This window comes from Cetorhinus maximus, chromosome 2 (genome assembly GCF_964194155.1).
Source record: "Cetorhinus maximus chromosome 2, sCetMax3.hap1.1, whole genome shotgun sequence".
In the NCBI taxonomy this organism is placed as follows: domain Eukaryota; kingdom Metazoa; phylum Chordata; class Chondrichthyes; order Lamniformes; family Cetorhinidae; genus Cetorhinus; species Cetorhinus maximus.
In genome coordinates this window covers 188,397,306-188,469,394 of record NC_135880.1, presented here as the reverse complement: position 1 = coordinate 188,469,394, position 72,089 = coordinate 188,397,306, and the positions used below count along the sequence as shown (strand labels likewise).

At 44.2% G+C, this 72,089-nt stretch overlaps 1 protein-coding gene across 2 annotated transcripts; it reads right to left on the bottom strand.

Annotated features, from left to right (window-relative positions):
- Window positions 1-24,875: 24,875 nt before the first annotated feature.
- LOC144690866 (ATP-sensitive inward rectifier potassium channel 1-like) lies at window positions 24,876-60,908 on the bottom strand. 2 transcript variants are annotated; one of them, XM_078558718.1, is made up of 3 exons: window positions 60,794-60,908; window positions 60,060-60,143; window positions 24,876-26,662 (listed from the first exon to the last, which is right to left on the bottom strand). In XM_078558718.1, exon 3 carries the CDS (start codon window positions 26,637-26,639, stop codon window positions 25,530-25,532), a length of 1,110 nt encoding a protein of 369 aa, XP_078414844.1. In that variant the 5' UTR covers window positions 26,640-26,662; window positions 60,060-60,143; window positions 60,794-60,908; the 3' UTR covers window positions 24,876-25,529. The 2 variants fall into 2 exon arrangements, with proteins under 2 accessions (XP_078414844.1, XP_078414853.1); XM_078558727.1 differs by lacking the exon at window positions 60,060-60,143 and having other exon boundaries at window positions 60,794-60,891.
- Between the last annotated feature and the right edge of the window lie 11,181 nt (window positions 60,909-72,089).

The window sequence follows — 72,089 nt, the reverse complement described above, 5'->3', positions numbered from 1 at the left end:
GGAACTTTCTCCCCAAAAAACTGTTGAGGCTGAGTGTCAATTAAAAATTTCAATGCTGAGATGAATGGGATTTTGTTGAGAAGATTACCAATGCATATGAAACTGTGGCTAATAGATGGAGTTACAATACATATCAACCAGGAACTAACTGAATGTCGAACAGGCTCAAGGGCTGAATGGCCTCCTCCTGTTCAGACGTTCCAGATACAGTGAAGCTCTGTAGAGAGAACTCCTCTGACCTTAACGTTACTCGGGACCAATGTCTGAGGCATATTCACTTTATCCAACTGGCTGACACTCAGCTTTGTTGCCAGCTACATTCACAACTTGAGCCTCGCACCAAGTCACAGACAGAACTGCCTGTGTCTGTCACGGTCACCGGCTCCCTTACCTTTTATGCCAAAAGCTCTTCCCAGGCTTCAGCCGGTGATATCGTGATGTGCCTGAGTTTATGATGCACTGTTTATCAGTGGAACTCTTTACACCACAACAAACATTTATATTTTCTTCCAAATGGGCACAGCAAAGCAGAGCAAGGAGGGACTCGGATTTGCCATCACAGACCACACTCACATTGCCTTGAATACACCCCATCAGCAGAGTGAAATACAGCATTACACCAGAAACATAGCAACCCTCTTGGACGTGTACTACAGGGACTGCCCCCCACCCTGCCCAGAGTGACTTAAGCAGTGAAAGCCCTGCTTCAGGACCCTGATGTCTTGCTCCATGGTGTTGTGCGTGGTTCCATGGCTTTCACTGATGGCCCTCTAACCTCGTGTGGATAGTAGATGGGGTCACGAGCCATGTGTGCCGGGGGTCAGCCCTTATCACCAAGCAGCCATCTTGTCTACCTTAGAAGCCCAATGTCGGTCAACGTGACCTGTCGCATGCTAACAGCTTCGTGGGTGCTGCCAGAATAGCCAAGTTAAATTTCTTGTTGTGGTCACACACCAACTGCACGCTGACTGAGTGGTAGCTATTGTGCTGGGAGTCTCTGTCCTCATTGACTGGGGCACTGCAGAGCCATGTGTGTGCAGTATATTGCGCCCAGCATCATCGGAAAGCCCCCTATCCTGGCAAAGCCACGTGCCCTTTCATCCTGCTCTTCCCTCCTCAGGGAGAATAGGATGAAGGCCCCTCTCCTCCTGTAGCTTTCACCTTCCAAGTACGTGTGGATGACAAGCTGCAGCAAGTAGCTGACGTCACCTCCTCCCAAGTGGAGGGATTCCGTTGTAAAAAGGGAAAGGATGATAATGACCTTCACAGCCAATGGGATGGCTGTCCTCATCCTGATTTGAGGCTCCAGGTTGTTGTTAAGGAGGTGACAAAGTTCCCATCATCTTCTCCTTAGTGAAATGTGTCCTCCTGAGACACTGCTCCTGACACATCCCAACGCAGGAATGGTGATCCTGGAAGATCAACTCAGGATCAGGCCTTATATGGACAGCCCTTTTAATCCTCCCATGTCGGAGAGGTTCCCCCCTTTGCCTGTCCTGCTCATGCTGCAGAGCAAGGGTCAGTGTAACAACTCTCCTCATACCTCGACAAGTGACAGTGTAACTACTGCTGTCATACTTATATAATTGGCAGTGTAACAACTGCCCTCATACCTATTGTCACGACTCACTGGGGATAGTGCGCTGTAATATCAAGCCCCACTGCTCCTCGAGCCGTGACAAATGTGAAATATTTGACCAAACCACCAAATTGCCCCAATTCTACCTAACTGTTTAATTTAGGTTAACAGAATATGAGCACCAGGTTCGTAATCTTCATAAGTAAATAATTGTTTATTGAACAAACTGTTGTTAACCAGTGGCAAAAGAAAGAAATATGAACTGCTAATTTCTAGCACTATATCTTAAACTCTACCCCCACCTTAAATCCCTATATATATATATATATATATATATAAAATATATACACACACACACACACACATACAAGACACATAAGACACACAAAACATGGATTTTAAGGGTGGGATAAAACAGCTCAATAGCACCAATTCTAGAGGACAGGATTCGATGGGTTAATTTTGATCGATGTTTTCCAAATTCCTTTAGTTCTTGTTGATGACACGAGGTGGTCTCCCAGTATTTTCAGTATTTAGTTCACTGATTGAGAACTTGCTTTTCAATGTCTCTAACAGTGGTTTTCTCCTTTTTCTTTTTACAGGGGTTTTGTCAGAGAGAGAGCAGGTTATAGAGATATGAGGAACATAAATTTTAGATGCTTTCTCTTTGCAGGCCAGGAGCATTCTGCTGCACTGCTACCACACAAAACCCTGGTCACATGGTCAGAAGCCAATTAAAATGCTGTTGTCAGGCAGCACCCTTGGTCCAGGGCTCCTTTCTGGCACCATCCTGTCTTACGTGGCACACTCTGTTCCAGGACTGCAACATTGTATATATCTCTCATCCTGTTCCAGTGGACATGTCTTTCAAACTGCAGCCATTGTAAACTTAATTCACAGTCCAACAGAAATAAAAAGATATGTTCCTCACACTAGAGAAGTGGCAGTGTAACTACTGCCCTAACATCTATACAACTGGCAATGAAACTACTATCCTCATACATGTGACAATGGAACTACTGCCCCTATACAAGTAGCAGTGCAACTACTGTCATCATAACTATTAAAGTGGCAGTGTAACTATTGCCCTCATACTTATACAAGTGGCAGTGTAACTCCTACCCTCATATACAAGTGGCAGTGTTACTGCCGGCCCTGTACAAGTGAAAGTGTAAGTAATGTCCTCATACCTATATAAGTGGCAGCGTAAGTAATGTCCTCATACCTATATAAGTGGCAGTGTTGCTACTGCCCTCATACAAGTGGCAGTGTGACTACTGCCCCTATACAAGTGGTGGTGTAACTACTGCCCTCCTACCTGTACGAGTGGCAGTGTAGCTAGTGCCCCCATACCAATAAAAGTGGCAGTATAACTACTGCCCATACACCAATACAAATAACAGTGCAACTACTGGCCCTATGTAAGTTGCCATGTAACTTCTATCCTCTCACTTATACAAGTGGCAGCGTAATGTCTGCCCCCAGACCTGTGCAAGGTAATGCTATTTTCTGTGATCTTGCCATCAGCAAAATCCTCCAAACTCCTCCAGTAACTCCACAGTGCTTCCAGAAACTTTACCTCGGCTCGAGTAGTTCAAGAACACCTCAGCAGCAAGTTCTTTAGTGGGCCTTTCAAATATTCGCTGTATAGGCTCCCTCCTGCTTCCTAACATTTGTTTCATTTGTTTCAAGAACGACTCTTTTTGCATATTCGTTGACCAATTTTGGTATCCTGATGTTGCTTCAGCCAATTGATCTCAGCGAAGTCCTGATCACCCCCATTCAGTGCATCACTCCAGTCACTTCACACCCTGCAGACTGCACAGAAAGCAGGCATTCACCCTCCAGTTCTATGCACACCGCTGGATGCATAGTCATGAGAGCAAGACTGTCAGTGTTCACTGTCATTTTTTTTATATTCATTCAAGCGATATGGGCATCGCTGGCTAGGCCAGCATTTATTGCCCATCCCAAATTCCCCTTGAGGGGGTGGTGGTGAGCTGCCTTCTTGAACCGCTGAAGCCGCAGTGCTGTTAAGGAGGGAGTTGCAGGATTTTGACCCAGCAGCAGTGATATATTACCAAGTCAGGATGGTGGGTGACTTGGAGGGGAACTTCCAGGTGGTTGTGTTCTCATGTATGTGTTGCCCTTGTCCTTCTAGATGGTAGTGGCCATGGGTTTGGAAGGTGCTGTCTAAGGAGCCTTGGTGAGTTTCTGCAGTGCATCTTGTAAATGGTACACACTGCTGTTACTGTGCATTGATGGTGGAGGGAGTGAACATTTGTGGAAGGGGTGCTAATCAAGCGGGCTGCTTTGCCTGGCATAGTGTCAAGCTTCTTGAGCATTGTTGGAGCTGCACTCACCCAGGCAAGTGAAGAATTTTCCATCACAACTTGACTTGTGCCTTGTAGAGGGTGGCCAGATTTTGGGGAGTCAGGAGGTGAGTTACTCACTGCAGGATTCCTAGCCTCTGACCTGCTCTTGTAGCCACAGTATTTATATGGCTATTCCAATTCAGTTTCTGGTCAATGGTAATCCCCAGGATGCTGATCATGGGAATTCAGCGATGGTAATGCCATTGAATGTCAAGGGGCAATGGTTAGACTCCCTCTTATTGGAGATGGTCATTGTCTGGCACTTGTGTGTCATGAATGTTATTGTCATTTGTCAGCCCAAGCCTGGATATTGTCCAGGTCTTGCTGCATTTGGACATGGACTGCTTCAGTATTTGGGGAGTTGCGAATGGTGCTAAACATACAGTCATCAGCAAACATGCCACTTATGATGGAGGGAAGATCATTGATGAAGCAGCTGAAGATGGCTGGGCTGAGGACATTACCCTGAGGAACTCCTGCAGTGATGCCCTGGAGCTGAGATGACTGACCTCCAACAACCACAACCATCTTCCTTTGTGCTAGGTACGACTCCAACCAGTGGAGAGTTTTCCCCCTGATTTCCATTGATTCCAGTTTTGCTAGGGCTCCTTGATGCCACACTCTAGTCAAATGCTGCCTTGATGTCAAAGGCAGTCACTCTCACCTCACCTCGGATGTTCAGCTCCATGTTTGAAACAAGGCTGCAATGAGGTCAAGAGCTGAGTGGCCCTGGTGGAGCACAAACTGAGCATCAGTGTCAGGAAAATATAATTTTCATAATGTTATTGGAATTCATTGTAGAGTACGTGTGTGTGTGTGTCGTAATTGAATTAAAGGTAGCTGGACTTAAGGCTTTGATGTATCAAAAGATAAACTAGGTTTGAAATGTTAAGTAGGTAAGCTTGGGGGAAGTTTTAGAATGTAAGGTGTAAAGGGAATATTTTGCATTTTTAAATAAACCAGACTAGCTTGAATTCAAAAGGGGGGTGAAATATTTCACCTAGCCAGGAGAAGTTAAGAAACAGTCTGTTTATTTTCCCAAAGATTACTGGTAAAATTGGTACTATGTGATTATTTTATTATTAGAGGGGTAAAGTCCAAAGACCTGGTGAAACTATGGGAATTTTCATTCAAAGGGAAAAATATGTTGAAAGGAGAGAAGGCTGTGTGTAAGGGCAGAAATTCTAAGATTTAACAAGTGTGAAAAGCTTCCAGCATCTAAGGCTCAAGCTGCTGCCTACAATGAACCAAAGCTGGGAAAACTCACTTTAAGTTTGACTATCCAGGGTGTGTGCTTTGCCAGGGTCTGTTTAAATCTATGTGTTTTACTGTTGCCTTAACAAAAGTGTAAGGGGGAGTTGCATTAACTAGGGGATCTAGAAGTTATCATGGTAGTAAATTGTAGATTTATGTATGTACTTCAAATCATTTCTTCTATTAATAAAGGTTTAATTTAGTTTTGTAAGGAACCTATCAGGCTCGGTGGCCTTATTACTACTGAATTCAAAGTCCGCATCTCGAAATACATATAAATTGCAAATTGTTGTGGCAGCTGCTTCAAGTTTCACTTTGGGATTTGAACATCTCAGCATTTACCATCGGCTGTGCCGTAACAAAGTTGGGGGCTCTTTGCGGGATATGTTTGAAATTCCTTGAATTGGAGTTGGTTGGAGTTGGGGAATCTTAAGGTTACAAGCACGAGAAGCGCTTCGGATTCAGGAGTTGGTGTAAGGTTTTTTTTTAAGTGGTGAGACTGCAATATGGCTTTGGCAGTTGCTAAGACTTGTCTGGGAATTGAAGTTATAACTTTGGTTTACAAAAGGTAACTAAAGTTAAGTTAATGGCACGGAAGTTATAATTGGGGTCGCCTGCAGGTGTAATGAAATCAGACACATTTGAAGGTATAGCACAGCATTTGAAATTGGAAGGAATACCAGAGAGACCAAGTTCTCCAAGGGGTGGGTCATTAGAATGGGCTCAAGTTCAGTTGCAAATGAAAAAACTGGAACTAGAGGCAGCAGAAAAAGAAAGAGCATTTAAAAGGGAACAGTCAGAAAGGTTGGAGCAAGAAAGAAAACAGGAACAGGAATTAGAAATGACAACGTTAGAAAACAAGGGTAGAGAAAAAGAGAGAGAGAGAGAGAGAGAGGGGGGAATTTCAACTTCAAATGCTGGCCGTTAAAAAAGAGATGCCAGAAAGTGAGGAAGGACTTATTTCCAGATTGAAACCCAGTGGTGAGACGTTTAAATTTGTTCAAGTTCTTCCAAAGTTGAGGAAAAAGATGTTAAAGCATTCTTTATTTCATTTGAGAAGATAATTAAACAGATCAAATGGCCACAGCAAAACTGGATATTGTTGTTACAACCTTTGATGGAGAGTAGAGCACATAAAGTTTATGCTTCACTGTCAGAAGAAATGTCGGTGAACTGTGATGTGGTTTAAAAAAGGCTATTTTGAGTGCATCTGATTTGCTTCTTGAGGCATACAGGCAGAAGTTTAGGAAAACATGAAAACAACCTGGGACAACTTATATTAAATTTGAGAGCGTAAAACAAAGTAATTTTGACCAGTGGATACGGGCATTAAAGATCTGGATGACATAAGCAGCTCTTAGAGAGGCAATGCTTTTGGAAGAATTTAAAGATTCAATTTCTCCAGCAGTGAGAACTCTTGTGGAGGAACAGAGAGTTGAAATGGTAAGACAAGCAGCAGAAATAGCTGATGATTATGAGTTAGTTCATAGAGCTAAACCTTTTTTTGTCACCCTTTTTAATCGGAAAAGGATAGAAAGTAGGAAGGTGAAAGGAAGGTGGGTAGTCAGGGAAGAGAAAGAGTAGGTGGAAATTCTTTTCTCAGTTTTTTCTCAGAATAAAAAGGAAGGTGCTGAGTGTAGAGGTGACACTCAAAAATTGAGGTATTTTAATTGTGTGTCCAAAGGTATTTGACCATTTGAAAACTGTATTAACTACAACACCAGTTTTAGCTGTACCCAGTTATGCCAAGCAATTTAAGTTGGCCATTGACACAAGGCATTGGGGCTGTACTGTTACAAGACGATGACACTGGAAATGAAAAACTGATGGGATGTTTTTCACGGAAGTTGAATGTGCAACAGAGAGTATATTCAATGATTGAAAAGGAGACTTTGGGGTTGGTGTTAGCATTGCAGCATCTTGAAATTTACATTGCAAACAATTAATCAGAAACAGTTGTTTATACAGACTACAATCCTTTAAAGTCTCTGGACAAATTTCGAGACAGAAGTGCAAGGCTATTCAGATGGAGCTTATTTAATCAACCATTTAATCAACAGATTATACATGTGGCTGGATGAGAAAATCTGATTGCAGATGCATTGTCAAGAGTTTGAAGCCTAAAGGGAAAATTGGACATTTAAAACTTGGACACTGGACTGGAATGATTTCGGTAGATTCTAAGGATTTGCATATATATTATGTTAATGCATGCATCTGGTAATGTAATGGTGTAATAGGTATAGGAGGTAATGTAAAATGGGTTCAGAAAATAAAGCCGTCTTTTGAAATTATGGCGGTTCATTATTTAATAAGGAGAAGGATGTCAGGAAGATATAATAATTTTCATAATGTTATTGGAATTTATTGTAGAGTAATAGTGGGGTCTGTGCGCGTGTGTGTGTGAGCCCTTGCGTGGGTGTGTGTTTTTGTGTATGTGTCGTAATTGAATTAAAGGCAGCTGGTCTGAAAGTTTTAATGTATCAGAAGATAAGCTAGGTTTGAAATGTTAAGTAGGTAAACATGGGGGAAGTTTTAGAATGTGAGGTGTAAAGGGAACATTTGCATTTTTAGATAAACCAGACTAGCTTGAATTCAAAAGAGGGAAGTGAAATATTCCATCTAGGCAGTAGAAGTTAAGAAACAGTGTGTTTATTTTACCCAAAGATTACTGTTAAAATTGGTACTATGAGATTATTTTATTAATAGAGGGGTAAAGTCCAAAGACATAGTGAAACAATGGGAATTTTCATTCAAAGGGGAAAATATGTTTAAAGGAGAGAAGGCTGTGTGTAAGGGCAGGCATTCTAAGATCTAACAAGTGTGAAAAGCCTGCAACAACTATGCCTCAAGCTGCTGCCTATAAGGAACCGAAGCTGGGAAAACTCACTTTGAATTTAACTATCCAGGTTGTGTGCTTTGCCAGGGTCTGTTTAAATCTATGTGTTTTACTGTTGCCTTAACGAAAGTGTAACTGGAAGTTATATTAACTAGGGGGTTTAGAAGTTATCATAGTAGTAGTTTGTAGATCTATGTATGTGCTTAAAATCATTTCTTCTATTAATAGAGGTTTAATTTAGTTTTGCAAGAAACCGATAAGAATCAGTGGTCCTATTACCACTGAATTCAAAGCCCACATCTTGAAATACATACAAATTGAAAATCATTGTGGCAGCTGCTTCAAGTTTCTCTCTGGGATTTGAGCAGCTTAACATTTACCATTGGCTAAGCCATAACAACCAGTGAGCAGGTTATTGCTAAGCAAGTGCCACTTGATAGCACTGTTGATGACCCCTTGCATCACTTTATGGATGATCGAGAGTAGACTGATGGGACAGTAATTGGCCGGGTTGGATTTGTCCTGCTTTTTCTGGACAAGACATAGCTGGGCAATTTTCCACATTGCTGCGTAGATGCCACTGTTGTAGCTGTACTGGAACAGCTTGGCTAGGGGCGCGGCAAGTTCTGGAGCACAAGCGTTCAGTACTATTGTGGGAATATTGTCAGGGCCCATAGCCTTTGCAATATCCAGTGCCTTCTGCCATTTCTTGATATCACGTGGAGTGAATCGAATTGACTGAAGACTGGCACCTGTGATGCTGGGGGGCCTCTGGAGGAGGCCGAGATGGATCATCCAGTCGGCGCTTCTGGCTGAAGATTGTAGCTAACGCTTCAGCCTTATCTTTTGCACTGATGTGCTGGGCTCCCCCATCATTGAGGATGGGGATATTTGAGGAGCCTCCTCCTCTAGTGAGTTGTTTAATTGTCCACTACCATTTACGACTGGATGTGGCAGGACTGCAGAGCTTAGATCTGATCCAATGGTTGTGGAATCACTTAGCTCTGTCTATCACTTGCTGCTTATGCTGTTTGGCATGCAAGTAGTCCTGTGTTATAGCTTCACCAGGTTGAAACCTCATTGTTAGGTATGCCTGGTGCTGCTCCTGGCATGCCTTCCTGCACTCTTCATTGAATCAGGGTTGACCCCCTGGCTTGGTGGTAATGGTGGAGTGGGGTATATGCCGGGCCATGAGGTTACAAATTATGGTTGAGTCCAATTCTGCTGCTGCTGATGGCCCACAGCACCTCATGGATGCCCAGTCTTGAGTTGCTAGATCTGTTTGAAATCTATCCCATTTAGCACATTGGTACGATGGAGGGTATCCTCAACGTAAAGACAGGATTTCGTCTCCACAATGACTGTGCGAGATCACTGCTACTGATACTGTCATGGACAGATTTATCTGCGGCAGGCAGGTTGGTGATGATGAGCTCAAGTATGTTTTTCCCTCTTGTTGGATCCCTCATCACCTGCTGCAGACCCAGTCTAGCACCAATGTCCTTTAGGACCTAACCAGCTCCGTCAGTAGTGGTGCTACCGGGCTACTTTTGGTGATGGACATTGAAGTCCCCCACCCAGAGTACATTCTGTGCCCTTGCCAATCTCAGTGCATCCTCCAAGTGGTGTTCAACATGGAGGAGCAATGATCCATCAGCTGAGGGGTGGTGGGGAGGAAGTGGGAGGAGAAATGTGTGACAATCAGCAGGAGGTTTCCTTGCCCATGGTTTGACCTGATTACATGAGACTTCATGGGGCCCGGAGTCAATGTTGAGGGCACCCAGGGCAGCTCCCTCCCGGCTGTATACCACTGCGCCGCCACCTCTGCTGGGTCTGTCCTGCTGGTGTCATGATTGCATGGAATGACAGCAACTTTGGATATTTGGACGTGTACAAAATAAAATGGAAATCCAGAAGATACTGTAGGTGAGTCTACACTTCTTCAAAATTTACTGAAGAGGAGTTTAAACTACTCAAGTTACTGAAGGTGAGTCGACACTTCTCCAGAACTTACTGTAGGTGAGTCTACACTCCTCCAGACGTTACTGTAGGTAAGTCTACACTCCTCAAGTTACTGCAGGTGAGTCCGCACTTCTACAGAAGTTGCTGTAGAGGCGTCTACAATCCCTTCAGAAGTTACTACAGGTGAGTCTAGACTGCTCTAGAAGCTAATGTAGGTGAGTCTACACACCTCCAGAAGTTACTGTAAGTGGGTATACACTTCTCCAGAAGTTGCTGTAGGTGAATCTGCACACATCCAGAAGTTACTGTAGGTGAGTCTACACTCCTCAAGTTACTGTAGGCAGTCTATAATTTTCCAGATGTTGATGTAGGTGAGCCTACACACCTCAAGTTACTGTAAGCGAGCCTACACACCTCCAGAAGTTTCTGTAGATGAGTCAACACTCCTCCTGAAGTTACTGTATGTAGGTCTATACTCCTCAAGTTACTGTAGGTCAGTCTACACTCCTCCAGAGGTTACAGTAGGTGAGTCAACACTCCTCCTGAAGTTACTGTATGTAGGTCTATACTCCTCAAGTTACTGTAGGTCAGTCTACACTCCTCCAGAGGTTACAGTAGGTGAGTCAACACTCCTCCTGAAGTTACTGTATGTAGGTCTATACTCCTCAAGTTACTGTAGGTCAGTCTACATTCCTCCAGAAGTTACTGTAGGCGAGTCTACACTCCTGAAGTCTCTGTAGCTGAGTCCACACTCTTCCAGAAGATGCTGTAGGTGAGCCTACACACCTCCAGAAGTTACTGTAGATGAGTCCACAATCCTCAAGGCACTGTAGGTGAGTGTTCAATTCTCCAAAAGTTACTGTAGGAGAGTCTACGCTCTTAAAGTTACTATAGGAGTGTTTACACTCCTCAATTCGCTGTAGGAGAGCCTATACTCCTACAGAAGACACTGTAAGATAGCCTACGCTTCTCCAGAAGTTACTGTAGTTGAGTCTGCACTTCTCCAAAAGAAACTGTAGGTGAGTCTACACTTTGCCAGAAGTTACTGTAGGTGAGTCTACACTCCTCAAGTTACTGTACGTGAGTCTACACTCCACAAGTTACTGTAGGTGAGTCTACACTCCTAAAATTACTGTAGGTGAGTCTACATTGCTCCAGAAGTTGCTGCACGTGAGTCTACATTCCTCATGTTTCTGTAGGTGAGTCTACACTCCTCCTAAAGTTACTGTAGGTGTGTCTACACTTCTCCAAAATTTACTGTAGATGAGCATACGCCTGTCCAGAAGATACTGTAGGTGAGGCTACACTCCTCCAGAAGATACTGAAGGTGAGTCTATACTTCTCCAGAAGATACTGTAGGTGAGTCCACACTCCTCAAGTTACTGTAGGTGTGTCTACACTGCTCCAAAATTTACTGTAGGTGAGCATAGACTCGTCCAGAAGATACTGTAGGTGAGTCTACACTCCTCCAGAAGTTAATGTATGTGAGTCTATAATTCTCAAGTCACTGTAGGTGAGGCTAGACTCCACCAGAAGTTACTGAAGGTGAGTCTATACTTCTCCAGAAGATATTGTAGGTGAGTCTACATGCCTCATGTTACTGTAGGTGTATCTACACTTCTCCAAAATTTACTGTAGTTGAGTCTACACTCGTCTAGAAGATACTGTAGGTGAGTCTACATTCCTCAAATCATTGTAGGTGAGTCTACACTCCTCCAGAGGTTACTGTAGGTGATTCTACACTCTTCAGAAGTTATTAAAGGTGAGTCTATACTTCTCCAGAAGATACTGTAGGTGAGTCTACACACCTCATGTTACTGTAGGTGTATCTACACTACTCCAAAATTTACTGTAGTTGAGTCTACACTTGTCTAGAAGATACTGTAGGTGAGTCTACATTCCTCAAATCATTGTAGGTGAGTCTACACTCCTCCAGACGTTACTGTAGGTGATTCTACACTCTTCAGAAGTTATTGAAGGTGAGTCTATACTTCTCCAGAAGATACTGTAGGTGATTCTACACTCCTGCAGAAGTTACTGTAGGTGAGTCTACACGCCTCATGTTACTGTAGGTGTGTATACATGTCTCCAAAATTTACTGTAGTTGAGTCTACACTCGTCCAGAAGATACTGTAGGTGAGTCTAGACTCCTCATAAAGTTACTGTAGTTCGGTCCACACTCTTCAAGTAACAATAGGTGTGTCTACACTTCTCCAAATTTACTGTAGGTGAGTCTACACTCATCCAGAATTTACTGTAGATGGGCCTATACTCCTCAAGTTACTGTAGGTGAGTCTATGTTGCTCCAGAAGTTACTTTAAGCGAGTCTACACTCCTCCAGATGTTAATGTATATGTTACTATAAGCCTCAAGTCACTGCAGGTGAGTCTACACTGCTCCAGAAGTTAATGTAGGTGAGTCCACACTCCTCCATAACTTACTGCATGTGAGTCTACACTTCTCAGGTTATTGTATGTGAGTCCACACTTCTGCAGAAGCTGCTGTAGGTGAGTCTACACTCCTCAAGAAGTTACTGTAGGTGAGCCTACACTCCTCATGTTATTGTAGATGAGTCTACACTCCTCCAGAAGTTACTGTAGGTGAGTCTACACTCTCCAGAAGGTATTGAAGGTGAATCTATACTTCTCCAGAAGATACTGTAGGTGATTCTACACTCCTGCAGAAGTTACTGTAGGTGAGTCTACACGCCTCAAGTTACTGTAGGTGTGTATACATGTCTACAAAATTTACTGTAGTTGAGTCTACACTCGTCCAGAAGATACTGTAGGTGAGTCTAGACTCCTCCTAAATTTACTGTAGTTCAGTCCACAATCCTCAAGTTACAGCAGGTGTGTCTACACTTCTCCAAAATTTACTGTAGGTACAACTACACTGCTCCAGAAGTTACTGTAGGTGAGTCTATACTCCTCAGGTTACTGTAGGTGAGTCTACACTCTTCCAGATGTTAATGTATATGTTACTATAATCCTCAAGTCACTACAGGTGAGTCTATACTGCTCCAGAAGTTACTGTAGGTGAGTCTACACTCCTCCATAACTTACTGCATGTGAGTCTACACTTCTCAGGTTATTGTTGGTGAGTCCACACTCGTGCAGAAGCTGCTTTAGGTGAGTCTACACTCCTCAAGAAGTTACTGGATGTGAGTCTACACTGCTCCAGAAGTTACTGTAGGTGAATCTATACTTCTCCAGAGAATACTGTAGTTGAGTCTACACTCGTCCAGAAGATACTGTAGGTGAGTCTACACTCCTCCAGATGTTAATGTATATGTGTCTATAATCCTCAAGTCACTGCAGGTGAGTCTACACTTCTCCAGAAGTTACTGTAGGTGAGTCTGCACTTCTCCAGAACTTACTGTAGGTGAGTACACACTCCTCCATAACTTACTGCATATGAGTCTGCACTTCTCAGGTTATTGTAGGTGAGTCAACACTCCTCCAGAAGTTACTGTAGATGAATCTAGACTCCTCCTAAAGTTACTGTAGTTCAGTCCACAACCTTCAAGTTACGTAGGTGTGTCTACACTTCTCCAAAATTTACTGTAGGTGCATCTACACTGCTCCAGAAGTTACTGTAGGTGAGTCTATACTCCTCAAGTTACTGTAGTTCAGTCTACACTCCCCCAGATGTTAATGTGTCTATAAGCCTCAAGTCACTGCAGGTGAGTCTACACTTCTCCAGAAGTTACTGTAGGTGTGTCTACACTCTCCAGAAGTTATTGAAGGTGAGTCTATACTTCTCCAGAAGATACTGTAGGTGAGTCTAGACTCCTCCTAAAGTTACTGTAGTTCAGTCCACAATCTTCAAGTTACAGTAGGTGTGCCTACACTTCTCCAAAATTTACTGTAGGTGCATCTACACTCGTTCAGAAGTTACTGTAGGTGAGTCTATACTCCTCACGTTACTGTAGGTGAGTCTACACTCCTCCAGATGTTAATGTATATGTGTCTATAATCCCCAAGTCACAGCCGGTGAGTCTACACTTCTCCAGAAGTTACTGTAGGTGTATCTGCACTTCTCCAGAAGTTACTGTAGGTGAGTATACACTTCTCCACAAGTTACTGTAGGTGAGTCCACACTCCTCCATAACTTACTGCATGTGAGTCTGCACTTCTCAGGTTATTGTAGGTGAGTCCACACTTCTGCAGAAGCTGCTGTAGGTGAGTCTACACTCCTCCAGAAGTTACTGTAGGTGAGTCTACACTGCTGCATAAGTTACTGTAGGCGAGTCTACACTCCTCATGTTGCTGTGGGTGAGTCTACACATCTACAGAAGTTACAGTAGGTGAATCTACACTCCTCCAGGTATTAATGTAGGTGAGTCTGCACTTCTCCACAAGTTACTATCAATGAGTCTACCCTCCTCCAGAAGTTACTGTAGGTGAGTCTACCCTCCTCCAGAAGTTACTGTAGGTGAGTCTACCCTCCTCCAGAAGTTACTGTAGGTGAGTCTACACTTCTCCAGAAGTTACTGAAGGTGAGTCTACACTCCTCCAGAAGTTACTGTAGGCGAGTCCAGACTCCTCATGTTTCTGTGGGTGTGTCTACACATCTACAGAAGTTACAGTAGGTGAGTCTACACTCCTCCAGATATTAATGTAGGTGAGTCTACACTTCTCATGTTACTGTAGCTGTGTATACATGTCTCCAAAATTTACTGTAGTTGAATCTATATTCGTCCAGAAGATACTGTAGGTGAGTCTAGACTCCTCCTAAAGTTACTGTAGTTCAGTCCACACTCTTCAAGTTACAGTAGGTATGTCTACACTTCTCCAAATTTACTGTAGGTGAGTCTACACTCGCCCAGAAGTTACTGTAGGTGAGTCTACACTCCTCAAGTTACTGTAGGTGAGTCTACACTCCTCCACAAGTTACTGTAAGTGAGTCTATACTTCTCCAGAAGTTACTGTAGGTGAGCTTATACTTCTCCAGAAGATACTGTAGGTGAGTCTACACGTCTCCAGATGTTAATGTATATGTGTCTATAACCCTCAAGTTACTGTAGGTGAGTCTACACTTCTCCAGAAGTTACTGTAGGTGAGTCTGCACTTCTCCAGAAGTTATTGTAGATGAGCCCACACTCCTCCATAACTTACTGCATGTGAGTCTGCACTTCTCAGGTTATTGTAGCTGAGTCCACACTCCTCCAGAAGTTACTGTAGTTGAGTCTACACTCCTCCAGAAGTTACTGTAGGTGAGTCTACACTCCTCCAGATGTTAATGTATATGTGTCTATAATCCTCAAGTCACTGCAGGTGAGTCTACACTTCTGCAGAAGTTACTGTAGGTGAGTCTACACTCCTACAGAAGTTGCTGTAGGTGAGTCTACACTGCTGCGTAAGTCACTGCAGGTCTACACTCCTCATGTTGCTGTGGGTGAGTCTACACATCTACAGAAGTTACAGTAGGTGAGTCTACACTCCTCCAGATATTAATGTAGGTGAGTCTACACTTCTCCACAAGTTACTGTCAATCATTCTACACTCCTCCAGAAGTTAGTGCAGCTTAGTCTACATTCCTCCTGAAGTTAAAGTGGCTGAGTCTACCCTCCTCTAGAAGTTGCTGTAGGTGAGTCTACACTCCTCATGTTGCTGTAGGTGAGTCTACACTCCTCATGTTGCTGTAGGTGAGCCTACACTCCTACAGAAGTTACTGTAGGTGAGTCTACACTCCTACAGAAGTTGCTGTAGGTGAGTCTACACTCCTTATGTTGCTGTAGGTGAGTCTACACTCCTCATGTTGCTGTAGGTGAGCTGACACTCCTCCAGAAGTTACTGTAGTTGAGTCTACACTGCTGCATAAGTTACTGTAGGCGAGTCTATACTCCTCATGTTGCTGTGGGTGAGTCTAGACATCTACAGAAGTCACAGTAGGTGAATCTACACTCTCCAGATGTTAATGTTGTTGAGTCTACACTTCTCCACATGTTACTTCAATGAGTCTACCCTCCTTCAGAAGTTACTGTAGAAAAGTGAACACTCCTGCAGAAGTTGTGGTAGGTGAGCCTACACTCCTCAAGTCACTGTAGGTGTGTCTACACTTCCTCAGAAGTTACTGTAGTAGAGTCTGCACTCCTCATGTTGCTGTAGGTGAGTCTACACTCCTCATGTTGCTGTAGGTGAGTCTACACTCCTCCAGAAGTTACTGTAGGTGAGTCTACACTCCTCATGTTGCTGTAGGTGAGTCTACACTCCTCCAGAAGTTGCTGTAGGTGAGTCTACACTCCTCATGATGGTGTAGGTGAGTCTAGACTTCTCCAGAAGTTACTGTAGGTGAGTATAATCTTCTCATGTTGCTGTAGGTGAGTACACACTCCTCCAGAAGTTACTGTAGGTGAGTCTACACTCGTTTTGAAGCTGCTGTAGGTGAGTCTACACTCCTTATGTTGCTGTAGGTGAGTCTACACTCGTTTTGAAGCTGCTGTAGGTGAGTCTACACTCCTCATGTTGCTGTAGGTGAGTCTACACTCCTTATGTTGCTGTAGGTGAGTCTACACTCCCACAGTAGTTGCTGTAGTTGAGTCTGCACTCCTCCAGAAGTTACTGTAGGTGAGTCTACACTACTGCATAAGTTACTGTAGGTGAGTCTACACTCCTCATGTTGCTGTGGGTGAGTCTAGACATCTACAGAAGTCACAGTAGGTGAATCTACACCCCTCCAGATGTTAATATTGATGAGTCTCCACTTCTCCACAAGTTACTGTCAATGAGTCTACCCTCCTCCAGAAGTTACTGTAGAAGAGTTAACGCTCCTGCAGAAGTTGTGGTAGGTGAGCCTACACTCCTCAAGTCACTGTAGGTGTGTCTATACTTCTCCAGAAGTTACTGTAGTAGAGTCTGCACTCCTCATGTTGTTGTAGGTGAGTTTTACTCCTCCTGATGTTACTGTAGGTGAGTCTATACACCACCAGAAGTTACTGTAGGTGAATATGCACTTCTCCAGAATAGCTGTAGGTCAGTCTACACTCAGGCTACTGTAGATTGGCCTACACTCCTCCAGAAGTTACTGTAGATGAGCCTACACTCCTCATGTTACTGTAGGTGAGTCTACACTCCTCCAGAAGTTACTGTGGATGAGCCTACACTCCTCATGTTACTGTAGGTGAGTCTACACTCTTCATGTTGCTGTAGGTGAGTCTACACTCCTCCAGAAGTTGCTGTAGGTGAGTCTACACTCCTCATGTTGCTGTAGGTGAGTCTACACTCCTCCAGAAATTGCTGTAGGTGAGTCTATACTCCTCATGTTGGTGTAGGTGAGTCGACACTCCTCCAGAAGTTACTGTAGGTGAGTCTACACTCGTCTTGAAGCTGCTGTAGGTGAGTCTACACTCAAGAAGTTACTGCAGGTGAATCTACTGACCTCAATTCACTGTAGTTGAGTCTACATTTCCCCAGAAGTTGCTGTAGGTGAGTCCACATTCCTCCAGAAGTTACTGTAGGTGCATCTGCACACCTCAAATTTATGTAGGTGAGTCTATGCTCCCCTAGAAGTTACAGTTGGTGAGTCTTTTCTCCTCTAGGAGTTACTGTAGGTGAATTTACATTCCTCCAGAAGTTACAGCAGGTGAGTCCACACCCCTCCAGAAGTTACTGTAGGTGAGGCTACCCTTTTCCAGAAGCTAGTGTATGTGAGTCCACACTCCTTAAGGTATGTATGAGTCTACACATTTCCAGAAGTTGTTGTAGGTGAGTCTACACTCCTCCAGTAGCTACTGTAAGTGTGTCTACACTCCTCAAGTTACTGTAGGTGAATCTACACTCTTCAAGTTACTGCATGTATGTCTACACTCGTCCTGAAGTTACTGTAGGCGAGTGTACACACCCACAGTCACTGCGGGTGATTCAATCTCCTCCAGAAGTTACTGTTGGTGAGTCTACATTTCTCAAGTTACTGTGGGTAAGTCTACACTCCTCCAGAAGTTACTGAAGTTGAGTCCACACTTCTCCAAAAGATAATGTAGGTGAGTGTGCACTCCTCCAGAAGTTACTGTCAGTGAGGCTACACTCCTCAAATTACTGTAGGTGAGTCTACAATCCTCCAGATGTTGCAGTAGGTGAGTCTATGCTCCTCCAGAAGTCACTATAGGTGAAGCTACACTCCTCCAGAATTTACTGTATGTGAGTCTACACTCCTCAATTTTCTGTAGATGAGCCTAGCTCCTCCAAAGGTTGCTGTTGGTGAGTCTACACTCCTCCAGAGATTACAGTAGGAGAGTCTACACATCTCCGGAAGTTACTGCAGGTGAGTATTCACTCCTCCAGAAGTTATTGTGGGTGAGTCTACACTCCTCAAGTTACTGTAGGTGAGTCTACACATCTCCTGAAGTTACTGTAGGTGCGAAATCACTCCTCCAGAAGTTACTGTAGGTGAGTCTACACTCTTCCAGATGTTACTGTGGGTGAGTATTCACTCCTCCAGAAGTTATTGTGGGTGAGTCTACACTCCTCAAGTTACTGTAGGTGAGTCTGCACTGCTCCAGAAGTTAAAAGCAAAATATTGCAGATGCTGTAAAGCTGAAACAAAAACAAAAATTGCTGGAAAAACTCAGCAGGTCTGACAGTTTCTGTGGAGAGGAAGATAGAGTTAACGTTTCGAGTCCGTATGACTCATCTGATGTAGATTCATACAGACTCGAAAAATTAACTCTGTCTTCCTCTCCACAGATGCTGTCAGACCTGCTGGGTTTTTCCAGCAATTTTTGTTTTTGCTCCTCCAGAAGTTAATGTATGTGAGAATACAGTTCTTCAGTAGTTACTGTTGGTGAGTCTACACATCTCCTGAAGTTACTGTAGTTGAGTCTACACTCCTCCAGAAGTTACTGTAGGTGAGTATACACATCTCCTGAAGTTACTGTAGTTGAGTCTACACTTCTCCAGAAGTTACTGTAGATGAGTATACACTTCTCCAGAAGTTACTGTAGGTGATTTATACTTTTCAAGTTACTGTTGGTGAGTCTACACTCCTCCAGAAGTTACTGTAGATGGGTCTACACTCCTCCAGAAATTACTTTAGGTGATTCTCAAGCCACTATAGGCATGTGTACACTCCTCCAGATGTTACTGTAAGTGGGTCTACACTCCTCCACAAGTTACTGTAGGTGAGTCTACACTCCTCCACAAGTTACTGTAGGTGAGTCTACACTCCTCCACAAGTTACTGTAGGTGAATCTACACTTCTCCAGAAGCTACTGTAGGTGAGTCTACACTCCTCCAGAAGTTGTGCGCTAGAGGTTTCTGCTGGCTGTAACTTACATTGCAATCATGATTTGACAAGAACGTTCCCTTTAATACTGTTAGTCTCACTGTGCTCACAAAGCTGAGAAGTTACCCCTTGTTGACTGAAGTGTACATGAGATTTTAATGGCATTCTAACTTTGTAATTTGTAGTAATTATGGTATTATTTAGCTTTTAATGTACCTTTAAGAATAATACTTGTCAGGCAAGATCACATGACCTATAGCAACCATTTGGAGACTAGCACGGGCTACCTCATCAGTCAGTGTAGAGATAGAGTTGGAGTTGAAAGCACATGTGTAGTTGCCGCTGAGTATATTGTAAATAAACTTAATGTTAGAAGTATCTGCAGGTCAACTTTATCATTAATAGCATAACTCAGCCACCCTACAACAAACTGGTGACAAGGATAAAGCAGGATTGATCAAAAGAAATCAAGTTAAAAAGAAATCGGCACTGTACGTCGCCCAATGTTTGTAAGTAGCAAGCTTCATTAGAATTGAAGAAGTTATCCCCTCTCAAAATGCCACAATTTTGGAGAATTGATCCTTTTGAACCTGGCACAGATGATTGGTCTCAATAGTTAGAATGCCTCACATTCTTTTTTCAAGCGATGACATTACGGGGGATGAGAAGAGGTGAGCAAACCACTTGAGTACTTGTGGGAGCAAAACCGACAGTCTGATTTGAAGTTTGATGGCACCCAGTGTCCCAGATTCAAAGAATTTTGATGAGTTGGTGGACCTCGTGAAGGGTCATTTTCAACCAAAGCCCTCGGTCATGATGCAGAGGTTCAGGTTTAATTTGCAAAATAGAATTCCGGATGAGACAATTGAATGCTACACGGCAAATTTGAAGCAGCCAGTGGAATATTGTGAGTTCGGTATGACTTTGAATGACATGCTCAGAGATCGTTTAGTATGCGGTGTGAAAGAGGACACTATTCAGAAAAGATTATTGTCGGAAGTGAATTTGGATTTTAAGAAGGTGCTAGAGATAGCGCTGACCATGGAAAGGGCAGTAAGAGATTTAAAAGCAATACAGGGCACATCGGGCGGGAAACCTCAACTGAAAGTGGTGCGGAAAAGCGAGACTCTGTCGAGAAGTGGGAAACATCCCCTGTTAGCCGAAGAATAAAGAAGAATAAGTCAAAGAATAATTTCAAAAGAGGTGGAAACAATCAGTCCTTTAATGATTGGCAGTTTAAAAAAATTGAATGATACCATTGTCATAGAAATGGACATATGGTGAGGCAGTGCAAGGAAAGATTCAAGCAGGCTTGTAAACAAAAGAAGAAGCCCAATGAAATCTACAATGTAGAAGAGCCTGAAACAACAAATTCAGACATTTACTCGTTGTTTAATCTGAAAGTTGGAAAGACAGAACCAATATTTGTCACAGTGAAAGTAAATGGCAAACCTGTTAGAATGGAAGTGGACACGGAGCTTCCACTACAGTAATTGGGGAACATACCTTCAGATACCTGAATAATGGTGAACATCAGTTAAGTTTAAAGGAAATATCTGCCAAGCTAAAAACTAATGTGGGTGAAGTAAAGGCAAGTAAAAGGCATAAACAGAGTAACTGTCCATTATGGAAGCCAATCAGCAAAGCTACCCTTGGTGGTGGTAGCAGGTGAAGGGACAAGCCTCCTGGTTTGAAATTGGTTAAAGGAGATTAAGTCCGAATAGGCAGAAATTTTCCAGTTGAGAGCAAGTGGGCCACCAGAGCTACTTAGGAAGTACTCCACCATCTTCAAGGATGAACTGGGGAAAATCCAGAACCTGCGGGCTAAGATTCATGTGGATCTAGAAGCAACCCCTTGCTTCATGAAGGGGAGACCGGTGCCATACTCACTGCGAGAAAAAGTTGACAATGAACTGAACAGACTATAGAAACTGGGCATTATACAACCTGTTCAGTTCTCAGAATGGGCAGCACCCATAGTCCCTGCCCTTAAACCTGACCAAAGCATCCAAATTTGTGTAGACTACAAACTGATGATTAATAAAGTAGCTAAGCTAGACAGGCACCCCATTCCAAAAATCGAAGACCTGTATGCCAAGCTGGCAGGAGGGACAATGTACACAAAGCTTGACATGAGTCATGCTTATCAACAATTAGAGTTGAATAATGCCTCCCGGGAATTTGTCACAATTAATACCCACAAAGGGTTGTACCAATAAACACGACTGCCTTTCAGTGCCTCCTCCACTAGTGCCATCTTTCAGAGAACAATGGAAAGCTTACTGCAGGGACTGCCCCAGGTTGTAGTCTATTTACATGATGTATTGGTGACAGGGTTCACTGACAAAGAGCATTTGGCAACATTAGAAGAAGCTTTAAAATGTTTCATGCAAACTGGAGTGCATTTAAAAAAAGAAAAGTGCACCTTCCAAGCGAGGGAGGTAATCTATTTGATTCACAGGGCCTCCACCTGCTTGCGGAGAAAGTGAGAGCTATAAGAGAGGCACCTGCACCAAAGAACCTCTCAGAGCTCAAATCATTCTGAGGAATGATTGACTATTATGGGCAGTTCTTACCCAATTTGTCTACAGTGCTGGCCCCCCTGCTCAAAAAGAACCAATGTTGGTCTTGGGAGACGCCCCAGAAAGAAGCTTTCATAAAGGTGAAACTATTGTTGCACTTGTCCAATCTATTACTGCATTATGACCAGACGAAAGAATTGGTGCTGACATGTGACGCGTCTCTACGGAGTGGGAGCAGTGGTCTCTCATCGGATGGACGATGGCACGGAACGGCCAATAGATTACGTATCAAGGACGCTCACCACAGCAGAAAAGGGATACTCACAGATAGAAAAAGGCCTGTCCATCATCTTTGGTGTCAAGAAATTTCACCAGTACGTACACGGCCGCCATCTTACAATCATTTCAGACCACAAACCATTGCTAGGATTGTTTAGTGAGGACAAGACTATACCACCCATAGCCTCAGCAAGAATACAACAATGGGCTTTAATTCTGGCAGCATACGAACACACTTTCGTATATAGGCCTGGCAATCAAATCGCAAACGCCGATGCCCTTGGCCATTTGCCTTTACAAGAAAATGATGAGCATGTCCCAGTTCCACAGGAACTTGTTTTACTGTTAAATTTCTTAGATTCCTCACCGATATGTGCTCAACAGATCAGAGACTGGTCAAGTCAGGACCCAGTCCTATCTCAAATATGAGAACAAGTGTCACAGGTCACAGGGGCCTGTATCTGATTAAATGAAACCATACTTCAACAGAAGACATGAAATAACCAGGCAGGATGGCATCTTATTGTGGGGAACACGGGTTATAGTTCCTTCAAAGGGAAAGGAGCCACTTATAATTGAACTGTACAGTGCCCATCCAGGAATTTCCCGAATGCATTGGATGGATGGTGAAACAGAGAGTTTAGTAAAGCACTGTGTGCAATGTCAGCAACTGCAAAAGTTGCCAGTGACAGCTCCGTTGCACACATGGGAGTGGCCCGGCAGACCCTGGATGCAGTTACACATTGACTACATTAGACCTTTCCTGGGAATAATGTTTATGCTCATTGTCGATGCCCATTCAAAATGGTTGGATGTATATGAGGTGAAGTCACCGACGTCGGCTGCTACAATTAAGAAACTACATCAGAGTTTTGCCATTTATGGACTACCAGAAGTAGTCTTTTCCGATAACAGCACGGCATTTACGAGTGCTGAGTTTCAATGGTTTATCAGCCTCCACGGTATCACTCATGTGAAAGCTGCACCATAGCACCCTTCCTCAAAGGGACTGGCTCAAAGGGCAGTTCAAACGTTCGAGGCAGGCATGAGAAACCTAACTGGCGATTCCTTAGCAAACAAGCTAGCACAATTTCTTTTTCAGTACAAGGCTATCCCTCACACAACAACAGGCGTCACACCTGCAGAGTTATTGTTGAAACATAGTCTCAGGACGAGGTTGAGCTTAATAATGCCGAATTTAGAGGGGAAGGTGGAAAGGAGTCAGGAAGTCAGAAAACTAGACACGACTGGCATAGTCACGAGAGGAAATTTACCTTGGGAGAGCTGGTATATGTGAAAAACTTTGGGGAAAGACCAAAGTGGTTACCAGGTGAAATAAACACAGTGACTGGACTTCTATCTTACCACATGGAGGTGGAAGGCCGGATCATCCATAAACATGTGGACCAATTAAGGATGAGAGAGACAAATCACCAAGCTTTGGTTCCAGCAGTGATTATGACTGGGTCTGCGTTTCCTGTTGAGGATACTCAACCCAGGACTGACATGTCTGCTGTTCCTGTAAGAGTTGAGGATACAGAACTGTAAGTGTCCATCGAAGCACCTGATGTTCAGGCAACTCCGGAAAAGGACGTTCCTGACAAAGAATCTGAAGTTGTGGAGCTGCGATGTTCCACACTAATCAGAAAACCACCTGAAATACTGAACTTGTAAATTCCTTACCCAGTGTAAATATTGTTGTCTTGATAAACATGTACATATGAATATAATATGTATAGCCTAGTTAAAGGGAGAGGAATGTGGTAATTATGGCATTATTTAGTGTGTAATGTACCTTTAAGAGTAATACTTGCTAGGTAAGATCACATGATCTGTAGTAACCAATAGGAGAGTAGCTTGGGCTACCTCAGCAGTCAGTGTAGAGATGGAGTTGGAGTTGAAAGCACACATGTAGTTGCTGCTGAGTATATTATCAATAAACTTAATGTTTCTACCGAAGCAGTGTCCGCAGATCAACTCTATTACTAATAGCACAACTTGGCTACCCTACAACATAATTACTGATTAACGTCCTCACTGGCCCTGAAAAACTAACTTTATATTTCACTGCTGCATGCCAATACACCCTCTTGATTTGGCGACAGATTTAAACTGAGAGATCGTCAGATATTTGTGGGCAGCTTTTCTCGAGGTAAATTTGCCTTGCCACTGAGTGCAAAAGCCAAGCTATTATATAGGAACAAACTCATTAATTCCTCAGCTGCAGTGAGCAAAGGGAAATACCATGCTGTTTCGTCAATTCTCGAACGAGTGGTCCCAGGAGGGAGGTTGCTCACTCAGAGACCAAGTATGGACTTTAGCTTCTTTGAAAAAGACCCTGGAGATTTATTTCAAAATTTAAACTTTTTTTTATTAAATGTTATACTTTCAAAAATAACATAACATCCATATTTGTTCCATTCAACCGACTAGGATTTTTCAAAAATACTCTTGATTTTAAAAATTCTCTAATTTTATTGCAGCAATAAATTCAAACATGAAACATTTTTTAAAATCGTACCTAAATATATATATATATATATATGTGTGTGTGTTATTAAAAGCGCACATTTCAACCTTTATTGAGATAATAACTGCATCCCACCAGGGGAACACATCCTCAATTCTTAAAGTTCAGAAATATCAGGGCAATCATTTAGCAAGGTTTGAAGATGAAGGGGCTAAATAAAGTAAAACGATGATCATTAACCTTTCAAAACTCACAGACTATCAGAGGAAGGGAAAACTTTGAGGTGGTGATAGAAAATTAATTGGAATCGGAGACAGTGTGATGATTCTCAATATTGCACCATGAGGACATATATATATATATATATATAGAGAGAGAGGGAATATTGTTACAAAGCGGTTAGGCCAGGGCGTGGAGGAATGGGAAGCGAGAGTTTGTCTGTCAGGTCACAATATTTTGTACACCAGCTTAGTGTAGGGCTGGTGAATAGTTTTCAGGAATGTATATTTCACAATGAAGTGATATAGAGGGGTAAATGTTGTGCACCTGACCAACAAAAACCACTAAAATTTCCAAACTCAGTCACAGAGCGAACTGCAGTCATTGGACAAAAAAGAATATCCAAATGTGGCTCCTCAAGGTTAACATTAAAGGCATGTTGTTGAGGTGATGTGGAAAATACTTCACTCAGCATCTAATTGGTGCTGGGGTTAATTTACTGTGCTTAGCACTTACATTAGCTCATCATTGAAAACCTCCCTGTGCCACATCTGGCCTGGGACTGACCCTCCCTGTGCCACATCTGGCCTGGGACTGACCCTCCCTGTGCCACATCTGGCCTGGGACTGACCCTCCCTGTGCCACATCTGGCCTGGGGCTGACCCTCCCTGTGCCACACCTGATTTTAAGATGCCTAAATGTTTCTCTGGCTGTAAATGAATGTTCAATACGCAAACAAAATATTACCTTTTAAAAGAAGGTTCAGAGAAGTACCACATGCACATTTATCTAGCTGTGGAATATATCTTTACATTTTGGTCTCATTGACCTCATTAAGTTGGAATCCAGGATTGTCATAAGCTTTCTTCTCTTTGAGCTTGGCTTCTTTCTCGGTCTGCAGGCAGTAGGAACAATGCGGAGTGTCCACCTGCACAGTCTTACCAAAGTTGGAGAAATCAACTCTGTATTTCCCTTCTTTAGATTTGGAGACAATGGGGGCAAACCTGTAGCCCCAGAATACTTCATCTGGGATGTAAGAGGTTCTCACCTGGCAGGTGGCACTGGTGGCTTCTATTGTTCCATCTAAAAAGACCACCAGCTCAAAGTCTTGCTGCTTGATGGTCTCAGCAGACATCTCATAAAAGGGACTGGTTTTGTCAATGATGTGATAGATGGTGAGAGGAGATATGAAGAATAGATTCTCATTCCCAGCATCAACAATAAAATCAATGTTGACTTGATCCATTATGATGGTTTCACCCTCTAGGGTCACTGTGGTTTTCAAAAGTTTTCCATAAATATGGCTGCCAATCAGAAGGCTTTTCCTGAGATTGGCTACTCGAATCAGGAGACACAGTTTGCCCCCACGCTTGCTGATGACAGCACTCTTGCTGAATGTGATGGTTTTGGCTCGTTTCTTTGGTCTGGAGATCTTGGCCAAGATGGCACCACACATGAAGGAATTAATGATGACTCCAAGGATGGATTGAGTTACCAAGAGGAATATGGCTTCACCGCACTGCTCAGTCACACATCTGAAGCCATAGCCAATAGTGACCTGAGTCTCAAGTGAGAAGAGAAAGGCCGATGTCAGTCCATTGATGTTCTGCACACAAGGAGCATGATTCTCACTGGGTGAAAATTCAGGAAGATCCTTGTGCATGTATGCGACAGCGTACCACAACAAGCCAAAGAGGAACCAGCTTCCCAGAAAGGCTGAAATAAAGATGGTCATCTGATACCTCCACTTAAGGTCAAGGACAGTTGTCCAAATATCCACAAGGAAGCCAATCCTTGAATGTTCCTTGACATTTCCAAATTCTATGTTACACCTCCCATTTTTAGAGACAAGCCGAGCTCTCTGACGATTACGCTCTGTTAGGTTTCTGGTGAATCTCCTGCGGAGGTATTTGAACATTCCGCGGAAAAATACCTTTTAACCTGTGAAGACAATGCCAAAGAAAACATTAAACTCAATTATTTACCCTCCAGTGATCTTAGAGTACCCTCCTAACACATTTCAATCACAAACTGAAGAGGAAACTAGATTTTCTCACGTCTGTTTTAATTAAAATGTACAACCTAATTTCTCTCAATGTGTTGAATCTAGATGTTTGATTAATTGAGAAGTCGATGGGAAATACCTACAAGTGCTTAAGACAATAATGGGTTAGATATTGTTACAAATCTGACAATCTGTTAATGTTCAACTGCTAGTTAACACTAACCAGGCAAATAATGATGATAAGAGAAATTTCCTCTGGTCACTGGGCATCTTTCAAGCTAAGCATGAAGGTTAAACAGCAAACTAAAGAGTTTTACCCCATTGAACAGCAGCAGAATGAAATCATGATATAACTCTGATTTTACAATCGAAAGCCTTACAGTTATTTTCTCACTAAATATAGAGTCGTTGACAGGACAAGTGGGGCATAGGAAATTCTGATTTGGAAATAGCCAACACTGGGTATAGGGATTGACATTGATTCCAGTCCAGTCTGGAATTAGGTCAATGTTTGTGTTAGCAAAGGATGCAGCTGTGATTTGTATTTATGGACAATTGCAGAAACTCTAGCTTTGAATTAGGTTAGTGTAATTATAACCACAGATCTCATTTAGATGGTGGTCCTCATTCAAATAGAAATTAAAGAATCTTCTCCAAAAGGACAAATTTAATATTGAGAAGGAAAAGAGAAATTAAGGGGAGTTTTTAAAAAAATTTTATTCATGGGATGTATGTGTTGCTGGCTAGGCCAGAATTTATTGCCCACCCTTGAGTAGTTGGCAGTGAGCCACCTTCTTGAACCACAGCAGTCTTTATGGGAGTAGGTGCATCCACTATGTTGTAAGGAAGTGCAATCTGTGTGGTGTAGGTGCATCCACAGTGCTGTAAGGGAGTGCAGTCTGTGCGGTGTAGGTGCATCCACAGTGTTGTAAGGGAGTGCAGTCTGTGTGGCATAGGTGCATCCACAGTGTTATAAGGGAGTGCAGTCTCTGTGGTGTAGGTGCATCCACAGTACTGTAAGGGAGTGCAGTCTGTGTGGCATAGGTGCATCCACAGTACTGTAAGGGAGTGCAGTCTGTGTGGTGTAGGTGCATCCACAGTGCTGTAAGGGAGTGCAGTCTGTGTGGTGTAGGTGCAACCACAGTACTGTAAGGGAGTGCAGTCTGTGTGGTGTAGGTGCATCCACAGTGCTGTAAGGGAGTGCAGTCTGTGCGGTGTAGGTGCATCCACAGTGCTGTAAGGGAGTGCAGTCTGTGTGGTGTAGGTGCATCCACAGTGCTGTAAGGTAGTGCAGTCTGTGTGGTGTAGGTGCATCCACAGTGCTGTAAGGGAGTGCAGTCTGTGTGGTGTAGGTGCAACCACAGTACTGTAAGGGAGTGCAGTCTGTGTGGTGTAGGTGCATCCACAGTGCTGTAAGGGAGTGCAGTCTGTGCGGTGTAGGTGCATCCACAGTGCTGTAAGGGAGTGCAGTCTGTGTGGTGTAGGTGCATCCACAGTGCTGTAAGGTAGTGCAGTCTGTGTGGTGTAGGTGCATCCACAGTGCTGTAAGGGAGTGCAGTCTGTGTGGTGTAGGTGCATCCACAGTGATGTAAGGCAGGACATTCCAGGATTTTGGTTCAGCGACAATGCAGGAACAGCAATATATTTTCAAGCTAGGACAGCGTGTGACCTGGAGGGGATCTTGCAGCTGCTGGTGTTTCCATTCACCTGTAGCCCTTGTATTAATCTATTCTAGGTCGTGGATGCTGTGGGTCTGGAAGGTGGTGTCAAAGGAGTCTTGGCGAGTTGCTGCAGTGTATCTTGCAAAGGGTGCACACTGCAGGCAATGTGTGTCAGTGGTGGAGCGAATTTTTTTTTATTCGTTCATGGGCTGTGGGTGTCGCTGGCAGGCCAGCATTTATTAGCCATCCCTAGTTACCCTAGTTCAGAAGGCATTTAAGAGTCAACTGTATAATGTAGAGACACCTGGTTACTTTCTGGAAGAGATGCCCTCAGTGTTAACTCAGCTCAGTGATATCACCTGTCCTCTGAGTCACAGGATTATGGGTTGAAGAACCGCTAGAAGTTTTGTACGTAACCTGTGCTGCCACTTCAGCACAGTTGTGAGGGGATGCTGCATTGTTAGAGATGCTGTCTTTGGTTGAGTCATTAAACTAAGATTGTGCCTGCCTATTTAGGTGGATATAAAAGATCCCAGGGATCTATTTGAAGAAGAGCACGTGAATGCTCTGAGTGAATTTGATCTCTTAAACAACACCACCAGAAACACATTAACTGGTCAGTCATTCAATTACTGATTTCTGGAGCTTGCTGTCTGAGAATTGGCCACTGTATTTGCCTACACAACAACAGTCACTGTTGTAATATGCCTTTAGGGATGGTAGCATGCCATCATTTTACAGGATGTTCCACTTCGACCTGGAGCAGAACACAGCACACACAGCTCTGCTGCTGATGTCCTCAAGCTTTCTGTCCATGTACATATGTTCACATGAGCCTGTTCTTAATAGAAACCCACAACGTGTTTGTACAATCCCTTCTAAGCAAATGGTGCTTTTATATTCTTATAACACACACGACATGGTGCTTAGCCTGGTAACAAGGTTCAGTGCAGGTACAACATGGTGAACAGTCTTAGATCATACTACATGACATGAGACAACCCTTGACGTTGCAACAGATTCACAGTGTCAGAGAGTGTTGAAACGGTAGCGTGGTGACTGCACAAAAAGGCTTTGAAGACTCATTGCAGAGTGTTCAAATAAAAAGCTGGTAAGCAGATGGATCCCTCGTGGGGAGCAGGACAACACGTCAAAAGGACTGCACCAAGTTAGCTCAGTCAGGAAAAGCGAGTGACCAGGGTGTGGATCAACAGTGAGCAAGAGAGAGTCAAACAAAGAAACATAGAAATTGGAGCAGGAGGAGGCCATTCGGCCCTTCGAGCCTGCTCCGCCATTCATTATGATCATGGCTGATCATCCAACTCAATAGCCTGCTCCCGCTTTCTCCCCATATCCTTTGATCCCTTTCACCCCAAGAGCTATATCTAACTCCTTCAAATCATACAATGTTTTGGTCTCAACTACTTTCTGTGGTAACGAATTCCACAGGCTCACCACTCTCTGGGTGAAGAAATTTCTCCTCAACTCAGTCCTAAATGGTCTACCCCATATCCTCAGACTGTGACCCCTGGTTCTGGACTCCCTCACCATTGGGAACATCCTTCCTGCACCTACCCTGTCTAGTCCTGTTAGTATTTTATAGGTTTCTATGAGATCCCCCCTCAATCTTCTGAACTCCAGTGAATATAATCCTAATCGACTCAATCTCTCCTCATATGTCAGTCTCACCATCCCAGGAATCAGTCGGGTAAACCTTCGCTGCACTCCCTCTATAGCAAATACATCCTTCCTCAGATAAGGAGACCAAAACTGCACACAATATTCCAGGTGTGGTCTCACCAAGGCCCTGTACAATTGCAGCAAGACATCCCTGTTCCTGTTCTCGAATCCTCTGGTTATGAAGGTCAACGTACCATTTGCCTTCTTTACCGCCTGCTGTACATGCATGCTTACCTTCAGCGACTGGTGTACAAGGACACCCAGGTCTCGTTGCACATTTCCCTCTCTCAATTTATAGCCATTCAGATAATAATCTGCCTTCCTGTTTTTGCTACCAAAATGGATAGCCTCACATTTATCCACATCATACTGCATCTGCCATGCATTTACCCACTCACTCAGCTTGTCCAAATCACACTGAAGCATCTCTGCATCCTCCTCACAGCTCATCCTCCCACCCAGCTTTATATCATTTGCAAATCTGGAGATGTTACATTTAATTCCCTCAACTAAATCATCAATATATATTGTGAACTGGGGTCCCAACACCGATCCCTGTGGTATCCCACTAGTCACTGCCTACCATTCGGAAAAAGACCCATTTATTCCTACTCTTTGTTTCCTGTCTGCCAACCAGTTTTCTATCCATCTCAATACACTACCCCCAATCCCATGCGCTTTAATTTTACACGCCAATCTCTTATCTGGGACTTTGTCGAAAGCCTTCTGAAAGTCCAAATAAACTACATCCTCTGGCTCCCCCTCATCAACTCTACTAGTTACATCCTCGAAAAATTCCAGATTTGTCAAGCATGGTTTCGCTTTCATAAATCCTTGCTGACTCTGTCCGATTCTGCCACTGTTTTCCAAGTGCTCAGCTATTAAATCTTTTATAATGGACTCTAGAATTTTCCCCACTACCGACATCAGGCTGACTGGTCTATAATTCCCTGTTTTCTCTCTGCCTCCCTTTTTAAATAGTGGGGTTACATTAGCTACCCTCCAAGCTGTAGGAACTGTTCCAGAGTCTATAGAATCTTGGAGGATAACCACCAATGCATCCATTATTTCTAGGGCCACTTCCTTAAGTACTCTGGGATGTAGATTACCAGGCCCTGGGGATTTATTGGCCTTCAATCCCATCAATTGCCCCAACACCATTTCCCTACTAATATTGATTTCTTTCAGTTCCTCCCTCTCACTGAACCCTGTGTTCCCCAACATTTCTGGTTTGTTATTAGTGTCCTCCTTTATGAAGACAGAACCAAAGTATGTATTTACTTGATCAGCCATTTCTTTGTTCCGCATTATAAATTCTCCTGTTTCTGACTGTAAGGGACCTACATTTTTCTTCACCAATCTTTTTCTCTTCACATACCTATAGAAACTTTTAGTCAGTTTTTATGTTCCCCGCAAACTTACTCTCGTACTCTATTTTCCCCTTCTTAATCAATCCCTTGGCCCTGCTTTACTGAATTCTAAACTGCTCCCAATCCTCAGGTCTGTTGTTTTTTCTGGCCAATTTGTATGCCTCTTCCTTGCATCTAATACTATCTCTAATTTCCCTTGTAAGCCATGGTTTGGCCACCTTTCCTGTTTTTCTTTTGCGCCAGACAGGAATAAACAATTGTTGCAGTTCACCCATGCGCTCTTTGAATGTTTGCCATTGCCTGTCCACTGTCATCCCTTTAAGTAACATTTCCCAATCCGTCATAGCCAACTCGTGCCTCATACCATCGTAGTTTCCTTTATTAAGATTCAGGACCCAAGTCTCAGAATCAACTACGTCACTCTCCATCTTGATAAAGAATTCTATCATATTATGGTCGCTCATCCCCAAGGGGCCTCGCACAACTAGATTGCCAATTATTCTTTTCTCATTACACAATACCCAGTCGAGGATGGCCTGTTCTCTCGTTAGTTCCTCAACGTATTGGTCCAGAAAACCATCCCGTATGCACTCCAGGAATTCCTCCTCTATGGTATTGTTACTAATTTAATTTGCCCAATCTATATGCAGATTAAAGTCACCCATAATTACAGATGTTCCTTTATTGCATGAGTCTGTAATTTCCTGTTTAATGCCATTCCCAACATCACCACTACAGTTTGGGGGTCTTTAAACAACCCCCACTAACGTTTTTTGCCCCTTAGTGTTCCTCAGCTCTACCCATACAGATTCCACATCGTCGGAGCTAATATCTTTCCTCACTATTGCGTTAATTTCCTCTTTAACCAGCAGTGCAACTCCACCGCCTTTTCCTTTTTTGTCTGTCCTTCCTAAAAACTGAATACCCCTGGATGTTCAGTTCTCATCCCTGGTCACCCTGCAGCCATGTCTCCGTAATCCCGACTGTATCATACCTGTTTACATCTATGTTTACAAACAAAAAAAAAACAAAACAGTCATAAAATCAGGCCAGAGAAGATTGTGATTATAATGGGTGGCTTCAGGAGTTGCTGAACAATAAATTGAATAAAACAAGGAGGAAGGTCAAAGGGATATTGTCAAAATTTCCACAAAATTCCCCAGTTTAAATTGGGATGCAGCTAACCTACTATCCAAATTCAAAATCTTTAAACAATGTACAGAGCTATCGTTTCGTGATTCAGGTGTGTCTGAACCAGAAAGACAAGCCATAAAAATTCACCTAGCAATTGGGAATGAAGGTCTACACAGGCTCAACACATCAGGATTAACAGAAGAGTTAAAGGATCCCCAAAAGATATGGACCACATTGGAAGACCTGTTTAGAATCAGGTTAAACTGCTGTATTCATCGACTAGAGTTCATGTCATTTCAACAACAGCCTACAGAATCCACAGACCACTTCATCAGCAGGTGCAGAGAGAAGGGTACATACTGTGATTTTTCAAACACAGAGCTAGCAGGTAGAATTGTTGAGTTGGTGATTACATCCACTCCTAGAAAGATCTTCTAGACAAGACCGCAATGCATCACATTGACAAACTACTCAAGGATGGATGTAAGGACAAAGTGATCCTTGCAGGTCAATGAAGCTTACAGGTCCTAACCACAACCCCAATTGTTGATGTGCTCACGAGAACACCCAAACCTAGCGCGCCATGTGGAAGGTGTGGCCTTCTGCATGCACCAAGGAAATTCCCAGCTTTCCAGTAATTCTGCAAAGCCTGTGGCAGAAAGGGCCATTGGCAGCGGCAGTGTAATACAGCAAAGGCTATGCAGCTACAAAGAGCTGTACACTGATCCAAACAGACCATGCACAACGGGTACCTTCAAGCAATAAGGATGGTCATCCAGTTTCCCGTCAGAAACTGATTCACACCATCAATCTCGTGGAAAATATAAATTCCATCTCACCATCTGAAGTGTTTGCCAAGATTCAAATTATCTGCCCTATGAAAGTTGGTAACAGTTTGTTATTGGCCAAGATTGACACAGGGCAAGTGCCAACATACCACCCCTGCGAATTCTAGAAGAAATTTAAGCAGAGACACGGAAGGTCATGGCGAAAACTGCAATGATTCACTAATCCATGTGCAGGGTCCACAGTCCTAGAGTGCAAGTATACTCAATCCTCCTGGGTATCACAAATGTTTTATATTGTGCAGACTAAAGGCACAGAAATTGCAGCCTGCCAGCATATGACCTCGCACTAGTGACAATCCATGGAATTCATCAGGCCTCATACAGCAGATCAACCTCAGAAACTATGCCTATAACCCCAGTTTACAACATAACATCAAAATAGCAAGAATGTTTCCACATAATTGGCAGTTTCAAGGGAGCTGCAACATTACACTTGCAGGAGAATGCAAGTCCGTCAATTGATCTGGTATATTTTGTGCAACACAAATGCCAACAGCTACAAGAAGAAACGGCAAAAGATTCCACACTACAGAAACTGTGGAAAACCAGCATTGAAGGATGGCCTGATTCAATTCAGCATGTCCACGAATGCGAGACCATTTTGGCCTTACCGGGACAAGCTAGGCATCCCCCAGGAAGTCATTTTTAAGGACAGGTAGTCATCGTACCAGAATCTTTGTGGCCTAAAATGCTTCAAAACTTTATCACTCACACATGGGCATTGATTGGACAAGAAGAGTCACAAGACAGACTGTGTCTTTTGGCCGGGTATGAACAATGAAATTCAAGTCATCGTCAAGAAATGCAAGGCATATAAAGTGCATGTGCCAAGTCAGCACAAAGAACCATTGATTCCAATGAAGCTCCTACCCATTCTTGGTCCAAGATTGCACCTGACCTCTTTAGTGTCCATGGCACTGATTTCATCGCTATCATAGACTATTTTACCAAGTACCCCATTATTTGACAATTGTACAATACTTCAAGCAAAACAGCCATGCACACTCTAAGTGCTATTTTCAGTTATTAGGTGTGCCTAGAGAGATCATTATGAATAACAGTCCACAATTTATTAGTAAGCTGTTTCAGGATATATGTGAGAAGTAGAACATCAATCACACTACTTCTCATTACCCTAGATCTAACAGCCTAGCTGAATGAATGATTCACACAGTGAAATCCCTAATTCTTAAATGTAGACAGACCAAGCAAGATCTACACATTGCAATGTTACATCTGAGAGTGTAATCTTTAAGTGCAACAATTCCATCACCAGCAGAGCTCATATTTGGCAGACCAGTGCACATCTAATCTTACTCATTATACTCTCCCAGAAACTAGAGAGCAACTTTTAAAACTGCAAGAGAAGATGACCAATGTGCATGATAAAAATGCAGGTACAGAATTGCCAAGTTTACAGTTGGGACAACAAGTCCACATCCAGGATCCCACAGGTGGTACGTGGCAACCAGCTGAGGTGAACAAGGATTTGTTCAGGCCCCAGGCCCTATGAAGTCATTACACACAAAGGCGCAATGGTGAATCATAACCGAGGACAAATCAGATCCATCCCAGGTCCTCAACCACTGTACAGTCCTGCTGCATTGAGGATAAGATTCCAAATGCAACCAGGAACAACATCCAAGAATGACAATCCCACAGATCACTGTGAGCAATTAAAGATTCCTCCAGACAAGATCTGGGTGTACCAGTAGATTGCCTTTATGCTTTAGAGACTCATAGATTCACCAGTCCTATACACTTATATAATGGTAACTAAACATGAACATGTATTGTAAATAGTTATTCTTCATTGGGGGTACACGGGGGGAAGTATCTTTAAAAAGAAAGCAGGCTGTTTTAATATGCCTTTAAGGGATAGCAGCACGCCATCACTTTAAAAGAAGTGTGTCATGTGATCCAGTCTCAGTTTCACTTTGGCCTGAAGCAGAGCACAGTAAACACAGCTCTGCTGCTGATGTAATCAAGCTTTCTATTGATGCATATAAGTTCACATATGCCTGCTCTTAATAAATGAACCCACAACATATTTGCACAATCCCTTATGGGTGATTGGTGCCTTTATATTATTATAACACACAACAGGGACCACACTTCAAAAAGTAATCATTTAGCACTGAATAGTTTTCTAAAATACTATTTAAATGTCAATTCTTTATTCCAATGTTTTGAGTCTTTACTAAAACCATTACCACTCCCTTTACCTTTTGTTCCATGACACCTTTGTTATTTAATCTCTCCTGCCCTCTAATCTATCCCTGAGCTTCCTTTTGATCCACTTCACCATCCCCCCTTTTACAACAGTATAAAACCCATCACATTTCTACCTCTCTTCAGTTCCGAGGAAGAGTCACATTGGGCTGGAAACGTTAACTCTGTTTCTCTTTTCACAGGTGCTGCCAGACCTGCTGAGTTTCCAGCACTTTCTGTTTTATTTCAGGTTTCCAGCATCCGTAATATTTTGCTTTCATTCATTTATTCCTTCTTTCCATTTCCACATTGGAAAAAAAAATAGGAGTTGGAAACATAAAAGAGAGATTCTACCAACTGATGGGTGATGAAGGACAAGTGGTGGAGAATGGAGGAACACTGAAGGTAGCAGAGACAGGACGATGCTAGTGAACCACAACTGCTGCTGCACAGAATACTGCTGTTCAATTTGATCAATAGGCTTGATGCAAGGGATGGCTCAAAAATGGATTGGACAACAGAGCAGAGAATGATGAGGGTGACTGGTATATGTGGCTGAGCAGGACATTGAAGGACCTTGAAGAGTTGTTGATAGGATAATAGTTTGTTAAAAAGTGGTCAAGGAAATGATTATTCAGCAGGGGTAACACAGGCTGTTTTCAAACAAGTGGGAACAGTGCCTCGCGACAGAGGGTGTTTGACCATGTTAGGAAGTGTTGTCATAAGAGGAACTGAAGTCATAGTAAATGGGTCTAGAAGATGAGGTGGGAGGGTACGGTTAATGAAACAGGTGGTAAACCTCATGGCAGAAATCAGTTTAATAAAGGATGGGGAGAGACAGGAGACAAGTTGCAGCCTTCCAGAGGTCTGCCTGGTGTTAAGGAATGATGATGACTGGGGATCAAAATGATGGGAACAAGAAAAGGTGGATCAGGGGTTACTTCAATTTCGAAAGCAAGGTACCTACAACCTACTCATATTTGTGGGGTAATTTTCTGAAATTTGGCTTCCCATGTGAGATATCATCAAATGGGATTGATGGTCACAAAATTAGCCTCAGTGCTACTGCCTATCCGCATCCCTAACAAGTGAAGGTCCAGGCAGGAGCAGAGTAATATTGTGCAAATTATACCATTCAGAGCTGAAGGTACTAGAAATAGCAGCTTTGATTCAAGGTTATGGGGGTATAGTAGAAATTACAACTTTATTTGGGTTTAGGGTCTGTGTTAGCAACGATTTAGAATCATGGGCAGTGGAACAAGAACAGCAGCTTGGTATTGGAATATGAGAACAGGAAGAGCTCGTCCTGCTCCTGGAGCCTGCTCCATCATTTCAGTAGGTCTTTTGTTTTACTTATTCATGGGATGTGGGCTGGACCAGCGTTTATTGCCCATCCCTAAATGCCCCTTGTTCAGAGGGCATTTAAGAGTCAACCACATTGCTGTGGCTCTGGAGTCACATGTAGGCCAGACCAGGTAAGGACAGTAGATTTCCTTCCCTAAAGGACACTAGTGAAGTAGATGGGTTTTCACAACAATCAGCAATTGTTTCACAGTCATCATTAGACTTTCAACTCCAGATTTTTATTTTATTCAAATTTCACCATCTGCTGTGGTGGGATTTGAACCCAGGTCCCCAGAGCATTGCCCTGGGTCTCGGTATTACCAGTCCAGTGACAATACCATTGCGCCGCTGCCTCCCCGCAAATGGTGGTTCTGTACCTCAACTCCATTTACCCATCTTTGCTCCATATCTCTTACCTAAAAAAAATCTATCAATCTCTGTCTTGAAAATTCCAGTTGTCACAGAAAAAAATGGGTGACTACTGGAAACAATTTAGGTTTCACTAACTTTAGGAAGGAACAGCATAACCTTTTAGCTCTAGTTAATCTAGCTGTTTGAGCAGGAGGGGAGTATTGCACACTTGTATCCATTGCTGTAGCTTTTTGCATGAGAGGTGCCATTTCTATTTCACTCATGTACTTAATCTTCCAATACAGAAATGTTTGCCCACATTTAATTATTCAGTTCTGTATGATGTTATGGTGTGTGAGATTAGTATGGTCAGTAGAAAATTACACTTTATCATGTTAATAATCATTGCACCGGGGCATGGCAAGTGAATGGACGTATTGTCATCATCTTGCTCACCACAGCATACACCAATCCATACCCTATCAATGGAGCCATGGAATTTAAGAATACAAAACATAACAAGTAGGACCCCTCGAGCCTGTTCAGCCACTCAATATGATCATGGTTGATCTTCAGCCTCAACTCCACGTTCCTGCCCACTCCCCAGATCCCTTTATTCCCTGAAAGACCAAAAGTCTGTCTGTCTCAGCCTTAAATATATCCAATAATGGAGCTTCCACAATCCTCTGGGATAGAGAATTCCAAAGATTCACAACCTTTGAGTGAAGAAATTTCTCCTCATCTCAGTCCTAAATGACCAGCCCTTATCCTGAGATTGGTCCGTGTTCTAGATTCCCCAATCAGGGGAAACAACCTCTCAGCGTCTACCCTGTCAAGCCCCTACAGAATCTTACATATTTCAATCAGATCACCTCTCATTCTTCTAAACTCCAGAGATCATAGGTCCAATTTACTCAGCCTCTCCTCACAGGACAGAGCTAAGCGATTCCACAACAGACGGATCAAATCTAAGCTCTGCAGTCCTACCACATTATTTACCTCCTTAAATTTTCCTCCTCCTCCATTAATATGACAGATTGGAATCCTATCAGGAACTTTTTAATCTGGGAGTGAAAATGTCCCAGGATTTAATAGGTAATTGGACTTTTCTTTATTTGTTGATGGGATGTGGGCGTCGCTGGCTAGGCCAGCATGTTCTGTCCATCCCTAAGTACTACAATGGATCATGTGTATCTCTGTATATCACCAAAATGATCTGAGAGAATAATTTTCACTCTCAGCATGATGCTAAGCTGATTCTCCAGGCTGCGTCCAGTAAAGTACTTCTGGCTGATGCTAATAACAGATACACCTCTTTATCTCTGTGCCACATGCTGGATGTAAACAGTGGAAGTTCTACACATCTTCACCATCCCCCAATTTTCATAAATTTTAATGAGTTCCTATATCAAGGAGTGAACAAAAAACAAAGAAAAGTACAGCACAGGAACAGGCCCTTCGGCCCTCCAAGCCTGCGCCGATCATATTGCCGGTCAAACTAAAACATTTTGCACTTCCGGGGTCCGTATCCCTCTATTCCCATCCTATTCATGTATTTGTCAAGCTGCCTCTTAAACACCACTATTGTACCTGCTTCCACCACCACCTCTGGCAGCGAATTCCAGACACTCACTACCCTCTGCGTAAAAAATTTGCCCCGCACATCTCCTCTAAAGTTTTCTCCTCTCACCTTAAATCTATGTCCCCTAGTAAGGGGACTCTTCCACCCTGGGAAAAAGCTTCTGACTGTCTACTCTGTCCATGCCACTCATAATTTTGTAAACTTCTATCAAGTCCCCCTCAATCTCCGTCGCTCTAGTGAGAACAATCCAAGTTTCTCCAACCTCTCCTCATAGCTAATAATCTCCAGACCAGGCAGTGTCCTGGTAAACCTCCTCTGCACCCTCTCCAACACCTCCATATCCTTCTGGTAATGTGGTGACCAGAATTGCACGCAATATTCCAAGTGTGGCCTAACCATGGTTCTATACAGCTGCAGCGTGACTTCCCAGCTTTTATACTCAATACCCCTGCCGATGAAAGCAAGCATGCCATATGCCTTCCTGACTACCTTATCCACCTGTGTTGCCACTTTCAGTGACCTGTGGACCTGTACACCCAGATCCCTCTGCCCGTCGATGCGCTTAAGGGTTCTGCTATTTACTGTATATGAGTGGACAGGGAAAACAGGCTCCAACAACCTCGCCACCACCCCCTGCCCGCCTGCACCCAACAAAGACTTCAGAAATTACATACTGATCATGTCCCAAGACACAGCCCATAAAATGTGTTCCACTGTTTTCCTGACCCTAACTTGCTGCTACTTCTATTAAGTCACCAGCTGCACTACTCATTCCCACAACAGCAAAATCTAGCCCTTTCCCTTCTCTGTTATAAAGGCCTCCAGAACATCAGGTATAGCTGCCATAGCAACATCTGATAGCCACTGAGCTGCAGAGATTTCTTAGTAGTTTTTGGGCTCACTAATGAGTCCCCATAAGTATAGGACCCAGTGTTTTGTTGTGAAATACAGAGGTAGTCAGTGTATCAAACACAATCATGTCCACCAGCCTCAGAAAATTGACTCGACAACAGATGATACGACCAATGATTCCCTCACTTTTGCTGTTGAAGCTGTTAATAGGCTGGACATGGAGCCTGTCAGGCACTCATCCAGCCAGCAGGGGACGGATACAGTAATTATATAGCGAGAGAAGGTGTCAGAGCAAAGCACAGGGTGTTTAAAGTGGTGCTTGAAGCCTCTGCAGATCAATCAGGAGCTGCTTCAAAAGTGGATTTATGATGCATTGCATTGTGAGGCCACAAGTCAGCAGCGAAATGTGGTGAAATCAGTGGGTTGCATCCACCCACAAGAGCACGCAATCACATGAAATGATGCTAAATCATAGGACCACGGATTATTATAGCACAGAAAGGGGCCATTAAGCCCATGGTACCTGTAACTAGTTTTTTGTCAGAACAATCCAAATCAATTCGTACAGCCCTGCTCTTTCCCCCATAGCTCTGTACTTTCCTTCAGTGCAAATGTTTATCCACTTTTCCTATAAAAGATGCAATGGTCTCTACTTTGACCACTTCTGGTAGCAAAACATTTCAACAACTCTCTGTATAAGGGCATTTCTCTGAAACTCTCTGCTCAATCTCTTAGTGACAATTTCAAGCTGATGATGCTTCATCTGCAACTTCCCATCCAGAGGAAATGATCTTTCCTACTTACCCCATTAAAATTATTTAACTAATAATTCAAAATAAATAAATTGTTTGCAAACAGTCAAACAGTACAGAACTTGGGTATTGCTGAGAAAAGAGACACGCTGTCAAAGCTTTTTGTCTTACACTCCTCAGGACAGATTTGCAAGAATACCAAATCTCAAAGGGAACAACAATACATGCTACATTAGAATAGGGTGCTGATTGGTTGGAAAGTGCCCTCTGATTGGTAGAGGCATTGCCATGGAGAATGCACCCGGGAACAGTTAACTGCCAAGTTTTTGCTTAAATTCAAAGCACACAAATTGTCTCTGATCGGTCAAGGCATTGCCATGGGGAATGAACAAGCGAATGGCTGTTCCCAATCTTTTGTTTAGTTGTAAGAGGCACAATGCATGGACATGTTATTTCTGTCTGCAAAGGTCAGGGCCCTGCGTGTGCATGCAAAACTGAGCCACACTGCGAGCTCGATTAACAGTCTTAAATTGCTTGTTAGTGTAACTGTTCATGCAATTAGGATTGTTTAGTAGGTGCTGTCCAATCACAGAGTCACATCAAATGTTGGACACTATGTTTTGAGTTTTACAAGCACGGGCTAGTTGGGTACGGTTAATACCTTGCTTGTTGCAAACAGCCAAAGGGGCATGCTGTATGATACAATTCGCCAGTCATTCGGGTGAGCAGCATACATACCTGGCAGCACACCGGCACTGAAATTCATATACCACATTACTCACTTGTATGGTAGGAAGAACATCTTTTTGGCTTGACGGCAGCATCCTGTTGAAGCAAATGGTGACACCAGCTGTGGGCAGGGGTCCACCATCATGATGACATGTTTCAGAAGCTCCAAAGTATGTGCCAGCCCTGGAAACAAGGCGTTAGTAGAGATCATCTTGCAGCACCAGCAAGAGGCAATTTCATGTGTGGAACTTATGGCAGGCTTTGCCTTTCCTGAATCAATTTGTTCAGACATCAAAAAAAGGGCAGCAGATGATCTCATCTGTCCTCACCAAAGGAATGGCAATATATTTCCAAGTCAGGATGTTTGTGGTTGTGGTGCCAATCAAGCAGGCTGCTTTGCCCTGGATGGTGTCAAGCTTCTTGAGTGTTGTGCTGCACTCATCCAGGCAAGTGGAGAGTATTCCATCACACTCATGACTTGTGCCTTGTAGATGCTGGACAGGATTTGGGGAGCCAGGAGGCAAGTTACTTGCCACAGGATTCCTAGCCTCTGACCTGCTCTTGTAGCCATAGTATTTACATGGTTAGTCCAGTTCAGTTTCTGGTTAATGGTAACACCCAGGATGTTGATAGTGGGGCATTCAGTGATGGTAATGCTATTAAATATCAAGGGGCGATGGTTGCATTCTCTCTTGTTGGAGATGGTCATTGCCTGACACTTGTGTGGTGCAAATGTTACTTGCCACTTGTCAGCCCAAGCCTGGATATTGCCCAGGTCTTGCTGCATTTGGACATGGACTGCTTCAGCATCTGAGGAGTCGCGAATGGTGCTGAACATTGTGCAATCATCAGCGAATATCCCCATTTCTGACCTTATGTTGGAAGGAAGGTCATTGATGAAGCAGCTGAAGATGATTGGGCTGAGGACACTACCCCTGAGGAACTCCTGCAGTGATGTGCTGGAACTGAGATAACTGACCTCCAAAACCACAACCATCTTTCTTTGTGCTAGATATGACACCAACGAGGGGAGAGCTTTAAATCGATTCCCATTGACTCCAGTTTTGCTCGGGCTTCTTGATGCCACACTCGGTCAAATGCTGCCTTGATCTCAAGGCCAGTCACTCTCGTCACAGTGGCCATGTGAAATCTTGAAAGGTGAATCTGTAAAACTGACTTGTGAGAAGCAGACTCCAGCCACCCCAGAGAGGGGTTTGCTTGTTCTAGAAACTAAAGTTTTGTTAAAAGCCTTGGAGTTGCACTGTCGAGTGAGAGGGAGGGAGAAGCTATGAAATATCTCCCTTATAGCAACAGTGGGTTCCTTGCAGTAATATTACTGCATGTGTTATGGATTAAGAATATATTTGGGCTGTTGCCTGGAAAATAGTGTTTATTTGGAAGTTTAGTTAAGTCGAAATCTTTTGGGAAATGTTATAAGACTAAATTTAACTATGTAACTGTAATCCTGTGTGTTTAAGTTATCTTTTCTTTTGTTAATAATTGTTTTAATTTAATATTTAAAATCTCCATATGTAGTAGTGGACTCTTTACTTCTGACTGCAATCTTTTGGGAAATGTTGTAAAACTAAATTTAATTGTGTAACTGTAATCTTGTGTGTTTAAGTTTTCTTTTCTTTTGTTAATAAGTGTTTTAATTTAATATTTTAAATCTCCAAGTGGACTCTTTACTCCTTACTGCAGTGCACATACCTTCTCATAATAAATACAAATTTCAAAATCGTTGTGATAGCTTGGCCAATTTTCCCTTTGGGATTTGGTCAGCCTGGCAATTGCCACTTGCCATATCAGAACAACATGCAATGCAATGGTTCAAGAAGGCAGCTCACCACCTTCTCAAGGGCAATTAGGGGTGAGCAATAAATGCTGGCCTAGCCAGCGAAAACCACACCCCATAAAGGAATAAGAGAAAAAGGGACCATGCCTGGGGCCTGAATATTTAAGGATATTTGACATTTTAGAAGGACAGAAAGATAAGAAAATGTGGTGGGGTGGAAGCAATGGTGGTCAGCGGTAATGCCCTCCAAAAGAGGATAGCCGCTAAGTGCTGAAAGAGGATGAATGATCTCTTCCATTCCATCAGGGTAAGTCACGCTTCTCATCACTTTCAACTTACCCACTCACAAACCACATTCACAGGGATCTCACTCATTGCCAGATCAAGGGACATCACCATTCACTCTTTCACGTGTGTTTTCATCTGCCCTGCGGATCTTGTCCTGATCCCGTCCATGGCACCACTCACCACCCATGCCAGGCATCCTCCTCACCTGGCCAGTCAGGCGTGCTGCTTACACTCTCTCCATCTGTATTCATGCGGGGCAAGCTGGCAAACAACAAAAGAAAGAGGTTGCAAACTGGTAGAGGAATGCTCGACATCAAGGTCCTCACAGACTTTGAAAATAGAGCCATCCAGCTGGTTGACGAGGATCTGGACTGTTCCAGTGATGACAGTGAAGTCAGCAGCGCTTAACCAAGTGAGGATCCAGCAGTGTAACACCCATCAGACAACTATGCTGTGAGTGAGTTCGCCTGTTCCGCAGTCCCTTGCCACGCACTAATTATCTCTCCTTTCGTCCGTAGAGACATCTGGGAAGCAGCCGAGGGAGTCCGCAAGCCAGGTCCTCAACTCCAGCCCCGAGGACACCAGGGAAGAGGAATCCGCAGACACTGACATTGAAGTCCCGTCAAAGCGTTACCCACACCCTCCACCAGCCCAGAGACACACACCGACACAGTGTCACCCACAACCTCCACCAACACAGAGACACACACCATCACACACAACCTCCACCAGCGCAGAGACACACACCGACACAGTGTCACCCACATCCTCCACCAGCACAGAGACACACACCGACACAGTGTCACCCACACCCACCACCAACACAGAGACACACACCGACCCACTGTCACCCACACCCTCCACCAGCACAGAGACACACACCTGAGTGCGACTTAGTTCTGGAGTAGCCTCGGGGTAACAACCTGGTGAGCACATCGCGCTGTCTTATCCACAACAGGTGGAGGCAAGGACTTCCCAGTATTCCGGCACTCGAAGAACTGTTGGAATCTGCTACATCTGAGTCAGATGATGAGCCTCTGGACTCGGTCATGTCACAGTTGCTGCAGCTGCAAAGTCAAGCTCGGGATCATCAGGAAGGGATGTCCGCTGCACTCTTCAGATTGCAAGGCATGATGGAGGAGTCCGTCCGCCTTCAGGCTGAGGTGATAGCACCGTGATGCCAACGCACCGAGGTCAACACTGGTAGGATGGCAGTTGCCATGGAGGCCTTGGTTCAGGACATCGGTCCTGCACTGCGACAGGAGCTGCACTCCATCACTGAGGGACTTGTAGGCATTCATCAGTGCCAACACAAGAGGTGGAGTAGGGTCATCTGGAGCTCACTCAAGCTAGCCCCTCCTCTCAAGGAGTGAGCCAGGGGCTCTCAGGCACCCTTAGGGAGGAGGATCAGTAGGTGCACACCCTGAGGCCATCCACCCAGATGATTCTGGGAGTGACCAGCCCATCTGAATCTCCTCTTCCTGTGACCCCATCAGCTCCAGCTCCACAGGCCGAGGATGGTGTCACTGCCACACAGCAGGACCCTAAAAGCAGGCTCGGACCCTCCAGGTCTTGGGCCTCCAGAGGGTGCCTGACAAGATCATCACAGACAGGGCATTGCAGTCAGCAGGCTGCCACCATCTCCAACCCTCCACTGTGGATGTCAGGGGAGCACCAAGATGTTGCGGCAGGTTTAGAAAGGTCAAGAAGATGTAGTTGCATAACATGGGCACAGGTGCTAATCACTTGTACTTAATGTTGACCATTGTGAATATACTCCCAATAATCTCAAGAATGTCTCCTTGTCTATGCTTCCATGTAACGATGAGCAGTGTTCGTGTCACTCAGATGTGAAATCTTGTTTCCTGCATAAAATGAAGACAAGTGTCACTGTCCAGGGCCTCTCCCCTGTGCAGAGTGTAACCTTTTGAGCACAGAGATTGTCCAACTTCAAACTCACTCTCCAGGTCAGTGATGCGTGCAGCTCCATGTGGCTTTTACTTGCTGCAAGAATCTCGCACCCAAGTGTCACTGGGCTGCATGAAGTTCTCTGTGTGCTCTCAGCACCTTACATGCGGGGCTGCCCCCCCATCTCTGCACCATTCCTGACAGGTGAAGGACCTCATCATCCTCATCCCCTTCGACTTCCTCCCCATTGGAGGAGACGTGCAGCTGTTGCATCTCCTCCTCAACCAGGCCCTCCTCCCTTTGCATCACCAGCACAGCAAGCCACGATGATGAGTGACACTCTCTGGGGAGTGTACTGGGGTGCTCCTCCAGATCTGTCAAGACACTGGAACCTCATTTTCAGGATGCCAATGGTGTGCTCAACCAAACTCCGGGTTGCAGCATGAGCTTCGTTGTACCATCTCTCACCAGGAGTCTGAGGCCGCCGCACAGATATCATCAGCCACGTACTTTATGGGTAGCCCTTGTCCCTGAGGAGCCAACCCTGCAGCCTGTGTTGTCCCTGGAAGATGTCAGGGATCTGAGATCTGCTGAGGATGTACAAGTCATGGATGCTTCCAAAGTAGCTTGCACAAACCTGCATGATCAGTTTGTTATGGTCGCAGACCAGCTGAATATTGAGAGAGTGGAAGCCTTTACGGTTCACATACTGGACTGCTTGTTGCCAGGGAGATTTAAGAGCCACATGAGTGCGTTTGATGGCACCCTGCACCTGTGGGAATCCGAAAATCTCAGCAATTCCCAGCGCTCTTGCTTCCTGGCTCGCCTGATTGCTGTTGAAATTGACAAAGTTGTGTGTCATGGCAAAAATGGCATCCGTGACCTCCTGGATACATTTGTGGGTGGAGGCTTGTGGGATTCCACACAGGTTCCCAGTGGAGCCCTGAAGGAGCAACATGCTGAAGAAATTGAGCGCAGTGATCACCTTCACTGACACTGGCAGTGGATGCCCTCTGAGTTCCCATGGCACCAAATCCTGCCTAAGGTGGTATATGTGAGTGACCTTGACATGTGCAGTCGTCAGTGACACTGGGTCTTACTCATCTGCAGGTAACACATGCATAGTCTGTAAACCCTGTGATCGACGGTGCCTGTGATCGACGGCTCTGTGGGGTTCATCCTCTGTGTGCATCTTCAGGGTTCTGCTCCTCCCCTTGGTGAGCCAGGTCTTCCGTCCCATTCTTCTCCGTCTTCTCTCCTGCCCATAAGCAATGAGACAGACAGTGAGCTCACCAGACTCCATCTTCCTGATGATCTCCTTACTGCAGTATCAATGGGAGAGATACAAGGGTCAGCAATTGTCTCCCCAGGACCACACTTGCTCAAGTTATTGCCTGTGGCTGCCTCTCAAGGCCCCTTAGCACATGCCAGGGAGTCCTAGCCACCACATGGATGCCCAGTGTTTAGTGCATTTGATGGCTCACCGTGCCCACACCCAGCACCACATGATCAAATGGTGACAGCTTCAGCCACTTGACTGCCTCCTGAACTCTCATCTCAGGCACAGGCATTGTCCCAATCTGGACACCAAGATTTGCTTGTGCCATGAGTGTGATTTTTCAATGTCAACTGACATAATACAAGGGAGTAGGAGTGCAAACCTCTGTCAGTGTTAGATGGCCACCTTTCCCAACAGGATCCTCAGACTTGCCCAGTCACCCAATGGTTCTGCAGCACCAGAGCACTCATTCGAGTTTGAAGTGTGAATGCATGGGGTTAACAGCCGAGGTGCGATCATTGGCACTATGAGGAATTAATGCTGCTTGAGTGGGCATAATTGCTTGACTAGGCTGACTCCAAGCATGTCAATTGAGCTCATGCTAAATGCTTCCAGCTGTGGTGGAGTACCCATCTTTGACATGAACCCGGCCCTTTTCTTCCTGCCACCCACCCCCCAAACACTGCATGTATTTGTGCTCAAACTTCAACCAGTGCTGCCATGACCCCCTCACCCCCCCCTCCCCCCCTCAACATTTGCACTGTCATCCTTGCCCCAAGGTAACCCTCTCCACCTTTTTCATGGCACGGTCACCCTTGCCCCAGCACCATAAGCCAGCCCTGAAGAAGCTGCTGCAGAGACTTGCTTGTGCCCCCCTCCGAATCTGTGGAGCTGCTGGGATCATCACGAGCACTGCGCAAGGTTGTGTGCACTCACCTCCATGTTCCCCTCGAAGTTGAGGTCGCTAGGTGCACGCCTTCTAAAGGCAGTTGTAAATCACGCTATCTTGAAATCATGCCAACGTGGGATTTAAATGTGACGTTGTGGGGGTGGGGATCAGGGGGGCTGCCGGTGATTCCGGCGTGTGGCCACAATAATTAGATGCAGATTTGTTAAGATTAAGTTCCCAATGTTTGACTGCAGGAAATGCGGCCCGCCATTGATGCGGGGAGTGGACAAAAATGTCCTGGATTTACGCCATCGGGAAACGCAACTCAGGCCTTCTCGCGAGATTCTCTGACCTCACCACCAAACACGCCCGTCATGATCGGGCACAGAAAATCCCAGCCTAGGGAATACAGGCCCACTCTCCTCAATCTCTCATAATACATTCCCGCCATCCCAGGGATTAGTCTGGTTAACTCCTGTTGCACTCCATTTATGGCAAGTGTATCCTCCCTTAGATAAGGAGACCAAAACTGTACACAATACTTCAGGTGTCTTGCAGCAAGACATCTTTGCTCCTGCACTCGAATCCTCTCGCAATGAAGACCAGCATACCATTTTCCTTGCTAATTGATTGTTGCACCTGCATGCTAGCTTTTAATGACTCATGAACAAGGACACACAATATTGGACACCAACATTTCCCAACCTCTCACCATTTAAGAAATATTCTGCTTTTTTGTTGTTTCTACTAAAATAGGTAACTTCATACTTATTCACGTTATATTCCATCAGTAAGAAAGATGTGCAATAATTGTGGGTGATTTTAAACTTCATGTGGCTTAGACAAATCAAATTGGCAAAAGTAACTTGGAGAATGAGTTCATAAAGTCTATTTGGGACAGTTTCTGAGAACAATATGTTGAGGAACCAACCAGGGAATAGGCTATTTCAGTCTCATGTGTAATGAGACAGGATTAATTAATGACCTCCCAGTAAAAGATCCTCTAGTCAAGAGTGATCATAACATGATGGAATTTCACATTAGTTTGAGAGTTAGAATCAGTTTGAGTGTTTGAAATTTGGGTCTGAAACAAGTATCTTAAACTTAAAATGCAATTACAAGGGGATGGAGATAAAGTTGGCTAAAGTGAACTGGCAAAATAAGTTAAAAGGTAAGACAGTAAAGAAGAAGTGGCAGACATTAAGATATTTTATAACTCTCAACAAAATATATTCCATTGAGAAAGAAAGACTTTACCAGAAGGATGCAACATCCGTGGCTAACAAAAGAAGTTAAGGATGGTATCAAGTTGAAATAAAAGATGTTCAATGCTGCAAAGATTAGTGGTATCCCAGAAGATTGGGAAAATTTTAGAAACCAGAAAAGAGCATCTAAAATAATAGCATAGGATAGCTATGGGAGGGAGGCATTGGTCTCCCAAGATGGTAGGAGGAGGCCCCCCCTAAATGACGAAACGTGCCTGGGAGGAGGGGGCGGAGGTGATGAGCTCCCGCGACGTGGTGCAGCGCACCTGGATCCAGTGCCGTAAGTGCTTCAACGATTTGTTGTGCTCTGACAGGGTGAGTACCATGTTGGCATTGGGCATTTAACCCAGCAGGTAGCCTTAGCCTTCGAGCCCCCAACCCCCCCCAAGTCTTACTGTTGTGACTGCATTGAATCATGTTGGGCATTTTTCCTACGCTGAATGGTCAAGCAGATAGTGCCCATGCTTAGATCAGCCTGATCTTCATGAGGAGATGAGTTCTCCCCCGCACCATGTGTTGCTCTTAGTCGCACATGACTAGCCTGGGGGCAACATGCAGGAGATGCAACGAGGCAGATACTCAGAACTCCAGCACATGTCCTATTCAGGGTGATGAGATGGTGGAAGGGGAGCCTCAAGGTGTCGTGGCCAAGAATCATCTGCTGCTGTCGCCACTGCACTTGGCTGTGCCTCCTTGCTATGGGAGCAAAGACTGTGTGGTTCCTAAAGTGATGAACGCAGCATGTGTCCAAGGTGGCCGTTGGGGGGGGTTGGGAGCTGGCATACTATCTTTGTGTGAATGACCAGCAGTAGCGGGGAGAGGAGGCACTGGAGACCTGATATGGCCCACTCTGGTTGGGGTGCAGCGTGCACGTGCAGAGTCTATGTGCAAATTGCCGCAATGAATTGTGTTCTTTCTTTCTCAGGAGAAGAATACTCAAATTGCGTCGGAGCGTGTGAGCAATGGAGGCGGCCAGGCTCACCTCCTCATGTTAAGTCGCTTCGAGCAGGAGGCCCTTGAGCTTGAGAGGCGTCATGCACCCAGATCAACTGGTGTCGGTGAAGCTGGGGCAGAACGGCCAGGTATTTGAGGCCAACAGTGAGATCTGCAATGTTCCCAACATCCACAGTGCTAATGATTGTTTGATTTATTATTGTTGCAACATTGCTGAGTCACAGAGTGATAGAGTCAGAGTGTGGAGCACAGAAAAAGGTCCTTTGGCCCTTCGAAGATGCGCGGGTCAAACATGTTCCTAACTCTCCTAATCCCATTTCCCAGCACAATGCCCATAGCCTTGTATGCCTTGGTATCGCAAGCGCATATCCAAATACTTATTACATGTTAGGGAGGGTTTCTGCATCTACCACCCTTTCAGGTAGTGCGTCCCACATTACTGTGTGCAAAAGTTGCTCATCACCTCATCTGTCAACCTTATGCCCCATACCTTAAATCTATGCCACCTGGTTACTGATCCCTCTGCCAAGGGGAAAAGTTCCTTTCTGTTGACCCTATCTATGCCCCTCATAAGTTTATACATCTCAATCATGCCACCCCTCAATCTCCTCTACTCCAGGGGAAATAACCCAGTCTATGCAATCTCTCCTCATAAGTGAAACACTCCAGGCCAGGCAACATCCTAGTAAACGTCCTCTGCACTCTCTCCACTGCAATCACATCCCTCCCATAATGTGCATTTCAGAACTATAGATGTGGCCCAAGCAACGTTTTCTGCAGCTGGAACATTACCTCCCTGCTCCTATATTCTATGCCTCGGCTAATAAAGGCAAGTATGGCATATGCCTTCTTAAACACCTTATGTACCTGTCCCACTACCTTAAGGAACCAGTCGACATGTGCACCAAGGTCCCTCTGATCCTCGTTACTTCCCATGGTCCTACCATTCATCGTGTATTCCCGTACCTTGTTTGTCCTGCCCAAGTGCATCACCTCGCACTTATCCACATTACATTCCATTTGGCAGTCATCAGCCCATCTGACCGGCCCGTCTATATGCGCCTGTAATGTAAGGCTATCCTTCTCACTATTTGTCACCCCACCAATGTTCGTGTCCATTGGTTCTGGAAGGTTGAGTGCATAATGAGCCAGGGGGACAGGGATGAAGTTTGTCACTGTGTGCACACTAACTGATCCACTGTCCTTGTTCATTTCAGCATCATCAGAGCATGGCCGGCAGGAGGAGCTGCAGATGCCCCCCTCACACCTGAGGGCCCTCAAGTGTCACCTGTGTCACACCATTTCTGCGAGGCAGGCACCAACGCAGATACTAGCACCTTGGTGGGCATTGGAACATCGGCTAGTGTCCCGGGGCACAGTGGAGAGGGCACTTCACACTCGCTGGAGGAGCTGGCAGAGACAGAGAGTGCCCATGGCGCCAGCAGCTGGAGGACTGCAGGGGACCAGGCACATGCTCAGTCGGTGCCTGATGATGTGCCTCTGGAGTCATCCGCGACGCAGCAAATGCAGGAAATGCAGCCGGGTGTGCGGGAACATCTGGGAGTGTTACATGAGGCTATGCTTCGCTTGGTGTCCATGGTGGAGGAGTCCACGCGGAGCATCACTGATGCAATGAGCCTCATGGCAGAGCGATATGCTTCCTCCATGGAGACAGTGGTGACTCTCGTGGAGAGGCTCCTCCAGGAGGACAATCAGGTCCTCCTGGGGTTGCGCTGGGACCTGCAAACTCTCACAGTGTCATTGGCCACAGCTGGTCAGTGCCAATGTGGGAGATGGTGTGGGCTTCAAGTTTCCCAGCTCGTTGCCAATCCATCCATGGTGAGCAGGGAGATTGGAGGCGACCTCACGTCGGCGCAGCAGCTGCTTATTGTCTCTATGGGCTCCTCTCAGGTCGCTCCGGATGAGGGCGGCAGCTCCTCCGCCCCTCTGCCAGTGACAATTGCATCCGGTGAGGCTGCGGCGACTGGGGAGATGCCAGCTGTGGAACTGGGCCTCCCTCCCAGGCGGGGCCACCACAGGCTCCACAGGCCAGAGGACCGCTGCCAAGGTCATCGAGGCCAACAGGACAGCAGAGTCAGCAGGCTGTCTCAGATGCCACTCCGAGCAATGGGGCAGCACCAAGACGTAGCACCCGTAAACGGAAATGTAAGGCACACCACGGGTTTCTCACTGGTGCTTTTGTATTGGCCCGAGATTAGGTCCTTATAATTTATTTTTGCTTGCTTACAGAATTGTTTTGCAATTGGGAGAATATCTGATGTTAAAACTAAAAATCAGATGTGTGACCATGGCTGAGGGTGGCTCATTTGTTCTGCATGTGTATGTTTAAGAAAAATGTCATGAATACTTGTTTGGACATTCAAATTTACGTACAAGTCCCTTAGTTCCTGCTGATGACCTGGCAGGTTTTGTACTTAGGTGCCGAGTATGGATGTGCCAGTCAATGCTGGTCCTGCTGATCCATCTGTGTTGTGCTCGCTGAAGGTTTGTTGGATTAAAGCCTCCAGGGTGTCCCTGCCTCCTTGGTGTAGTCCCGGGTCAGCATCTACCCCCTCAGCATTTCCCTGTGCATGTTCATCCTCAGAATCACTGCTGGACTCATCGTGTGCAGCCGCAGCCACTGCGTCAACGTTTTCATCATCCACTGCGTCCCCCCTTTCCAGCGCAAGATTGTGTAGAGCGCAGCATGCAGCCACTATCACCGAGACACGGTCTGGGGGCTACTGGGGCGCGCCCCTGAGCAGTCCAGGCATAGGAAGCGCATCTTGAGAAGACCGATGGCTCTCTCCAACACAAGCTCTTGTGGTGCCGTGGCTCCTATTGTACCGCTGCTCAGCTTCTGATATTGGATGGCAGAGAGGCGTCATGAGCCACCTTCTGAGGGTTTAGCCCTTGTCACCCAGCAGCCATCCATCCAGCCGGGCTGGAGCACTGAAGAGTCCCGGCACCTGAGAGTGTCTGAGGATGTAGGCATCGTGGGAGCTGCCTGGGTACCTTGCACAGACTTGTAGAATCTGCATCCTGTGGTCACACACTATCTGCGCGTTCATGGAGTGGAAGCCCTTCCTGTTGACGAAGGCACCGGGCTCACCTGCTGGCGCCTTGATGGCCACATGTGTACAGTCTATAGCACCCTGGATGTGGGGGAAGCCAGCAATGGCTGCGAAATCTCTGGCTCGCTGTGTCTGGCTGGCCTGGTCCCAGTGGAAGTGGATAAAGGTCAATGCCCATCTGAACAGAGCGTCTGTAATTTGCTTGACACAAGTGTGTACCGCTAATTGGGAGACACCACTAAGATCACCCACTGAGCCTTGGAAGGAGCCAGAGGCATAGAGGTTGAGGGCAGCTGTGACCTTCAGACCCACTGGCATGGGGTGTCTGCCCACACAGTTAGGAGAGATCTCAGGGCAAATCACCTGACAGATATAGTTGTCAGTCTCCCTTGGCAGTTGGAGCCTCCTTCGGCACTGCACCTCAGACATATTGAGGTAGTTGCTTTGCCGCTTGTATACCCTGGCAGCATGATAGTGGCGTCTTCTGCGGCCCCTTCCACCTTGGACTACCTGTTGGCCCTGCACCCCTTGTGCCTGCGCCTATACTACCAAAGGTGGCTCCCCTGGAGGCTGAATGTGCACCCCTGGCCTCCTCCTCATTCTAGCCTAGAAGATAGTGCAAGAGGAGGACCCTGGGACAGGTAGTCAGCGGCATCTAGAGGAGAGTGTGAGAGGAGGATCCTGGGACAGGCAGTCAGCAGCACCTAGAGGAGAGTGCGAGAGGAGGACTCTGGAATAGGCAGTCAGCAGCACCTAGAGGAGAGAGTGAGAGGAGGACTCTGGGACAGGCAGTCAGCAGCACCTAGAGGAGCGTGCAAGAGGAGGACTCTGGGACAGGCAGTCAGCAGCACCTAGAGGAGAGAGTGAGAGGAGGACTCTGGGACAGGCAGTCAGCAGCACCTAGAGGAGAGAGCAAGAGAAGTGTCCTCTGCAGTCACCGTCGCCCAGTGAAAAAAAAAGTGACATCACAGGAAAACTGTAAGTTCATTGATTGGTAAGATACTGCTAGTTTGAACTACCTATTCTAAGTTGATTTCAGATTAAAGGTGACTACTGAGGCCCAGGATTGGAGGCCTAACACTTCAGCTTCAACTCAGCAGAGAGAGCCAGTTCCAATTTATTTTAAAAAGTGTATTTTGAATCTCTATTCTAACTTACTTTCAGATTAAAGGTAAATAGGAGAAATATTTTACTAATTGATGAACTGAAGACCAGTAAGAAATTTAAAAACAAATTTAAAAACTAATTAAATAAAAGAGAGATGCAGGGCCAGGCGATGTGTTGTAGCTGCATGATGTGAGAGCTGGTGGACCCCATTGTGGTTCCTATTGACCATATTTGTAGCAAATGTTGGTTGCTCGAGGAACTCCGGCTCAGAGTTGATGAGCTGGGGTCTGAGCTTCAGACACTGTGATACATCAGGGAGGGGGAGAGTTACCTGGATGCTGTGTTTCAGGAGACAGTCACACCCCTTAGATTAACTACCTTAAATTCGGCCAGTGGTCAGGGACAGGAGGGTATGACTATGAGTGAGACAGGTAGAGGGATCCAGGAAGTAGCACTGCAGGAGCCTCAGCCCTTGCCCTTATCCAACAGGTTCAAGATTCTTGCTCCCTGTGCGAACGAGAGTGGGGACTTTAGGGAGGATGAGCAAACTGACCGTAGCACTGTGGTACAGGGAGCCATTCAAGTGGGAGGAGAAAAGAGAAATATAGTTGTAATCGGGGATAGTATAGTTAGGGGAATAGATACTGTTCTCTGTAGCCAGGATCGAGAGTCCCAAAGGCTGTGTTGCCTACCTGGTGCCAGGGTTAATGATATCTCATCTGGGCTGCAGAGGAACTTGGAGTTGGTGGGGAAAAATTCAGTTATCGATATAGGTAGAACGAGGAAAGAGGTTCTGCTGAGGGATTACGAGCAGCTAGGGGCTAAATTAAAAAGCAGAGCCAAAAAGGTAATAATTTCCAGATTACTACCTGAGCCAGGAGCTAATTGGCACAGGGTCAATAAAATTAAAGAGGTAAATGTGTGGCTTAAAGATTGGTGTAGGAGAAATGGGTTTGAATTCATGGGACATTGGCAGCAGTACTGGGGAAAGAGGGAGCTATTCTGTTCGGACGGGCTCCACTTGCTGGGACCAGTGTCCTGGCAAATCACATAACTAGGGTTGTAGATAGAGCTTTAAACTAAATAGTGAGGGGGAGGGTTCAGTTGCATGGAAATATAAAAAAATCAAAGTTTAAGGAGAGGGTATGGGCAGGTTGGTGACGAGGCTGATTGCTATCAAAAAGTGAAAGGAAGGGACAGTGTGTGAACGCCATATTGCACCAAAGAATCATATAAGAGTAGGGAAAATTGACAATAGGGCAAACTTAAAGGCTTTTGTATCTGAATGCACGTAGTATTTGGAATAAAACTAATGAGTTAACAGCGCAAATAGGGATAAATGGGTATGATTTGGTGGTGATTACTGAGACGTGGTTACAGGGAGAACAGGTTTGGGAGTTGAATATCCAAGGGTGCTCAGTGTTTCGGAAGGATAGGCAGGAAGGAAAAGGAGGTGGTGTAGCTTTGTTAGTAAAGGAAGAGATCAGTGCGATAGTGAGGAATGATAAAGGCACTGGAGAGCAAGACGTAGAGTCAGTCTGAATAGAAATAAGAAATAGCAAGGGAAAGAAGTCCCTGGTGGGAGTAATCTATAGATCCCCAAACAGTAGTTTAGCAGCAGGGCACAGTATAAACCAAGAAACACTGGGAGCATGTAAGAAAGGCATGGTAATAATCATGGGTGATTTTAGTATGCATATAGACTGGACTAATCAAATTGACAAGGGTAGCCTCGAGGGAGAGTTCATAGAGTGTATTCGAGATTGTTTCTTGGAGCAATATGTTGTGGAACCAACCAGGGAGCAAGCTATTCTGGATTTGGTTTTGTGTAATGAGATGGGATTAATTAATGATTTCATAGTAAAGGATCCTCTAGGGGAGATCAGCATGCTAGAATTTCAAGTGCAGTTTGAGAGTGAGAAACTTGAGTTCCACACTAGTGTTCTAGAGTTAAACCAAAGGTAACTACACAGGTATAAGGGTAGGTTTGGCCCTAGTGGACTGGGATGGAACACTACAAGGTAGGACAGTTGATGAACAGTGGCAGATATTTAAGGAGATATTCAATTCCTCCCAAGTAAAATATATCCCAATGAGGAAGAAAGATGGTAAGAGGGGGAAAAGGATCCATGGCTAAGCAAGGAAGTTAAAGATAACATAAAGGCAAAAACTAAGGCATACCAAATTGCAAAGGTCAGTGGCAGGCTGGAAGATTGGGAAACTTTTAAAGATCAACAAAAAGTTACTAAAAAAAAATAAAAAGAGCAAAGGTAAATTATGAAAGAAAACTTGCGCAAAATGTAAATACTGATAGCAATAGCTTCTGCAAGTATATAAAAGGAAAGAGAGTTGCTAAAATGAATGTTGGTCCCTTGGAGCACGAGACTGGGGAGTTAATAGTGGGGAACGCAGAAATGGCAGAGACGCTTAATCAATATTTTGCCTCAGTTTTCACAGTGGAGGACACTAGTACCACCCCAATAGTAACAGGTAGTGCAGAGGGTATAGAGAAGGAGGAACTTAGAACAATGACCATTACAAGAGAAAAAGTACTGAGCAAACTATTGGGATTAAAGAGTGACAAGTCCCCAGGACCTGATGGCCTACATCCCAGGGTCTTAAAGGAAGTGGCAGTGAAGATAGTGGATGCATTAGCTATAATATTCCAAAATTCCCTGGATTCTGGAAAGGTTCCAGTGGATTGGAAAAATGCTAATATAATGCCCTCATTCAAAATGGGGGGGAGGCAGAAAGTAGGAAACTATAGACCAGTTAGTTTAATGTCTGTTGTTGGGAAATTGCTGGAATCCATTATTAAGGAAGTAGTAATGGGGCATTTGGAAAGTCAAAATGCAATTCATCAGAGTCAGCATGGTTTTATGAAGAGTAAATCATGTTTAACTAATTTGCTAGAGTTCTTTGAAGATGTGACAAGCAAAGTGGATAATGGGGATCCTGTAGATGTAATATATCTGAACTTCCAGAAGGCCTTTGATAAGGTGTCGCACAAAGGATTAATGCACAAGGTAAGATCACATGGAGTTAGTGGTAATATATTAGCTTGGAAAGAGGATTGGCTAACCAACAGAAAGCAGAGTCGGGATAAATGGGTCTTTTTCTGGATGGCAAGCTGTAACTAGTGGGATGCCACAGGGTTCGGTCCTTGGGCCCCAACTGTTGACAATCTATATTAATGACTTGGATTCAGGGATAGAAGGTTCTATAGCTAAATTTGTAGCTGACACCAAAATAGATGGGAAAGTAAGTTGCCATGAAGAAATAAGAAATTTACAAATGGATATGGACAGGTTAGGTGAATGGGCCAAAATTTGGCAGATGGAGTTTAACGTGGATAAGTGTGAGGTTATCCATTTTGGTCAGAAGAATAAAAAGGCGACTTATTATTTAAATGGAGAGAAACTTCAGAATGCTTCAGTGCAGAGGGATCTGGGTGTCCTTGTGCCTGAATCGCTGAAAGCTAGTATGCAGGTACAGCAGGTAATAAGGAAGGCAAATGGAATTTTGGCATTTATTGCTAAAGGAATAGAGTATAAAAATAGGGAAGTGTTGTTGCAACTGTACAAGGTATTGGTGAAACCACACCTGGAGTACTGTGCACAGTTTTGGTCCCCTTACTTGAGGAAGGATGTAGTTGCACTGGAGGCGGTTCAGAGGAGGTTCACTAGATTGATTCCAGAGATGCGGGGCTTGTCTTATGAGGAGAGATTGAGCAGTTTAGGCCTATACTTGCTAGAGTTTAGAAGGATGAGAGAAGATCTAATTGAGGTATATAAGATGCTAAAGGGGATAGACAAAGTAGACGTGGAGTGGATGTTTCCCTTTGTGGAGCATTCTAGAACGAGATGCCAGAGTTATAGGCTAAGGGGTGGTAGATTTAAATCAGAGATGAGGAGGAATTAGTTTTCTCAAAGAGTCATGAAATTGTGGAATTCACTACCTCAGAGTGCAGTGGATGCCGGGATGCTGAATAAATTTAAGGAGGAGATAGACAGATTTTTAACTAGTAATGGGTTGAAATGTTATGGGGAGAGGGCTGGAAATTGGAGTTGAGGCTGAAATGAGATCAGCCATGATCGTAATGAATGGCGGGGCAGGCTCGAGGGGTTGAATTGCCTACTCCTGCTCCTAGTTCTTATGTTCTTAGCCCTCCCTTTCTCCTCAGATGAGCTGCCTCCAGCGGACATGTCAGATCCCATACCCAGAAAGCTGCAGGCCCGCTAAAGATTCCTGACTGCAGAGTGCTGATCTGAAGGTTCAAAGTACACAGAAAGCTGCTGGAATGCATTCTGAACTACTGCAGATCACACAGGCAAGTTTAAAATACTTTCTCCAATAAATACTCCACTGAGCCCTCTTATCCCGCCCGTGGATGAGGTTCATAGAAAAATCTCTTACCCGCCTGCCCGTTGTGCCCGTGCGCCGACCTGAAGATCGCACGGGAGCCTAAAAGTCGCTGTCGATTGACAACTAAAGGGCCTCAACTGGCCTGTTCATTAATGGTGGGTACTCATCGGACTGCATCATGCACCCGCCCAGCGAACTATCGCGATGGCACGCGGTGATGTCAGGATGCTCGCCTGACGTCACCGCGCATCATTTTATGTGCGGATGTGAGGGGTCCACCCCACACGTCAAACTGAAAATTCTGCCCTGAGAAAATATCAAACGGATTAGACAAAGTTAACATTCACTTGTGAAAGGGAAATCATGTTTGACAAACCTACTGCAGCTTTCTGAGGATGTAACTGGCAGAATAGATAAGGGAGAACCAGTGGATGTGGTGTATTTGGAATTTCAGAAAGCTTTTGATAAAGTCCCACATAAGAGGTTAGTGTGTAAAATTAAAGCGCAAGGGATTTGGGGTAATATATTGGCATGGATTGAGAATTGGTTGGCAGACAGGAAACAGACAGTCGGAATAAATGGGTCTTTTTCAGATTGGTAGGTGGTGGCCAGAGGGGAAACGCAGAGATCAGTGCTTGGGCCCCAGATATTCACAATATATATCAATGATTTGGATGAGGGAACCAATTGTAATACTTCCAAATTTGCTGATGACACGAAGCTTGGTGGAATGTGAGTGGTGAGGAGGGTGTTAAAAGGCTTCAAGGTGATTTAGACAAGTTGAGTGAGTGGGCAAATACATGGCAGATGCAGTATAACGTGGATAAGTGTGAAGTTATCCACTTAGGTAGGAAAAACAGAGATTTGGGGCTTGTCTTATGAGGAGAGATTGCGCAGTTTAGGCCTATACTCACTAGAGTTTAGAAGGATGAGAGGAGATTTAATTGAGGTATATAAATTGCTAAAGGGGGTAGACAAAGTAGATGAGAAGAGAAACTTCAGAATGTTTCAGTACAGAGGGATCTGGGTGTCCTTGTGCATGAATCGCTGAAAGCTAGTATGCAGGTACAGCAGGTAATAAGGAAGGCAAATGGAATTTTGGCATTTATTGCTAAAGGAATAGAGTATAAAAATAGGGAAGAATAGGAAGAAGGGCAGAGTATTACTTAACATCAAGATACTTTCGTTTGGAAAAACCAACATGGATTCATTAACAGCATATAGTGCTTAACCAACTTGATTGAGATTTTAATAAGGTAAAGAGAGGGTTGGCAAGGGTAATGCAATATACATGTAGTAATGTGCAGTAATATGGACTTTCAAAAGGTGACTTGGCAGCAAAGTTGAAGCCCATGGAATAATGAGGAGAGTGGCATGGATGTGAAGTTAGCTGAGTGACCAGAAACAGAGAGTAGTGGTGATAGTTGTTTCTCAGACTGGAAAGCAGGTATACAGTGTGGTCTCCAAGGGTCGGTACTAGGACTACTGCTTTTCACAATATACATTATTGACCTAGACGTGGATGTGCAGGGCACAATTTCAAAATTTACTAGTGACACAAAACTTAGAAGTTTTGTGAATTGTGAGGAGAATAGTAAAATACTTCAAGAGGACATAGAGAGGCTGATGGAATGGCCGGACATGAGAGATGAAATTTCATACAGAGAAATGTGAAGTGATGCATTTTGGTAGAGAGAATAAGGAAATGGAATATAAATAAAGGCTAAAGGGGGCGCAGAAGTAGCGGGACGTGGGGGGGCATGGGGGTAGGGGGTAGATGTGCATAAATCAGCGAAGGTGGAAGGGCAGGTTGAGAAGGTTGTTGAAAAGGTAGATGGGATCCTGTATTTTATAAATAGAGGGATAGAGAATAAAGCAAGGAAGTTATAATGAACCTTTATAAAATCCTGGTTTGGCCTCAGCTGTAGTATTCTGTCCAATTCTGGGCACCACACTTTCGGAAGGTTGTGGAGACAGGGCTATAAAAAAGGTGGGAGAGTGGGATTAACTGATTTGCTCTTGCAGAGAGCCAGCATGGACATGATAGACTGAATGGCCTCCTTCTGTGCTGTAACCATTCTGTGATTTGATGATTCTATACTCACTGGGTTATATTTTAGTGCTGTCTGACTTTTCTAGGTTGGCCTGGGCCATCCTCAATGGGTAGCCATCGGTATAGGGTGAGTGATAAACTAGGAGGATAATTTAACCCTCTTTCTGACTCATTTGAAATGTAATTACAGTCCCCTTCCCCAATGCCTCAGACACCCAGGGCACATTGCAAAGGGAATGGAGACTGAGCATAATGAGTCTCCAACCCCTTATTTTCACCTTCTGAGCCTGATAACTGAGCAAATAAGAGGTGAATCAGTCACATTGTGCCAATGAGCCATTCATTGACAGACCATAGATTTAAACACACTCACAGGGTCACAAACACACCGTCAGAGGTAAATAGTCACTCAGTTATTCACACTCATAATACATACATTGACACAAAAAGGCATATCTCTATCTCTCACTTAGATACATTTAGTAAAACACATAAATTTGTTGTTATTTAGGATGACAAAACAACAGAGTGAATCAGGAGAGCGAGAATCAGCCTCGACTATTGAATCCTACATACCACGTTCCTCCTTCCCGTCTGCAGGGCTGACCCTTTCTCTGGGCTGCACTACCAGATGCAGTGCTTTGCTCCGTGGGAGCTGTGTGTTTAAGCTGCTGCGCTTGTTCTAATCCTGGACACATGCCGCAGTTTAAGAGCCCAGAGCACAGAGAGCCTTGTTATAAAGGAGAGTGTGTCAGCTCCAACACGTTGCACAGATTTCCAGAACAATCTTTATTGTTTATTGCCATGGTTGAGATTAAGTGAATGCATAAAATGTATGATTAAAAACGGATTAAAATAATTAAAGCACATTGGAAGCAAAGACTCACCTGAAGGGTTCCCATAAACTTGTCCTCTGATTTGAAATGGCCATCTATCAGCCTGCATCTCACCCACAGTAACTCTAGCTATGCTAACCTCACACCTATTCCAAAGGCACAGGCCACTGCACCTCTCAATCCTCACTGGTTCTCATCATTTTAATGTTTTTACAGAAGCGATGCCCTCTTTATCTGCTGACTCCAAGATAAACTCCGGGTGGGACAACTGAGAAAAGAACTTTCAAACAAGTTTCATTTCTTTACAGGTCACCTGGCTCAAAATCTTCAAAGGATTTTACAGGAGTCAGAGTGGAATCGCGATACTCAAATCCAGTTCAATGCTCGTTATTATTTCTTGGATCTCAGGATCAGTGCCGAGTGATCTCCTTGAACTTTTCAACATGATTCTGGAATTGACAGCATTGACTTGGGAAAATAGCCAATTGTGGCAAAGGGTCAATCCTGGAATACTGAGGAAGGTTTGTAAGGAGTTAGCAGAAGCTCTGCCTGCAATTTTAAAAAAAGGAATTGCGAAAGAGAACTGGAAACTGGCATAGATTGTTCACAAGAAGAGAAAAGGGAGAAGCATTGAATTAGGTCAAATAGTTTTACCTTGGCTATGGACAGTGGGAGTTCATCAGCCCCCACCACTTGGGGCACGGACATTGATGTTTAAAGGTATCCGATGGAGGAGAACACAAAAAAAAAATCCATAAATGATTCTGGGTTTTGTACATGAAGTAAGTGATCTTGAGTTAGTGCAACATATTAAGACATGGTTCAAATATTGTGTGCACTTCTGGACACCTCGTTACAGGAATGGTATTTAAAGACGTGATAGGGGGCTCTGCAGATTCACTACCAGAATGAGACCAGAAATGGGACAGTGCAGAAATTAAGAAAGAATGGAAAAGCTGGAATATTTCCATTGAAACAAAGGTGATGAGGAAAGATTAATGGAAATTTTCAAATTTATGAAAGGTCTGGAGTGGCTAAATATGAAAGATTGTTTCCACTGATTATTTTCAGAATTTGATGATAAATGTTGACATTATGGGCTAAGATTGATTGGAATGTGAATAAATGTCAGGAGGAACATTGAAGAGCCAACTCTTGTTCAGATAGTTCCATCAGCCTTTGATTTCCATCTGAGAGGGCAGATGGGACCTCAGTTTAACCTCTCATCTGAAAGATGACACTTCTGATAGTACTGCACTGAAATGTTTGCCAAGCTTATGTGCTCAAGTCTCTGGACTGAGGCACCCCCTAATCCAGAGGCAATGCTACTCTCCACTGATACAAAGGAAGACAATGTGAGGAATGAGGGCAAAAAGAGGGCATGCATAGATCTTCCAGCTCAGTGATAGACAGGACTATAGGAATAGTGTGAAGACTGTTAACATCTGCAGGTAAAAATATTAATACATCAGGAATCACCAGAAAGTCAAGGAAGAAGTGGTGCCATTGAAAGGGATCAATGTTGAAGCAATATTGGACAACATAGAAAGGCCAGATATTTCTTCTCAAGCCTCTCACTCTCTTAGCCTCTCACTCTCTCCAAGAAGAGAGTGTTGATTTTCAAATAAATGTGGAGGAAATTCTGAACAGGATGGTCATGATCTCTTGGGAAGTGACTGAAATATTGAAGACAGTAAAAGGCCAGGTAGCCTGCATGATAAAAAAAAGAGCTAATAAGGTTAGCATTTTCCAGGGATGGTCATGCAATTGTACCCTGAGAAAATGGTTTCTTGAGAACTGCAGAAAAAAGGGGAAATGGCTTGGAGTTGACAATGGAAAAGATGGCAGACAGATCAGATGGAATTACTGTACAAACAGGGGTGGGAAAGATCTGGAATAATTTGCACAGGGAGATTGCAAAATGTACTTTATTGTGTGAAGTGCTTTGGGATGTCTCGACATACATGTTGAGGTAGAAATGCAAGTCTGTGGTTTCTAACATTCCTGATATTTGGCACAATTTAGACATGACATGGAGGAGGGAACTCCAAACCACACCAAACTGTGTGGCTAGTTAAAGGGAGAAAAGAGAGATACCTGTAACGTTCAAAGGGCATGGATGTGTTATGGGCTGCAATTGGAATGTAGATGAATGTAAGGAAGGACATTGAAGAGTCAAGCACTGAATATTACACACACTTTCTCAGGGCTATTGCAGACCTTTCACTGACTTTGTGGTGGAATTAAGATATCTTGTATTTGTCATGTACCTCATGCCTCAGGGTGTCTCACAGAATTTCACAGCATGTAGGCAGGGGGCTCATGAGGGTAGTCAGGGGTCGGGAGGGTCATTGGGCTGTGCAGGGGATAGTTCAGGAGTTAGGAGGGTAATTGGGGAGGTGGGGATAGTCGGGGGGGTCCAGTGAGTGGTTGAGGGGTCAGTAGTATAGTTATCCAGGGGTTCAAATTGGTTTTAAACCTTATAATTTTTCCTGTAAGTATTCTGCTAAGTGAGTTGGAACCTTCCAAAGTCTCTGAGTTTAAATGGGATTTCGGAGGGTTCTATACGCAGGGGAATTGCCCAAAGGAAGTTGAAACTTCCCAGGCAATTCCCGTGTAGTCAGTGCATGGGGACTTCCCAGGGGTCCCGCCCATGCATCTTCTGGGGTGCCTCTGAGGTGCGACCCCTCGGGGAATGGAAGATCTGGCCACTATGGCAGTTCCCTGGATTGCAGGCATGTGTGATGCACTGATGCTGCTGGTCACACACAAACTGTTAACTGAAGGAATGGAATTGCTTCCCGTTCCTGAACACCTTTGATTTTAAATCAGGGGCTCGCATGGCTACTCTCTGGAATACTGGACCATGGGGGACCCTGCAACCCTGACTAATCCTGGAGCTCCCTGCCTCTGCTCTGCTCTGGCAATGGGCAGTGAGATATAATCATCCCTCACAATGTATAGAACCTCAGTGACCTCCCTTGTGCAGATTTATACAGAGAATTGTGAGATGTGATTGAGTTCACCAGGGACAGCCTGGAAAGTTCCAGTAACATAAAAATTAAATGTTACTGTGACCTTGGCTGCCACAAATAACGCAGTCCAGGCTGTGCTGGGGGATCAGAGTCTTTCTTCCACAAGGTCATCGATCTCTGTCACAACCTCCTTGGTAAAGTGCAGCCTCCTCACGCTCTGGTCTCGGGTTCCTGCAGACCCTGGCTCGATAGGGCCTGCTGCTGAGACTCCTCCTCACCCTCCTCACTTTCCTCACCCTCCTCAATCTCCTCTCCCCGCTCACCCTCCTGTCCCTCTCTCCTCCAGCAGTTGCTGCTGCTTTGCCTGACCTAAGCTCCCCCTCCCATTCCTCCTTTAGCCCAAGAGGACCCCTAGTGAGATGCCAATGACTCAGCACTCTCTTTATCCTGATGACTCCTATAAGGTCTCCAATAAGACATAGTCGCACAGCACTTACTCCTTTTAGGTAAAGTCTTCAGTGAACTTACGGGAAAAAATATTGCTCGAGTGTTGGTGAAGTTTGGACAAAACCAGAAATTTCTCTGATATTCATCTACCTCTGTTAATGTACCAAAGAGGTAGATGGTACCCAGGCCATGGTGACAGACGAGGAAACTCTGTCAATAGAAGGGCTTAAAATTGAAAAGGAGGAAGTGTTAAATAGACTGTTGGTAATTAAAGTTGACAAGGCACCGGGACCAGATGAGATGCATTCAAGGATATTGAAGGAAGTGAGTAAAATTGCAGGGGCACTGGCCATAAATTTTCAGTCTTCCCTAGACTCAAGGGAGGTGCCAGAGGACTGGAGAATTGCAAACATTACGCCATTGCTAAAAAAAGGTTGTAAGGATAAGCCCAGCAATTACAGACCAGTCAGTTTAACTTCAGTGAAGGGCAGGATTCTAGAATCAACTATTCCAGATAGAATTAGTAGTCACATGCAAAACTATGGATTGATAATGTAAGGAACATATCTTTTTATTTCTGTCGGACTGTGGATTAGAATTACAATGGCTGCAGCTTGAAGGACATGTCCACTGGAACAAGATGAGAGATATATACAATGTTGCAGTCCTGGAACAGAGTGTGCCATGAAAGACAGGATGGTTTTTAGAAAGGAGTCCTGGACCAAGGGAGCTGCCTTGCAACAACGTTTTAATTGGCTCCTGACCAGGTTACCAGGTTTTGTATGAGGGCAGTGCAGCAGAATATCACCTAGCCTGAAAGGAACAAGACCTAAAACCTCTTTCTCCTGTGTGTGGAAGATTCCAATAATTCCACAATAATAGCTAGCTGGCTTTTTCATTTCACATCTCTATAACCTGTTCTCTCTCTCTCTCTCTGGAAACCCCTGTCAAGAGGAAAAGAGGAAAATCACCATTAGAGACATTGAAAGGCAAGTGCTCAACCAGTGAACTAAATACTGAAAGTGCTGGAAGATCATCTCCTGTCATCAACAAGAACTGAAAGGAATTTGAAAGACATCAATCAAAATCAACCCATCGAATCCTGTACTCCAGAATTGGTGCTATTGAACTGTTTTATCCCACCCTTAAAATCCATGTTTTCTGTGTGTCTTATGTGTCTTGTATGTGAGTGTGTATAGGGATTTAAGGAGGGGGTAGAGTTTAAGTTATAGACTTAGAAATTAGCAGTTCATATTTCTTTCTTTTGCCACTGGTTAATGACAGTTTGTTCAATAAACAATTATTTACTTATTAAGTTTACAAACTTGGTGCTCGTATTCTGTTAACCTAAATTAAACAGTTAGGTAGAATTGAGGCAATCTGGTGGTTTGGTCAAACTTTTCACATTTGTCGCGGTTCGGGGAACAGTGGGGCTTGATATTACAGTGCACTATCCCCAGTGAGTCATGACAATAAGGAAGATCCAGCATGGATCTCTGAAGGGGAAATCATGTTTAACTAACTTGCTGGAGTTTTTTTGAATAGGTGACAGAAGAGGTTCATTAGGGTAATGCTGTTGATGTGGTATCCATGGTACAAAAGGTATTTGACACAATGCCACACAACCAACTTGTGAGAAAAGTTATTGCTCATGGAATAGAAGGGACAGTAGCAACGTGAATGCAAAATTGGCTGAAAAAATAGGAAGCAGAGAGTAATGGTCAATGGATATTTTTCAGGCTGGAGGAAGGTTTGTAGTAGAGTTCCCCAGGGGTCGGTATTGGGACACTTGCTTTTCCTGACATATATATATATTAATGATCTAGATCTTGGTGATCAGGGGACAAGTTCAAAATTCGCGGATGATACGAAGCTTGGGAGTGTTGTAAACTGCGAGGAGGATAGTGTAGAACTTCAAAAGGACATAGACAAATTGGTGGAGTGGGCAGATAGGTGGCAGATGAAGTTCAATGCGGAGAAGTGTGAGGTGATGCATTTTGGTAGGAAGAACATGGACAGACAGTATAAAACAAGGGGTGGGTGCAGGAGCAGAAAGACCTGGGTGTATATGTGTATAGATCATTGAAGGTGGTAGGACAGGTGGAGGGAGCAGTTAATAAAGCATATAATATCCTGGGCTTTATTAATAAGGGCATAGAGTACAAGAGCAAGGAGGTTATGCTGAATTTATATAAGACTCTCATTAGACCTCAGCTGGAGTATTGTTCTGGGTGCCACATTATAGGGAGGATGTGAACATTGGAGAGAGTGCAGAAGAGGTTTACAAGAATGGTTCCAGGGATGAGAAACTTCAATTACGAGGATAGATTGGAGAGGTTGGGACTATTCTCCTTGGAGAGAAGAAGGCTAAGAGGAGATTTGATAGAGATGTTCAAAATCATGAGGGGGCTGGACAGAGTAGATAGGGAGAAGCTGTTCCCACTCATAAAAGGATCAAGAATGAGAGGGCACAGATTTAAAGTGATTTGCAAAAGAAGCAAATGTGATGTGAGAATAAACTTATACAGACGAGTGGTTTGGGTCTGGAATGCACTGCCTGGAAGTGTGGTGGAGGCAGATTCAATCAAGGCATTCAAGAGAGCAAAAGATGATTATTTGAATAGAAACAATGTGCAGGGATGCAGGGAAAAGGCAAGGCAATGGCACTAGGTCATAATGCTCATTTGGAGATCTGGTGCAGACACGATGGGCTGAATGGCCTCCTTCTGTGCCATTAAAATTCTGATTCTGTCATGTAACAAAAGTCCTCTTCAAATGCAGTGAATGGAGAAAGCTGACAGGAGCTTTAAATAGTGCTTGAAATCCTTCTTTAGTCTTGTTCAGCTGGTCACTGTTGCTAGTTAATAAAGTGGCGTGCAACTTCTTAATGAGCTCTAGCAAGCAACTTAAGTGGCAATCAGCCCATATGATCCAGGCAATCATTCCTAGCACACTCTGAAACTCCTTTACCAACATCGTATCTTGTACTAAACACAGTCTAAACTGTAGCTAATGACCTATCTTGGCTGTCTCAGAAACTCGATGGTGCCTAAAGCATTACCCCCAAAGTATAGGGATAAAGAGAACAACCTGATTGGTTAGAAGTGACAAGTGGTGTTCCTCAGGGATCTACACTTGGGCCTGAGCTCTTTATGATGTATATAAATGACTTGGATGAATGAGAGAGTTTTATATCCATTCCGCTGATGATACTAAGTTGGGAGGTACAGTCAGTTATGTAGACAGGAGCAGAAAGTTATAAGAGGACATGGACAGATTAATTGAATGGGGGTAACTATAGCAAATGGAGCTCAGTGTGGGGAGCTCACCATGGAGCTAAGAAAGATAAGTAGAAATATTTTCTTATTGAGAACAGGGTAGGAGCTGCGACGAAGCAAAAGGATTTAAGTGTCTATGTAGACTCATTACTAAAAGCTAGTGCATGAAAAACAATGAGAAAGGCAAATGAAATGGTTTTCATTTCAAGACAACTGGAATACAAAAGTCAGAAAGTGATGCTTCAGTTGCTCAGAGCCTTGGTCAGAGCATATCAGGTGTGCTGCATTCAATCTTGGACACCAAACTTGTAGATACGTATATTAATGTTGGAGAAAGGTAATGGAAATCCGGAATTGTCTCACCCAAAAGACTGGGAATGCTGTCCCAATTGAGAACACCAAGTCTGAGATCAATAGATTTTTATCAGGTGAGGTTGTCAAGTAACACCGAGCAAAGGCAAGTAAATGGAGTTAAGGTACAAATCAACCAGGACCTAATAGAATGTTGGAACTGTTCAAGGAGCTGAAAGCTTTACCCTTGTTGACACATTTCTGTGAATCTAGATTCCTTTGACTCTTGCAATGACCCAGCTGCTGTTTGAATTTGGAGAACAATATAGCTGGATTCTAGAGCCGGTAAAAATCAGCATGAGAGAGTCAGGAATGTTGTGAAGATTTAAAGCAAAGTCATGACTCTGAGCTTTATGAGGTCACCTTTATGATCAACATGACCTGGGCACCAATCCAAACAACAGTACATTGCATTTTAAACAAGGAAACACTCAATTTTTCCATTTGCTTCTCAATGAGAAGGCAAAGGGCAATTTCTATGCCTCCAAAGCACTGTGGGTTATTAGAGTTGTCACCCAACCATTTTTTTCCTAGATATCCTGTTGTCCAACAGCCTGAATTTTTATTGTTTTATTTTTGCTGTAAAATGGGTAACAATGCCCCTGGGATAGCTCACCCAAGTACATCTCTCTAGCCCTAAACCGCTCACCTATAGCCACTGCTTCCACTCCTTCAACTGATGTTTTATCCATCTCCTAGTACTTAAGACTTAGGGCTCCCTTAAGGCTTAAACTTGTGAAGCAATCTATCATTTGGCGCTTTAACAAAGTTTAACAAGTCTAAATACACAAAGGGTAAATGTGGCAGAGCAAGTACCAGCAGCTTCCACTCCTGACCTTGGTGGAATATCTGGACTTAGGACACCATCTGTTTTAAGTCCATTGTGGCAATAAGTGCACATCTTGAGTACTAATCATGCTGCTTAATTTTAACTTGAGGTCCAGACCAAGAGTCCCATCTGATCTCCACTTCTGCCATTTAAAGGGTTGGTGCACCTAGTTCAAGCTTGTATCCTGGTTGCTGGATGTTAGAATGTTCCTGACCAAGGAAACTCCTAATGTAACAATCCTCTCCCTTGGCACCATCCTCCCAATCTCAGGTGCTGGGTTTAGGACAAGTGGTATTCCACCTGTGTGAACTGTCAGTGGACAGAAACCTGAGTGAAGGCTGCTAACACACACGTCTTGTTTGAAAGCTTCCCTCCATTAGGTCTTCTCAATTGTGTCAGGAGCAAGGAATTTTAGCCCCAAAGTATCAAATTTTCCAACATCATTTGGAATGCCGGTGTCTGCCTCTCCTGAGACTGCTTTGGCACGTATTGGGTTATTTTAATTTTATTCCAAATGATCGATTTCATTATTTTGCCTGTTACTGGTGTAAGACTAATGATTCTGCTCTTATAAAGTTTGACAGTCTTCAGCCTTTATAATATCATTTAATTTTCGATTAAAAACTTCAGTTGAATATTGTAGCAACAGCCTATTCATGCTTATAAAATATAATACTTCAGCCTTTAGAAAAGATGCTTTTTCTTCATATCTCTCGAAACACTTGCCCAATAAAATTGTTTAAACTTTGCTTATACTGTTAGCAATGTGATGTAGAGCATTCTCTATTTTTCCAGTTCCTAGAGGTAGTTTTCTTTTACCCTTTTCTCTCCCTGCAATCCTCTCCCTCCTCCATTCAGTTGATAAAGCAATCATCAGCGAACATCCCCACTTCTGACTTTATGATGGAGGGAAGGTCATTGATGAAGCAGCTGAAGATAGTTGGGCCTATAGGACACTGCCCTGAGGAACGCCTGCAGTGATATCTTGCAACTGAGATGATTGACCTCCAACAATCACAACCATCTTCCTTTGTGCTGCGTATGACTCCAACCGGTGGAGAGTTTTCCCCCTGATTCCCATTGACTCCAGTTTTGCTAGGACTCCTTGATGCCACACTTGGTCAAATGCTGCCTTAATGTCAAGGGCAGTCACTCTCACCTCACCTCTTGAGTTCAGCTCTTTTGTCCACATTTGGACCAAGGTTGTAATCAGGCCAGGAGCTGTGTGGCCCTGGCAGAACCCAAATTGAGCATCAGTGAGCAGGTTATTGCTGAATGAGAACCACTTGATAGTACTGTCGATGACACCTTCCATCACAAGCTCCCCCACAGGACGCCGATTACATGAAATTGACTTACCAAAAGGGTCAATCAGCTTTTACAAGGAGCTGGATTAATGCCTGCTGTTCAATCAAGAATAAATACAATCAAATTGTGGTTTGTTATTTACAGGAGTGATTTTATATCGATTGCATTTCAGTCCCAATAGGATAGTGTTGGCTCCTGGTTACAACTTCGTTGGGACTTGTGGATCTGTGTTGCAAGCTTGATTTGGGATGGCCGAGTTGGTACAATAGATAGAGTTGATCAGTAGACAGTTCTTAGGAGGAACACATTCTGTTTATTTACAAAAGTACTCAGCAGCTACACTTGCTCTCAACTCAAATCCTGTCTCCATACTTCTCCTTACTAACTCAGGCTACTGATTACAGAGGTAGCCCGCGTTACTCCTCCATTGGTTACATAAGATCATGTAATCTTCCTTTTTAACATCCTTCTTTAAAGCTATATTACACATCACATAAAACCATAATTACTACATTCCTCCCCTTTTACTTGGAAATATATTTTACAAGTACAATTTTCTCAAAATAGCAAATTATTTACACAAATCAGTAATTTACAAATTCAGTCTTTCTGGGGATTTCCTTATGTGTGTAGAATGTCTACAACTTGAGATGCTTTGTCAGGAACCTCCTTTTCTGCAGTTGTTGGAATGTCAAGTTCTTGGCGGGTACCTGCAAATCTGTTTCTTCAACTCTTGTAGGTACAACAGACACATCTGACACATCTATACTAGGTTGAGTTCTCTCAACAGGAAATATTGACTCGGTCGTGAACAGTGGTGGAATCATTTCTTGGGGATTTGTATCCTTCTTCCTTAGCTGATACACATGTCTCTGAATAACTCGGTCTTCCACCTTCATGTAGTAAGATAGAGGCCCAGTCACTGCACTTATTTCACCCGGTAACCATTTTGGTCCTTCCCCAAAGTTCTTCACATATACCGTCTCCCCTATGGTAAACTTCCTGTCATGACTATGCCAGTCGTGTCTAGTTTTCTGACTTCTCTGACTCCTTTCCACCTTCCCCCATTAAATACGGCGTCATTAAGCTCAATCTCATCCTGAGATGGCGTTTCATCAATAATTCTGCAGCTGTGACACCTGTTGTTGTGTGAGGGGTAGTCCTGTAATGGAAAAGAAGGCGTGCTAGCTTGATTGCTATGGAATCTCCAGTTAATTTCTTCATGACAGCCTTGAATGTTTGAACCGCCCTTTTGGCCAGTCCATTTGAGGAAAGGTGGTACAGTGAAGTTTTTACATGAGTGATACCGTTGAGGCTGATAAACCACTGAAATTCAGCACTCATAAATGCCATGCTGCTATTAGATACAACCACTTCTGGTAGTCCATGAATGGCAAAACTTTGACGTAGCTTCTCAATTGTAGCAGAAGGCATCAGTGACTTCACCTCGTATCAGTTCATCCATTTTGATGAGCGTCAACAATAAGCAGAAACATTGTTCCTGTGAAAGGTCCCACATAGTCAATGTGTAATTGTACTCAGTGCATCAGCCTGGCCACTCCAAGGTGTAAAGGAGCTGTTCAGGGTAACTTATGCAATTGCTGACACTGCACACAATTCTTCACTAAGTTCGCTATTTCTCCATCCATCCCAGGCCACCATAGATAGTTACGTGCTATGGTCTTCATTCAGGAAATTCCTAGATGTGCACAATGTAGTTCAATCAACAATGGCTTTCTTCATTTTGGAGAAACAATCATTCGTGCTCCCCACAATAAGATACCATCCAGGCTGGATATTTCAGATCTTCTGTTAAAGTATGGTTTCATTTCATCAGATACATGCTCC

Bases quoted from the DNA above. Each gene is read 5' to 3' on its own strand.
- LOC144690866 (XM_078558718.1), bottom strand. From the start codon at position 26,639: ATGTTCAAATACCTCCGCAGGAGATTCACCAGAAACCTAACAGAGCGT.